Genomic DNA, 72,089 nt, shown 5'->3' with positions numbered 1-72,089 from the left:
TTGGTTAGGCACTAAACCGTGTGGATCATACCCATGCTCGAGGTGCAAAGCATGTATCAACATGCCAGTGACAAAACAGTTCTTTGACTCATCCAATTCCAAAACCTTCCAGATAAAAGACTTCATCAACTGCCTCACGGTGGGTACAATATATTTGATGAACTGCGAATGCGGCCTCAAATATGTTGGAAAAACACACAGACCTCTAAAGACCAGAATTTTGGAGCATATAGGAAATGTACGGAACTTCACTGATACACCAGTGGCCAGACATATAATTGAACATCATAAAGGGGATTCGAGAGTCATGCACTTTTGTGGCATCGAATATGTACCCAGGGACCCTAGAGGGGGTGACTGGGACAAACGACTACTTCAGAAAGAATGTCGTTGGATTTACCAACTCCAGACCCTCTCACCCCTGGGCCTCAACGAGGGTTTCATATATTCACCTTTTATCTAAAATAATACCAAGGTTACCTCACAAGAGGATACATAGTATCCTACAAAGGTCTGATAAGATAGATGTATTCATAATAATGTTGACTGATGAAATCATACCGACCATGTAAATGAATCATTCTATTTCAAATTCTATATATTTAGCCATGGTCTATAACTAGAGCATACCTATTACAAATGACAACGAGACATTTGAATACACATCTTTTATTCACTATTATTTATTATTTTCCTCACATGTCATATATTCCAATATGATACATATATACCCCAATAGAAAATATATATACACCCACTATCACTTTTAGTCAGTGGACACACCATTTTTATAAGTCACAGCAATATTCACGGTTAATGGCACATGATGCGGGATATCTACTCTGAGATTAAATATACCTTAAGTAACTCTGACCTGTATTGACCTTAAGGGCAGGTCTTATTGAAAGATCATTCCTACATCATTTACATACCGTTGCTAACCACATTCCATTATTTCACTATTTATATAGGTTCGTATTCACTATAATTAGCTTATTCCTAGTCACATGTATATTCACATTTTTTTTAAATAAGCATGAAACACAACACCAGAATAAATATACCTTAAGTAAATTGGATCTGTATTGACCTTATGGGCAGGTCTCTAGGATAGATCACTCCTACACCAGCTTATACCAGTTTCATTTCACATCATGACCATGACATTGCTATACATTTACATAGACCTATAACCATCTACAATAACGGCCCAGAATGTCTTGTAGTTAAATATACCTTAAGTAATTTGGACCTGTATTGACCTTATGGGCAGGTCTTTAGGATAGATCACTCCTACACAAGCTTATACCAGATTCATTTTACATTATTCATTTCAACATCATAACATTGCTATATGTATTAGCATCTACAATGACTTATAACCATCTACAATAACTCCAAGACATTTCATGCACTTCACAAATCCCACATTAATGTTTCAGTTCTATCTGTTTGATCACTATCCTAGATACTACTCCAATATTTAGACATCAGATCATTTTAGCAACCAAGTCATAATTTCATCAGTCAACTACATCTTCTTGTTCAACCCACTAATATATGTGACCACTGGATGTTCATTCTGAGACACACATTAGTAAGTCTCTATCCGGATAAGCTCCATAGTCAACAACTATAATAATGCTATTAAGCCCCACAAGAGGTTAACACTACGGGACATTAGACACTTCGCATAATGGTGAAGTATCCCTCTCATGACCCGATTGGATCTCGGGCAAAAACCACGCCCCCATGACCTAGAGGGGCGGGATATTTTTCCCTATAAATACTCACCGGCACAGTAAGGGAACACACTCCTCCCCTTGAAGAAGCGTGTCAGTCTACGCGAAACGATCGTCGGGACGTGGTGACGTCACGAGTGACGTCATCAGAAGTGGCAGCGTCAGCGAACAGAGACAGCAGCATTTGGGAAGACAGGCTTGTATTGATAGCAGGAGTACAGCGAATTATATGTGTGTGCTAAGTGGCGTTTCCCACAGTGGGGGCTTCCAGCATATAACGGAACACACTAGAGATATTTGAACTTGCAATATCGCTGTTTTAGTCTCCCTGAAACGGAGCTAATTGTATTATTTACGGGATGATTACATCCTAAGCTATCAATATTCCGACTGTGAAACCATTAGTTTTGGCAACACCCGCAAGTAGGGACAACATTGTTTTGTATACAGGCTTATACCTAATGAGCATACCTTGTATGTGTGTATATCTAAGTGGTTTTGCCCGCAGTGGGGGCTTTCATCATACCATCTATTGTTCACACGAGATACCAGTATCCACCATATATCTGCAGGAACAAGAATGTGCATTTAACCAGCATTACCTGCAAGTGTGTCTCAGGTGGTTTTGCCCGCAGTTGGGGGCTTCAATCTTATCGTTCATATTTCCATAAAGAGGCATTAGAATCTATCACTGTGTTATTCATTCAAAAATACTATACAGTGCCCTTAGACACACTTTTGAATAGGTATTATTGCACCCTTAGATAGAGGTTACCTGTATTTTTGCCAACTTACCAGCATATATACAGAGACCACATCTCTGATAAATACTCCTTCCGCCATTTGAGGCCTGAAGGAGCATACTTACCTGCTTGTCCACTAACAGTGATAATCGCTATTTAGACGCCCATGGTGAAACATAATATAGCAATTTACTGCCAATTCACCTAACCACTTCAATACGGGGTTTTTTAATGTTTGAATGTTTTATATGTATTTTTAATCCTGATCTACTATAATGAACCAATAAAATTTTATTATTTTTCCTGAACTTACCCGGTCGAGAAGGGCCACACCTTTTTGTTCTATCCTAAGGTATTGATACCGATAGACTATTACAAGTCTCATCACAGTGTACTAACATTGAGTGCTGATCATATGAGGGAGCCTTTTCTGATCCTTCTGGGATCTACACTGTAATATATTCTATTTTTTCCCTCAAAGCACCTGTTACATATCGCATTTAAGCACCAAATATAATACACGGACGAGCGGTTTATTCACCTTTTCTAATAAACGGTTATAGAACAGCTAATGTTCATTACTTAAACCAGCTCCCGATTCTCCAGAATTTACCTTGATAAACTTCTGATCCACATTGTGCGAAGTGCACTGTAGACTCACTGGGAGACAAGACACATGACGATGAGTTTTCTGACAGATGACCATAATTTTGATGAATGGATGAATGAAGCAAGAGAAACTTTCTCGGTTACAACTATACCTAGCACAGAGACCCCAGTAGCAGATATTAAGAGTTTTTTCAGGGACTTAGAAAGAACTTATACCTCACGAACTAAAATCTGGTGGGAGGTGGTGAGTTTGGAAAATTACCTAAAGACGGAACTAGTCCCAAGAGGACTAAGAGTCAAACTCCCACCTTCTCACCAGATAACAGATACTGCTTTCCTCACTAACTGGAATAAAATCCTACTACAATGCTCAGCACAACTGATGGGCCTACTAGTAGATTATGAGACAAAAAAACTAGATACAGTGAAAGCAGAAATCAAAGTTCTTTTGGCAGATATCAATAAATGGAAACCTGACCCAATCTTTGAAGAGCTGGAGAACAAACTCAAAACGAGCATAGAAAAAATTAAAAAAGACATCAAAGACAGAAAACATAAAAAGTTTGTTCGTGACTACGAAGACTTTAAGGAGGGAAAGATCTTCCACTTTAAAAGTAGATATCGACGCTACAATCCCTACCCCCACACACAAGAATCTTCCACCGAGTGGGAGGTCTCAGCTAGTGACACAGAAGCAAACACAGGTACACACACTCCCAATACAGGGTTTGATATTCCCTTTCCCCTACCCCAAAGGGCGGAGACTTTTTTAGAGAACCCGGGCCTTTTTCCCATACCAACCGCAAGAGGAAAACACGGAGGGGAAAGGGAGGACTATTTACGGGACAGACAAAGGTGGGCCTACAAGGAACCCCCCAGGAGGCCCAGACGAATGAGGAGACGCAGGTGATCAATTTGTCTAATAAAATCCTGAGCAAAAACCATAACGATCTTCTAATTAAGGGTTTATCATTTTGTCCAACCAATCAATTGGACCATTTTGAATGTGTCAAGGATCTAAACCTGTTCTGCCGAAAATTGTCATTGCACAAATTTTTTAAAAAACGCAGACAGTGGAGAAGTATAAACACTCCAATGGAATTCCTTGACACACAACAATTAGACACAATTGATATCCTCGAAGAACTTGAAAACGAAAGTCTAAGACCACCTGGGGAGGGTCCCTTTACAGACCTCAAGAATAAATCCACCTTTACACCCCCTTTCGACTGTAGTACCAATGTGGACGTGTTCAATAAACTTGTAACCCATGATATACAAAGACTACACAGCCACAAAAACAAACAAAATTTGACCTACTCTGAGAGATTGGCCCTTCGGGACTTGGAACAAGATAATGATATAACTATCAAACCATCCGATAAAGGTGGGAACATTGTCATCTTGAACCAGACTGATTATGTGGATGAATGCAAACGTCTACTTTCTGACAAAAATTGTTACTGTATCCTACAAAGCAATCCCACCACTACATACCTTAGATTACTAACTGACATACTAAAAGAGGGGCTTGATGAAAAATTGATATCACAAAAGGAGTTTAACTTCATGCTACCCAAAAACCCTAGAATAGCAACATTCTATCATCTACCGAAAGTACACAAAAAAATGGTACCACCTCCAGGTAGACCGATTGTGTCCGGCATAGGCAACCTGACTTCAAATACGAGTGTGTATTTGGATCACTTTTTGCGACCATTTGTAGAAAGCTTGCCTTCATATATTAAAGACACAACGGATGTACTTAGGAAAATTGAGTATGTTAGTTTAGACACTAATACTATCATGGTAACCTTAGACGTGGAGGGATTATACTCAAGTATCCCACATGACTACGGTATCAGAGCAGTGGAACATTTTCTCAAAGCAAGAAGTACAGACTGCATACTGCACAATACATTTGTTCTCAAACTATTAGACTATGTACTGACCCACAATTTCTTTCTGTTCAATAACATCATATATCACCAGATACAAGGAACAGCTATGGGGACCACATGTGCTCCCACCTATGCCAATTTATACCTAGGCTGGTGGGAGGAAACAGTGGTCTTCATAGAGATGCAAGAACGATACACAGAATATGTAGAATTGTGGGTCAGATACATAGATGATATCTTTCTTATCTGGAAGGGTACAGAGGATTTGTTACATGAATTTATTAACATCCTAAATTGTAACTCTCACAATTTGAAATTGACGTCACATGTGGACAGACATAGAGTAGAATTTTTAGATCTCTATATCTCCAGATCTTCTGATGGGCACCTAGAAACCACAATCTTCAGGAAACCCACAGCCACCAACAGCCTTCTAATGGCCAATAGCCACCATCCACAACATATCACCAACAACATACCGATAGGTCAATTTTTGAGATTACGCAGAAACTGCTCCACCACATCTGAGTTCACCAAACAATCTGGGGAAATGTTTCAAAGATTTAAAAAGAGAGGATACAGTAACAAAATATTGAAAAAAGCATACCACAGAGCTCTGACAGAACCCAGATCCAAATTGTTGATAAATAAAAATAAAAAAAGAGAATCAAGAGATGAAACCATTCGGTTCATCTCAACATACAACAATCAATGGCGAGAAGTCAAAAATATCCTCAATACACACTGGCATATTCTCAGAGAGGATACAGACCTGCAAAAAATCCTCAAAGAGTATCCAAGCATAGGCTACAGACGTAGTCAGAATATGAAAGACAGATTAGTGCACAGCCACTTTAAACAAACTCACAAGAAAACTTGGTTAGGCACTAAACCGTGTGGATCATACCCATGCTCGAGGTGCAAAGCATGTATCAACATGCCAGTGACAAAACAGTTCTTTGACTCATCCAATTCCAAAACCTTCCAGATAAAAGACTTCATCAACTGCCTCACGGTGGGTACAATATATTTGATGAACTGCGAATGCGGCCTCAAATATGTTGGAAAAACACACAGACCTCTAAAGACCAGAATTTTGGAGCATATAGGAAATGTACGGAACTTCACTGATACACCAGTGGCCAGACATATAATTGAACATCATAAAGGGGATTCGAGAGTCATGCACTTTTGTGGCATCGAATATGTACCCAGGGACCCTAGAGGGGGTGACTGGGACAAACGACTACTTCAGAAAGAATGTCGTTGGATTTACCAACTCCAGACCCTCTCACCCCTGGGCCTCAACGAGGGTTTCATATATTCACCTTTTATCTAAAATAATACCAAGGTTACCTCACAAGAGGATACATAGTATCCTACAAAGGTCTGATAAGATAGATGTATTCATAATAATGTTGACTGATGAAATCATACCGACCATGTAAATGAATCATTCTATTTCAAATTCTATATATTTAGCCATGGTCTATAACTAGAGCATACCTATTACAAATGACAACGAGACATTTGAATACACATCTTTTATTCACTATTATTTATTATTTTCCTCACATGTCATATATTCCAATATGATACATATATACCCCAATAGAAAATATATATACACCCACTATCACTTTTAGTCAGTGGACACACCATTTTTATAAGTCACAGCAATATTCACGGTTAATGGCACATGATGCGGGATATCTACTCTGAGATTAAATATACCTTAAGTAACTCTGACCTGTATTGACCTTAAGGGCAGGTCTTATTGAAAGATCATTCCTACATCATTTACATACCGTTGCTAACCACATTCCATTATTTCACTATTTATATAGGTTCGTATTCACTATAATTAGCTTATTCCTAGTCACATGTATATTCACATTTTTTTTAAATAAGCATGAAACACAACACCAGAATAAATATACCTTAAGTAAATTGGATCTGTATTGACCTTATGGGCAGGTCTCTAGGATAGATCACTCCTACACCAGCTTATACCAGTTTCATTTCACATCATGACCATGACATTGCTATACATTTACATAGACCTATAACCATCTACAATAACGGCCCAGAATGTCTTGTAGTTAAATATACCTTAAGTAATTTGGACCTGTATTGACCTTATGGGCAGGTCTTTAGGATAGATCACTCCTACACAAGCTTATACCAGATTCATTTTACATTATTCATTTCAACATCATAACATTGCTATATGTATTAGCATCTACAATGACTTATAACCATCTACAATAACTCCAAGACATTTCATGCACTTCACAAATCCCACATTAATGTTTCAGTTCTATCTGTTTGATCACTATCCTAGATACTACTCCAATATTTAGACATCAGATCATTTTAGCAACCAAGTCATAATTTCATCAGTCAACTACATCTTCTTGTTCAACCCACTAATATATGTGACCACTGGATGTTCATTCTGAGACACACATTAGTAAGTCTCTATCCGGATAAGCTCCATAGTCAACAACTATAATAATGCTATTAAGCCCCACAAGAGGTTAACACTACGGGACATTAGACACTTCGCATAATGGTGAAGTATCCCTCTCATGACCCGATTGGATCTCGGGCAAAAACCACGCCCCCATGACCTAGAGGGGCGGGATATTTTTCCCTATAAATACTCACCGGCACAGTAAGGGAACACACTCCTCCCCTTGAAGAAGCGTGTCAGTCTACGCGAAACGATCGTCGGGACGTGGTGACGTCACGAGTGACGTCATCAGAAGTGGCAGCGTCAGCGAACAGAGACAGCAGCATTTGGGAAGACAGGCTTGTATTGATAGCAGGAGTACAGCGAATTATATGTGTGTGCTAAGTGGCGTTTCCCACAGTGGGGGCTTCCAGCATATAACGGAACACACTAGAGATATTTGAACTTGCAATATCGCTGTTTTAGTCTCCCTGAAACGGAGCTAATTGTATTATTTACGGGATGATTACATCCTAAGCTATCAATATTCCGACTGTGAAACCATTAGTTTTGGCAACACCCGCAAGTAGGGACAACATTGTTTTGTATACAGGCTTATACCTAATGAGCATACCTTGTATGTGTGTATATCTAAGTGGTTTTGCCCGCAGTGGGGGCTTTCATCATACCATCTATTGTTCACACGAGATACCAGTATCCACCATATATCTGCAGGAACAAGAATGTGCATTTAACCAGCATTACCTGCAAGTGTGTCTCAGGTGGTTTTGCCCGCAGTTGGGGGCTTCAATCTTATCGTTCATATTTCCATAAAGAGGCATTAGAATCTATCACTGTGTTATTCATTCAAAAATACTATACAGTGCCCTTAGACACACTTTTGAATAGGTATTATTGCACCCTTAGATAGAGGTTACCTGTATTTTTGCCAACTTACCAGCATATATACAGAGACCACATCTCTGATAAATACTCCTTCCGCCATTTGAGGCCTGAAGGAGCATACTTACCTGCTTGTCCACTAACAGTGATAATCGCTATTTAGACGCCCATGGTGAAACATAATATAGCAATTTACTGCCAATTCACCTAACCACTTCAATACGGGGTTTTTTAATGTTTGAATGTTTTATATGTATTTTTAATCCTGATCTACTATAATGAACCAATAAAATTTTATTATTTTTCCTGAACTTACCCGGTCGAGAAGGGCCACACCTTTTTGTTCTATCCTAAGGTATTGATACCGATAGACTATTACAAGTCTCATCACAGTGTACTAACATTGAGTGCTGTATATCAAAATTGTAAATATAAATGCTTAAACTCCCAATCTATATTGATGCCTGAAGGGTACAATGTGTCCAAGGTATAAATCCAGTACATCTCTTTTTTGTTCAAAATATTTAATCTATCGCCTCCCCGAATTGGGGGATTGATATGATCTATACCAGAGAAAGAAAAGTTCTTAATGGTACCTTGGGGGCATGTGGAAAAATGTCTTGAGACTGGATGTGATAGGTCTTGTTTCTTAATGGCACGAACATGTTCCATAATCCTTTGTTTAAGAGGTCTGATAGTTCGGCCAACATAGCCCCTATCACATCCACATGTCAAGAGATAAATTGTATAGCTTGAATTACAATGAATAAAAATTTTAATTGTACATACAGTTTTTGGATAAATACAGGTCACTTGTTTAATAGTGGTTTGGTGAAATAAGGTGCTCTTAAAGTGTACTATGCATAGGAAGGAGGGGAGATACACTCTGGGTAATAAAACATTGATTAATGTGACACTGAATATTGAGCAATGGGGCACCAGATACCCTGAAGGTTGGGGTAGGTAGTCCAAAGACAGCCCCCCCCTACCTCATTGGGTTGGCCCTAGGTACTCACAGTATTAGCTTGTCACCAGAGTCTCCCCTCCACCGCGTGCTGCTGAAGTGAAATGGAGTCCAGCAATGTAGAAAAGAGTGCAGCGCACCGCGATCCAAAAGAAGAACAGGTCTGGCAAAAAGGTATCTTTAATGAGGAATCATAAAAGCAAGGGATGCAACCCTTCTACGCGTTTCGTGCTTGACACTTTATCAAGAAGTGCTTCCACACGATATACAAGACAGTTAAATAGCAATGGCTGCCAAATCTCGCGATATCCATGACGTCACCGCTCTGCCATAGCCAATGAAATTTAGCCCTCTGACGCATGCGCCCTGAGACCTAGCATAGGGGAGTTGCTAGACCTATCGCCGTCCTCACAACACTGTTGTGAAACGCCCCTAGGGGAGTGCCACAAGGGGAATGAGGGCTAAACGAAGGCTGCATCCGCCCCCACCCTGCCTCTGAGCACACATTATAGGAAATAGATGGCAAAAAAACGGCAAAAAACGGCAGAAAAACTGCAAAAAAAACGGCAAAAAAACAACAAAGAAACTCAAGCATGACATCTCAAATGGATAATGACAAACAATATTAATAATAAACTCTACCCCAGCACATATTATGCCCGCATGATGGGGGATTAACCATTCATATGTCAGTTCAATCATCCACCAATGAGAATGCCCCACAGGAGAGAGTTGACGACTTAGACATGGTGTATATCCCCCATTCATATGGTGTGCATGTGTGCTGAAAGAAATAACAAAAAGATACATGATAAATTAATAATAAGAAATTATATTAATGGGCAGATGTATTCGTCCACTGATGCTTCTATAAGCAAATAAAGACTGATAATCAGACTCAGTCATGGTAGGATTATATCAAAAAAAAAAAAAAAGATATATATTAATATGCATTGCGACACTGGGCAGCCACTTACAATAGTAACAAAACATACATGTTTATTTGATTAAAAATCTGACAAAACAATTAAAAAAATATTTTTAAAGTATACAGTATACTCGTGTAAAAACAAATGAGCATCCTTGTAATGACAGTGAGGTATAATGAATTCCAACAATCATATTGTACATTCCATACTGTGGGGTACCTGAGGAAAATCATTATTCATATTGACTAAGTTATCAACTGTAGATACTGTGTATACTAACTATTCAATGTACCTATAGTAATTAAACATCTCATATTTGCTGCTGTATAAGTTTAAACAGCGATATTGGGGTACTTTTATCATATCATTTTAATTTAATGTGGCAAACGATATTCTATCTGTCTTTCATAACTTTTGGCAATAAATGAATATCTTGCGTTCATATACAATTTATTCAAGGAAGGGGTCTGGAATAAGGTAATGGAAAAATAAACCAATAAACCAATTACAAAAAGAGCAAAAAGAACAATCTGGTACACATCAGCAGACAGAGAGATTTTGCAGAGAGAAATAATGGTGTCATGAATATTTAGTAATATCTGTATGTTTAATGAGACATTTATAGTAAATTGTAGTATTGGTTTATTTTTAGTATTGGTTTATTTTTCCATTACCTTATTCCAGACCCCTTCACGTTTCATAGATGTTTATTTGCAACCATTAGTACAATCGTTGCCTTCCTTTTTAAAGGATTCTAATCAATTATTATTTGACATCAAAAGTATTAAATGGCGAGAGAGTTACAGATGGGTAACCATGGATGTTACTTCTCTATATAATATTATCAATCATGAGCAGGGTATCTCCGCAGTACAGCATTTTCTTAGGTTATCTCACTTATCACCAGCACTTTGCACTTTTTTGTTAGAATCAATCACTTTCTTACTTACACATAATTATTTTTCTTTTGACGCACAATTTTACCTTCAACTTAGAGGCACTGCTATGGGCACATCTTTCGCACCCTCATATACTAATCTTTTTATGGGGCTGTGGGAGTCTATTTTTATTTTCAGCGATCACAATATTTTTAGACACCAAATTTTATTTTATAAGTGCTACATAGATGATCTCTTATTTATTTGGGATGGTGATCTTCTTTCACTTCACACATTTATTCACCAACTTAATGTTAATAATTATAACTTAAAGTTCACTTTTCAGGAAAATATAAATCACATTTATTTTTTAGATCTTATGCTGTATGTGGACATGCAGGGGAACATACAAACTGATATATACAGAAAGCCCAATGCCCGTAACTCTTACCTTAGAGCTGATAGTAATCATCCAAAATTTCTAAAGAAAGGTATTCTAAAGGGAGAATTTATCAGATTAAAAAGATTGTGTTCCACAGATGAAACCTTTGAAACACAATCTAAGGATTTAATCTCTAGATTTAGGGCCAGAGGCTATCAAGAGTCTCATATCAAAGATGCATTTGATTCAGTTAAACTTTTGGACAGAAGGGATTTTCAGTTGAAATGTAAGAAACACTCTAAACAGAAATCACTATGTGACGAGGCGACAACTCCTTCATTTATCACACAACAAAGTAAACAATCAGATCAAATAAGATCTATTATATATAAACACTGGAACACTCTGAAATTGGACAGTGATCTCAAAGCCATCCTTGACAGCAAGCCCAAATTTGTTTTTAGAAAAGCAAAATCTCTGGGGTCTTTTCTCTCTCCAAGTCTATTTCATTCTGGAACACACCACAGGGGAATTAAAAATATTCCGAAAGGATTCTATACATGTGGACATTGTGTGATATGTAAATATGCTAATCCTATTAAACAAGTGACCTGTATTTATCCCAAAACTGTACGTACAATTAAAAATTGTATTCATTGTAATTCAAGCTATACAATTTATCTCTTGACATGTGGATGTGATAGGGGCTATGTTGGCCGAACTATCAGACCTCTTAAACAAAGGATTATGGAACATGTTCGTGCCATTAAGAAACAAGACCTATCACATCCAGTCCCAAGACATTTTTCCACATGCCCCCAAGGTACCATTAAGAACTTTTCTTTCTCTGGTATAGATCATATCAATCCCCCAATTCGGGGAGGCGATCGATTAAATATTTTGAACAAAAAAGAGATGTACTGGATTTATACCTTGGACACATTGTACCCTTCAGGCATCAATATAGATTGGGAGTTTAAGCATTTTTTATGAGTACAGATATATCGTTTATTATTTATTATAAATTGTTTAAGTATATACATCATGAATTTACCCTGACCTATTGATTCCAGGATATAGCTCTCTATCTATCTAGCACATTTGATCAATATGTTATAATCTTTCTCTTTTGGTTTAATCTGTAGAGGAAATTTGTTAAATTGTCATATATTTAGTGACATTGAAGCTTTCCCTTCATATTATTTATGGTGATCTAAAAGGATCGTGATTTATACATGTGTCATTTTGTAGACTTTATTCATTATATATTTATTATTATTATATATAAATGTATTTTTTTCATACTAATTATATTATTATATATTGGAGATCTTTAAAATGATCATCATTTATATATTTACAATTTTGATATACACCAAGGTGACATTATTGGTTACATATATTTTCCAAGAAGGGTCTTTTTAATATTTTCACATTTATGTATATTATTTTAAATTTGCATTAGATTATATGTTTACATACACTTTTTATTTGTTTATTTTTTCCTTTTTTCAAATTATTATTTATTTATATTTATGATTTTTGATGATTTTGATTAATATTATTATTTTCTTATTGACTCATTATATTTATCATTTGTAGTTCGTCTTTTTTCATTTGCTTCTATATGAGATGTAACTTTCTTTAGAATGAGATATTTAGAGGGTATGTTTTTGGTTTGTTTTCTAATTCATATTTCGGTCATGTTTTGTGTTTTTAAACATTGTTCATTCAAACCTGGCTAGTGACCAGCTGTGGTGATGCAACCTTTTGCTCTAGAACTTGATATATGTGCTGCTTAATCAATGATTATGTTGACCTCTTGATTACCTAATTGAAATCACTTGGTTAGAAGGTGTGCACTCACATCAGACCACTATACTACCAGGCATTGAATAAACACCAGTACTCTTTGATAAAGCGTCTCCACGGCGGGAAACGCGTCAGAGTTTTTTTAATTGTGTCTGTCAGTTCATATGCCCAATAAATAGTTTATTTTCATTTTTTGCCTCCAGCCCTTTTTGCTATTGCAGTGCTCTACTTTCACCCCCGTTTTCCCTGAATCTATTATGGTATCGTAGCACGCTTATACGGTCATTGCACAGCTGTTCCATCAGTAGGATTTCCTCTAGAGCTGCATTGCGGTCCCTGTGTAGCCGGCGCGGTGTCGGGGCTCCATCTCTTCGCCTTCACACCAGCGGGAGTTAAGATCTGACTGAGTGGACCTTCGCGGAGTTGTGGACGTCTGCCAGTCAAACCCTCAGCGTCCACCCCCTGCACGACATCGGGTTACATTGACGCGGGAGACATCGCAGGCACCCGGTGAGACAGCGGGAGGCTCTGCTTGCAGGTCTCTGCCCTTACTTCAGTTCGGGCATCCCGGGGTTGCCATCCCTGCGGTCCGAGGTGGGAAGTTCAAACTCCCTCGGTTACTACTCCGAGGTGGGAGATTCGGCTCCCTCGGTCACAGTGCCGAGGTGGGAGGTCAGCTCCCTCGGATACAGTGCCGAGGTGGGAGGTCGGCTCCCTCGGATACAGTGCCGAGGTGGGAGGTCGGCTCCCTCGGATACAGTGCCGAGGTGGGAAGTTCAAACTCCCTCGGATACAGTGCCGAGGTGGGAGGTCGGCTCCCTCGGATACAGTGCCGAGGTGGGAGGTCAGCTCCCTCGGATACAGTGCCGAGGTGGGAGGTAGGCTCCCTCGGTTGCTGTTTGTTCAGGGGAGATTGCCACCAAGGAGGCTTGAGGGCCATCCCGACGGGGTACAGGTGAGGTGGTGGCGGCACCGACTTTGCGCTATCTCTGGCTATACAGGAGGAGCCACTTACTCATTTTTTATACATACCGGTATATTTTGCATTGACTGTTTACACTTCACTGGCATCGCAGTATTGTAGCATCAGTGTGGGGGCTTCTCTTCCATCTTTTTCTTCTGTCTCACACTTTAACCTGGTCTGTAACTGTTTCATACGCTCATAATATACATCTTCTCTAACTGTGCACGCAATGTCTTGTATATAATGTATACCCTGTTCACTTATGTAACTGTATTTGTAACCATGTATTATTTGTCATATTAACTATGCCCAGGACATACTTGAAAACGAGAGGCAACTCTCAATGTATTACTTCCTGGTAAAACATTTTATAAATAAATAAATAAATAAACTACGTGATAATGTGTATATTAGGGGGGACTCCATTTTGTTTGCTATATAACTATTTCTCTATAACCATTATGTACTAACATTTTAGATCTCAGAAACAAACTAAATGCCAAATGTCATACGTAATTGTCTTTTCAAGTCAGATGTGAGAAAGTGACCTCTCACCCAGTTAATGCCAAACTGAACTATGTTTGTTCAGACTTATTTAGCTCTGAAGAAACAGGAAATGTCGCCAGCCATGCTGAGCATGACTTTTACGAATGTCTTACACAATATACTGTCCTGGAGAATGACATTTCCTTCAACTGCCTCCAAACTTGGTACTCAGGCCACTTCCCAGATCGTAAACTGTCTAACTGTCATTTGCTGAGGTAGACAGACTATGAATTAAAGGGGAAGTATGTTACTCATATCTGTGTTTTTTTCTATGTTCAAGATGGCTATATAAACTGACTGTAAACCCTTTAATAAACGAGAGAACAGTTTTTGACAAAGCTTCACTGGTTGTCTGACTCAATTACTGCCCTCTCCCGAGCTCGTCCGCCATTTTGTTTTTCCAGATATCAGCGCTTTAAGAGTGGGTTTAAAGCCTCCGGAGGTGAATCGATTCGAGTGGCAGCAGACGTATTCTCACGCAGCGACGTTAGAGAATAGGATACTTTCACTACGTGCCCTACGTCCGTTTCCCTCCAGCTACGGAGCTTCATCAGGGACATTTTTGCACGTGAAGAAAAACGGCACTATTTAAAGGCACATGTTGCCATAGTGATGCGATTGGCGGTCTCAGCTGCGCATGCGCAAACTGATGTGTTTAATCTCACCCTAATTACACTACAGCGCATGCTCAAGAAGAGATATAACGATCGCAACACAGATGTTTATCCCATTCAGCCGACGCGTCTTCAGTTTATATATCCACTCCGCCTCAATGCATAACAACATCTGATCAATATTGCCACCCCTAGCTATGCATTTCAGTTGATATATGCCCATGAACGTTAGGCATTTCACATCAACATTGTGAAATTGTGTGACGTGCCTCGCAACTGGAGTGTCATTAGCATGTTTATTTATAAATAAGTCCACCCTGAAGTTCTGTGTGTTATCGTGATTGACAAATGTTTTTGCAGTGATGACATCTTTGCACCCATGGCACCTAAACATGCCTTTTGTTGGAGTTAGCCAATTTTCCGCCCTGGGTCACTGGTGGTGGTTATGAACAAGAATGTCGGGTAGATTTTTGAAACGTTTGCTAGTAATTGTAGGTTTGGGGCCAAGAACTTTCTCCAAATCCTCATCAGAGAAGAGAAGATGCCAATGACGAGAGAAGATCCTTTTTATTGCCCACCATCTCTTATTGTAGGTACCAATGCATCGAATTGTTGTATTCTGAATCTTCAATGTATTAGAAGAAAGAAGAGTATCCCTATCACCCCTACCCCTAGCGAGACTAAGCGTTTTGATATTATACCCAAGACTTAAGAAACGGCCACATAATTCTTTTGACTGGCTTATAAACTCCTGTATTGTGGAACAATTCCTCCTTAATCGGTATTGGCCGATAGGTATCCCAGCTATAAGACTGGGAGGATGTTGTCTCTGTGCCAGATGTAAACTATTAGTAGCAGTACTTTTCCTGAACACCTTGGTTTGAATTTTACGGTCTGAATCTACATAAATATTCAGATCCAGGAAAGTTATGCATGTTGTACTCAATACAGTAGTTAACCTCAAGTTAAGTGTATTCGTATTTAGGCCCGTTACAAATTCCAGGAGAAGTGTCTGGGGACCATTTCACAATAAGAAAATATCATCTATTTACCTGTTCCATAAATCAATATGGTCAGTGTACATAGACAATTCCTCACAGAATACGTGAACAAATTCCCACCAGCCCAGGTATAAGTTGGCATATGTGGGCACACACACAGTGCCCATAGCTGTACCCTGGGTCTGGTGGTAATAATTACAGTCGAACACAAAGTAGTTGTGTGTGAGTATGTAATTGAGCAGATCAAGGACAAATACATTATGTTTGTTAAATCTGCAATCCCTAGTAGACAGGAAATACGCTACAGCAGCAAGACCATTCTTTTGAATAATGGAGGTATATAAAGACTCGACATCTAAACTCACAAGTATAGTCTCAGAGGTGATGTTAATACCGTTAAGTCTTTTCAGTGTATACTTAATATCTTGCACGTGTAACGGATTTTCTGACCTGGCCTGACCCACCCAATCTCATATTGGCCCCTGTGGTCTAACCAGTCCCCATTACAGTGTGATGTCTGGTGGTGCACCTGTTGGCAACAGGACTCCTGAGTCTCCCGCATGATGGTGTATGGGGATTTGCCAACCCAGACAGGCAGCTGAGGTAGTGTGCTGAGTCCTACCTATATCCAGTGCAGCGCCTCCACCTCATCAGGATCCCTGCGTCCGCATGGGGATGGCCCTGGTGAGGAACTCCTCTGTGGTGCCTTCCTCTGCAGAGTAATCCCAGACTCACACACACGAGGGTATCTTTGATCAGATGCATCTTTATTGGTATGGTGGGCCAGCTGCCCTCCACAATGGGTGTAATTAGCCCTCCATTGTTCACCGTACTTCCCTTTGAAAGGTATTGTCCTCCTTAATTAGGGATTCCCTATCCCCGCAGGGATATCTATCCTGTGCCAGGTCCCTGGTCACAGCCTCATTATTCAGCCGCTTATAACGTAAGTACTCTTCAGTCCTTCCAGTGCTGGGAAGAACCTACTACCTAATCCTCCAACCACTTAGCAACAACTACTCACTCTCTAACTTTTGATCAGTGCTGTGCCTTATGTATCCTCTGGGGGCTGGCACAACTCTGACATCACTAACCATGGAGTCAGAGCCTGTGACCACTCCCACCCATACATAGGGCACCTCACCAGGGTGTGAGGGCAAACCTCCATGATTACTGCTGGCATGCCCATAACTTACCAGGCCTTACTGTCAGCAGGAGAGATGACTGCAGCCATTTTACAGCATGGCTACACACGTATGATAGCAAACTGGTGACGAAGCCCCGCAGGACCTTGTCAATATTGATATTACTGCCCTCTGTCAAACAATTATTCTCTGAGACGATTGGACGTCCAGGTGGATAACTGCTGTTCTTTATGTACTTTTGGCAAACTGTAAAGAGTTGCCACAGTAGGAGATTTAGGGTACATAAAGTCATATTCCTGTCTACTTATTAAATCGGTGTCAAGGCCCTTTTGCAGAATAGCAAACAGATCTTTTTTGTATTGTGAGGTGGGGCTACTAGTCAGAATCTCGTAGCAAGCCCAATCACCTAGGAGTCTCTTATTTTCTTTCACATAAACAATGTGGGCAGTACGAATCACTGACCAACATTTACACCATCCAGAATAGCGAGCATGATTTGGAGATGTCATCCGCAGCACACACTGTCCATGAACGTAGCCTGGTTACTGTGCTGCCTATAAATGGGAGATCCTAGCAACCTCCAGTAACTTATTTTTCCGTTGCCCCTTCAGTATGAAATATTAGAGGGTAAGCTCTTTGGTGCCAGGATTCATTGTGTACTTCGAAGCGGTATATCAAGCATTGCATAATCTGCCAGCCTCACAATAATAATAATAATAGCATGTTCTTGTATAGCGCTGCTAGTTTTTACGTAGCGCCTTACAGAAACATTTTTGGAGGCACAAGTCCCTGCCCCGTGGAGCTTAAAATCTATATCTTTGGTGCCTGAGGCACAGGGAGATAAAGTGACTTTCCCAAGGTCACAAGGAGCCGACGGCCGGAATTGAACCAGGTTCCCCTGCTCAGTGCCAATCAGTGTCTTTACTCACTGAGCCGCTCCTTCTTCCTTCTACATTATCCGTGACACCCATTGCTCATACCCGTGCTGATTGTTTTTTTTTTTTGGTATGGTTGGATTTGTTAAAGGCATTTGATTCCCTTCCTTCCTGCAATGTATTATGGCAGAGGTCCCATCAGCCTGTGAGAGCTTCCCCCCCTCCCTGCCACTAGCTGGCGCTGCTCGCCCGTGGCGGGGGCCATGCTATTGTTAGCAGCGCGGCTCTATGATTAGGTGCTGAGGGCGCGCGCGGGAAAAAAATAAAAAAATTCCTGCAGTCAACACAGCAGAGAGCGCGCGAGCTGCAGCATCTTCTGCCAGGTACTTAGTGTGCAAGTAGGACTGCACCGGGGGGGTCCTGCACCGGGGGGGTCCTGCACCGGGGGGGTCCTGCACCGGGGGGGTCGGGACACGGGCACGGATACCACCTAGTAAAGGAGTTGGTGTGGTGATGGGTCCTTGCATTGGTTCAGCAATGTGCCCTGTGCAAGGGATGGCAGATCATGCCCCCGGTTAGGTCTCTGCTAAGTGGGTAGATCATGCCCTCCGGGGGGGCGGGTTACATTCTGTATGATTTATCTGATCTGTGAAAGAAGGGCAGATCTTGCCCGGCTTTATTTCATTGTTGGGAAATGGGGAAATAGGAGCGCGTTTGCAGTTACTGCAAAAAAAACTTTTATAGGGGGGGGGGTTGCCTTTTTTTTTTTTTTTGCGCGCTTTATGATGGAAGCCTGTGAGTCAGATCCTGTACTATTAACCCCTTTTATAGGCTTGCAGTTGGGGTGCTGTACATACATAACCTGTTACATACACATTCCCATATGAGGGCAAATCTATAAACCCAGGGAGTGCTGCTGCCCGCTACTTGCAGCCCCTATGGGGGTCAAGGAAAAAGAAGTTGAGATCCTGCCTCAGATTATGTATCTGACTGAAAGCTAGTTGTCAGATCCTCCTTGTCATAATCAACATGTTCCCAAATTATATGACCATCTAATCCCTTTTCTAAAGAGATATCCAGGATTGTGTGTTTTTGTTCAATTTATCCTAAGTACTTTGTATGATGACTATTTAATCACACGAGCTAGAAACACTCACTTCTCTCAGGAAAAGCAGCCGGCGTAAGTGGTGAGAAGCACACGTAGATCTTTCCAAAGATCGCACTATGTAAAAATGAGTTTCAAACAATCTTCATTCGGATGCCTCGGCCTCAAATGGTCACTTAAAAGGAGCACATGCTCTCCAAAAATAAAATACGTTAATTTCAGCTTCCGGGACCCCCTTGCTACTTGCCTCAGTGGGTAGAAGCTCAGCAGGTTCAACTGTCCAGGTCGCCCAGGCCAATAGGGAGCTGCGTGGAATGATGTCGCGGCTTCCTATTGGCACGCGGGACATTTAATCCGCCATAAGGATGGCTCCAACTAGCCCAGCCAGAGCTGCTACCGGCACCCCCTATGGAGTTATGTATCTCGGGAAGCAGGGGGTCCCCGCAGCTGAGATTAACGCAGTTCAGCTCTGGACTCTCCCACTCTATGGCCTTTGCATCACATATAAAAGAGTAACGCGGTCCACTGAGCTAAAATTACACACACACACCTTTAATCAATGACCTTTGCATCCGATATTAAATAATAATAAAAATAATTTTTCGTTTTCCAAACACTGTAATGATTACAGGCATACCCCGGTTTAAGTACACTCGCGAGTAAGGACATATCGCCCATTAGGCAAACAACAGCTCACGCATGCGCTTGTCAGCACGTCCTGAACAGCAATACCGGCTCCCTAACTGTACCGAAGCGGTGCGCAAGTGGGGAGACTATAGAGCCTGTTACAAATGCGTTATTTACATCAGTTATGCACGTATATGACGATTGCAGTACAGTACATGCATCAATAAGTGGGAAAAAGGTAGTGCTTCACTTTAAATACATTTTCGCTTTACATACATGCTCCGGTCCCATTGCGTACGTTAATGCGGCGTATGCCTGTAGTCAATTTAAATCGGCTGTTGATAGGCTGGCGGGGTATGCCAGCAATTGGTATGTCCTCATCGGAGGCTTGTTAACCTTTCAGTGGGACCTCTGGTAGGGACGGGGTTAAAGTTGTACTGATCGGTGTGCATCTTTATCTGATTAGGAGTAGAACCGGTCTCTTCAAGGATGAAAGTTGTCACCTGCGAGATCGCTTGGCACAACAAGGAGCCTGTGTACAGCGTGGATTTCCAGCATGGGACAGACAAGATCAACAGAATGGCGTCAGCCGGCGTGGACACCACTGTGAGGGTAAGTTCCTTCTGACTCTTTATAATACAGCAGGCAGAAGCTTATAGGGGGTTCATATTAAAATGGACAAGAGGCAAAAAGTGACACACTGTGCTCATTTGCCTGTCATTACCCAGAATACCTTGCTGCAGTGGAAGTGCTGTATGCTAAGGCCCCAGTCCTCCCTGCTGCACGCGCGCCAGAGACTACAGCCGCAATCGGCAGTCTGTGGGGGATGGGGGGGGGGGCATGATGGGGCATATCTGCCCTGCCATTGGCTGCGTGCCACCACGTGACCGCGGCCCAGGTAGACAAAACTCTTGTCGGGGGGGCCGCCTGTATTAGAATTCCCTGTATTTTATTGTTTATTCTGTAAAGCGCTTTGTACATTGGTGCTATATATTGCAATACATTTATCCAAACTATTTTTCTTTTAAATTAAAAGATTCCAGGTGTTGTAACAAAAAAAATGTGATGTCCCTTAGTAATTTGATGTTGAATAAGAGGAGTGCAAAAGCCGATACAAGAGATCCACAAAGAATGGAAAGATGTACATCTCTCAGCCCTAACTGTGAAGAATAACGAGCAGAGAGTCCTTCTGCAAACTCCCACAAGACACTACTGAGCTCCTCCCTCCATCAGTGTACAGCTAATGAGGTGTATCCGTAGGGGAACCTGCGCTGCGTGAGGCACAAAGAGTGCGTCTCCAGCATTATATTACTTGTTTTTGCCACTTCTCACAGTTTTGGGGTGACCTTGTGTCCAGTGACGGATTGCCCGTTAGTCCTGTGGCGGCAAACATGTCTGCCCCCACATACTTTTGCAGCGCTATCGGGCCTGATGGGAAGTCATTTATCTGTTGCGGCCGCCTCCTCGCCTGCCGCCCTGCTTCTCCTTCTGAAACGCAGCGCCAAATGACGCCGCGGATGTCACCAACGTGATGTCACGGCGTCTCGTGGCCACGACGTTGTGTTACCATGGCAACGTGAAGCCGTGCGACGTGAAGTCGCTGCGGTTCAGAAAGAGGAGTGGAGGCGACCACAACAGCTAAGTGCCTAGAAATCCGCCGCTGCTTGTATCCAAATGTATCGTCATCATTTTGTTCTTGTTCTGAAAAACAAAGGGCTATTTGGGTGCGATCTATCTGCTTTATGCTGCGCTTATAGTGCCGGCGACAGCGACGCGACGTCGCAGCAAAACAAATGCATTGCCGTCGTTGCGTGCGCTTATAGTAAGCGCGACGGATTGGTCGCGATCGCTGGAAGTCATCTCTATTTGATTTTCCAGCGACCGTCGTGTCGCGGCACTATAAGCGTAGCATTAGAGAGCACGGGCAAACTAGCTATAATCCTGCTTTAACATTCACTAGGTCACATTTATACAGCAGTTCACCTACACCAACGTGTCCCTCGCTGTATACTTCCAGAATAAATAAAAGCACTGAAACAAGCTTAGCGCCTCCTGTGGCCGCCCTCCTCCCCTTCACCCCCCTTTCTTATTAGAGCGGGAGGGCACACTTTGTTCCGTTTTTAATATAAACTCTCCATTATCATGACCATCTGCACAATTTTATTCCTCCTTTTTTTTTACTTTGAGAAGCTGGCCATTGGGAGTCAGTCTTCTGATGTTCAGAGCAGCTTAGCCTGCTATTTGCTGAAGTGGATATACCCTTGTTAAGTATGTGAGTGCCATTCCTACACCAGATTGTTTTAAAGTATTATCCGATGAGCACAGTATTGCACTATTGTGTCTTTATTTCTCCTTTTCTGAAAAAAAAAGGATTTTGAGCTGCACATCTGTTTGAACTTGAATCACCCATTTTATATTGTATATCACAATACTATTGCATTGGCACATTTAGTGAGCACTTCTAGTATTCTATCACTGCTCACTATATTGGACTAGCGAGCGCCCTTTACATTGTTTTTTGTTTTTATATCCTGTAATAAAGCTGTTCAATCTCCTCAAAGAGGCAGTGATCTCTTTGCTTGTCGCTAGGTGTGGAAAATAGAGCTGGGACCAGACGGGAAAGCGATCGTCGAGTTCTTGGCCAGTCTTGCTCGTCACACCAAAGCCGTCAATGTTGTTCGGTTTTCCCCAAACGGTGAGATCTTGGCCTCTGGAGGAGATGGTAAGTTATTTACCTATTGTGATGTCTGCCCTGCACCCAGTCTGCTAAACATTGACATGTACTAGCCATAGCTCGGGAATAGGTAGAGCGAGCAGGGATCCTCTTTGTTGGTGCACACTCTAAAAAGTAAAGCAGGTATAAGCCGTATAGGCTAACATCATCACATTGGAAGAGAACCATATTGGTGGTTTACAGAGGCAGATAATCCGTATGTCTAGAGTTATAGCCTAACCCAGTGATTCCCAACCAGGGTTCTGTGGAACCCTGTGGCTCCTTGAGGCAGTCTGAGGGGTTCCAGAACCCCCCACTCCCCTTGGGGGTGGGTTTTTTTGGTATGTATTTTGTAGGGTGGATTGAGAGAGGGTGGGGTAATTGACGGAAGGTAGGGGCAAGTGAGAAGAGGGGGGCAGTTGGGAGTGAGTGAGCAAAAGAGGGAGTAAGAGGGAGACGCAAGGGATAAATACATGCGAGGCGGGAGGGGGGAGAGTTAGTGAGATGGATGGGAGAGAAATACATGGGTAGAGGGTGGGAAATAGAGGTGGCTCGAGAGGTGTGAAATGTTGTGACTGACCCCTGTCGAACCTAATATGTGTCAGCCAGATAGGGGGTCCCTGAGATTTTTCGAAATACTTCAAGGGTTCCTCCAAACAAAAAAGGTTGGAAATCAGAAGCCTAACCAGTAGCAATATTGGGCTAATAAGGGCTAATGCTGAATTGTGAGACCTGATAATTAATTGGTATAATTAGATATAAAAACAATTTTAATGACCCCTAGGGTAATACTATTAACGTGAACTAAAGAATAAAAATAGCTGCAGTGTGCAGACGTGGTTAAAACAATGCGAGGGCATATGAGTGTATAAATTGCTAATGGTGTACATTTAGGCAATCTGAATTAATTTCTTGTAACAACCTGGTAGGTGTAATTGGAAATGATTGCTAATGGTAACCATGAGGGTGTACATGAGTGATCAACTGCAAAAAGGCCTATATTCCGCCCACACTGCCTGTGTATTTGATTCCAGCAGGGTCTGATTGTGTCAGTGGCTTAATAGGTCTGCCCAAAGTGATGAAAGGCAATAAAGTAACTTGGTTAACACTCAACTTTAAGATACTTGTGTCATTGTGAAAGTGGTATTGCTAATCAGCATATAGCCTGTCTGTAACATCAGAGAGAGTAATGCCTTGATACAAGTGTGTCCACTGATGTCAGTGGTGAGATGGTTAACCAAAAAGGAAGCTGATAGGCAATACAGTGTCAGATCCCCTCCTGGTCATGATATTGGAATAGTCAAAACCACATCAATGTTGCTGGTACAGCCTGATTAGTCACTTGGTAAAATATGCCACTCAACCAATGCAGAAATAAATACCCCCCCCCCCCTCCCTGGGTAAGTACAGGGAGCCTGATAAGGCCGTGCGTATAGTGCCCGCGACGGGCGATGGTGATGCCGCCCAAAAACAAATACATTGCCGCCGCGTGCGCTTATTGTAAGCGCGACAATGCGACGGAGCGCAAACAAAAATCCCCCATGCAATATGTGCATCAATACAATCTGCAGATCGATCCGTTTTCCTGTAATCGATCGCTGAAGATTAGGCTCGGGGGTTCTTTATATCACTGTTAGTGCTGGAGAAGATTACCCAAGATGCAAAGTTCTGTGTGGAAGATCATGTGACCAGGCAGGCACTAGATACAATTTGTGCACTACTATAGAGAGGGCAAAAGGGGTGTGCCAGAGTCTGTCCCAGAAGAGGAAGGGGATGTGACTTTGTAAATGGTTGCTATAGAAATAAAAATGCTTTTATTAGAAAACATTAAAAAATTTTTTTTTTTTTAAATGCTACAAGTATATCTCATAGTACAGAACTGATTTATTAAAAAAAAACACATGTAGGATACTGCTTGAACGGCATCTTTAAAAAAAGGTGGGATTGCTAAAGACAAGGACTTTACAATAGTAAAAAGAAAGGAAATTATTTTTTATTATACTATTTAGAGGGATTGCTGCTTTTTCTTCCCTTTTTTTTAATGAGGTCTCACAAATCAAAGGCTTCTGGCTCCAGATCAGGCGGCAACACAATGCCCCACTGGCCGGAAAGGGTTAAATATTCACTTGAACACTTCACGTGTACTTATTAAAGATCTTATCGTTGTGAAGATGCTGCGATCCTATTGTGGAAGCTCAATGACAAAGAACCCGAACAAACGCCGTTTGAGGAAGATGACTTGGTGCTCAACAAGGAAAACTGGACCGTGTTTAAAACATTAAGGTATCCGTCTGCTAAACTGCAATGGGAATTCCTGCAGTAGCGTGTTTAACCAAACGACATGGCCACAGTCCAGTCCCTGCTCTCCCGGTTCCTAGTTACCGTACCGGGCAGCGGAGAACCAGAATAAGATGATTACACTTCCAAAATGCTGAGTTATGCATATCCGCTATTTGTTTTAATCTGTGGCCAATGGTCGCTTCATAACTACTTTGCAAAGAAAACAAACCATTTGCCAGTGGCTTTGAGGACAGAGTCTTCTCGCCAAAATATATTAAAGATAGTAAAAATCCCCCAAACATGTGTTTACCATGGGAACGGGCACCATTTGAATGATTTATTATTATATTTTATTTATTTTTTATTAAAAGGTGCAAGTTGTTTTAGCTATTAAACACGCTACTGTCCTTTTTAGTTCTGTGCTGCTCAACTCCAGACATCAAGACCCCCCAACATGTCAGGTTTTAAGGATATCTCTGCTTCAGCACAGATGAGGCAGTTGTCTACTGAGCCACTGATTGAGCCACCTTTACTGAAGCTGGGATATCCTTAAAACCCAACATGCTGGGGGAGGGGGGGGGGGCGGTATTGAGGACTGGAGTTGAGCACCCTGGCTTTAGTTCACTTTTTGTTCTTGAAGGCACCAGTCTCCCCAGTAATCCTTTGTTCTTTCCAGGGGTCACTTGGAGGACGTGTACGATATGTGCTGGACACCTGACGGCCTTTTCATGGCATCCGCATCCGTGGATAATACAGCAATTATGTGGGATGTCACTCGAGGTAACACCTCTGCGGGGGGGGGGGGGAGGGGGGGCGGGCGGTCAACGTTTTATCCTGAATTAATACATTTTCTCATTGTTGGTGCCTGAGGCACAGAGAGGTAAAGTAACTTCACACGAAGCTGATGTTGGGATCCGAACCGGATCACACCTACGTTTAAAAAACTGTTCACTTAAAACCAATAATACTTCTCAAACTGCTGGAGAATAGTTCTCAGGCGGTATCTTAGACGAGGGTGGGTTTCTCCTTCACATTGCACATGGCTCTTTTACCATTTGTCCTAAGCAATAATACCGCAAGTTAAAAATAAAATTTGTCTCACTACTAGCCAAGAAATATTGTTTAAATGTCATAGCACCGCATTGGAAACCACGTGATGGGAGCGCAGTTTGTCCACATGGGTACTGCAGCTTCCTACCATGGGTTAATCTGATTTCTGAAGCCTGTGAGAGGGATTCGGGACGGCGCGTTGCTGTGACTTGGGAAAGTCTCGGCATTCTGTCAAAACGACACGATCATTTTTTTGGGGGAAATAGTTAATCCAAGGAGGGGGTTATATACTTCTGTATGTGCAGGATCAGTTGACGACAACATATTCCTTAGCACAGCCTTGCAATGCACGTGGGGGAGCGGCTGGATGGGCTGTGCTTTCAAGAAACTGGTACCCAGATATCTAGCTCCGTTCTTCTCCCCCTCCCCCATTTCATAGACACCCACCAGACTGCTCCTTCCTAGAAGCAGCAACCCCCTCCAGAAGCATATAGGAGTTTAACTTGTATAATATTGGCATCTTGCCCCCCAGAACATTTAAAAGAAAAAGTCCAACAAAAAAAAATGCTTTTCTAGTGTTAAGACGACTTTATTATCTCTAGCTGCTGTGGTTACCGGGGTAAGGAACCGTTACAGTGCTCTGCGCAGAACTTTAACCTCCTGGACATGCAATATTTCAAACGTTTATCTCCTGAACCATCAGATTTTAAAACTAAAAACCGTTTGGGAAAGGGCGAGATGACGTAAGGGAAAGAAATGGCGATGGGCATGAACACCCTAATGCTGTAACATCCTAACTGTTGTGCGCGTCATGCGTTGTCCTCCATATTGTTTTGTTCTTAAATAGATTTTTTTTTTTAAAGGGGAGACTTCTGTGATCAGGAAAGTTCATACCCCATGAGTAACCGTCCCAAGCGGAGGTGTCCTCCAGCTGTTAGAGCAGCACTGCCCGCAGTGTGTCTGCGCTATAACTCGCCTGTTTGCCCCTTGGGGGAGGATACTTGCCTGGTGGAAACAGTAGAATGTTGCCACTTTCTAACTGTCACCCTGCGGTAGTTTGGCACTTTTGTGTGGGTGTGTTCATACCGGTCTAGGACATCTGGTGGCAGCCGTTTCGGCATTTAGCCGCTGCTAGCCTCGCCGCCAGGACAGTCAGCCGCCGGCCGCTCCTCTGCTAAGGTACGTCATTAAGTTAAAGCGCTTACCCTAAAACCCCCTAATCTTAACCACTAATATTAATGCTACCCCCTACGCTAAAAACCCCAAAAGTTAACCCCCCTACCCTAAAACGTACCTTCTCGGTGGAGCGGCTGAAATGATCTCAATATCCCTGGAACCGAGGGGTCCCTAGTTGAAGGGCACCACAGAGCAGCCTTGGGGGACCCCCCACTCCAGGAAAGCTTAGACAAGACTATGGGCGGGTGGAATTTTCTACAGCTTCTCAATTCTCATTAGGAGACTATTCTTTCTCATCATAATAGTCGTATAAAATGTGAGGAAATAATTTAAAAATAAACGCACTGATTTGCAATTTTTTTTTTTAATATATAATCATGAAATACATTAAACAAAGTTTTTTTTATATCGAACATATCTTTTGTCTTTTCAAACTGTTTGTTGAAGGCTCATTAACTGTGACTGCTGATGCGGATTTTGGGTTACTTGGCAGTAATTTAAAACAAGTGTGGTATTTATTGTCTGGTAGAAAGTAATGCTACTTAATTACTTTTCACCGCTGCCTAGTCCTCAATGCTAAATACCTTTTCCATAATGCTGCCTCTCTCTTTTATTCCCAGGACAAAAGCTCTCTATATTCAATGAACACAAAAGCTACGTGCAGGGGGTAACCTGGGACCCCCTGGGGCAGTATATTGCTACCCTAAGCTGTGACCGGTAAGGTACTTTGTGAATGGAAGTAATGTGTAGCATATGGTGTGCATGTTCTCTGTAGCTGCAGAGCATCGAGTTTCTTTACTAAATACCTCCTGCGTTGTGCTAATTTTGGAGCACATCACTTCCCCTTCCACACTTCATCCACCGCACAACTACATTGAGCAAAGATATTTCCCTCCCGATGTTCAGCCACCTCGGGGGTGGACATGTAGATTGTGATAAGTGAATAATCTCAATACACTGCAGCTGCCTTCTTCTAGTGCTGCAGGTGATGGCACAAATCTAACCTGCCGTATGAGGAATAAGTAATGATCGCAGTCACTTAATGTTTACATTTCTTGTGTTTGTGAATGGATATCTATTCTGTGTATATATATCCCTCTCATTTCCATATATAGATTATGTATAGTATCTCTGTATATGGAGGTGTCACCGCGTCGTGTAATCCGCAACACGTCTCTCCCGTTTCTAGTGTTCTGAGAGTGTACAGCACGAAGACTAAAAGGGTTGCGTATAATGTTGGGAAGATGACATCGGGTACCGGCGTGGAAGGAGAGGTATCCTTTTATTGTATTGGAGTTTTTGTCACCACTGCCGTAGTCCTTTCCCAATGAAATTCCTGTTCCTCTCAACATTTTCCCATTTTTTTATTTCGCTGAAATCGACCATTGAAAAGCATATTGCGCCTTATTTACTAAGGAATGCTACTCGATAAGACCCCTGTGGTGAAGGGGCACCATTCACATAAATGGACCATATTTGGTGCTGCTCCATTACAGCACCTTCTATGTGTGAGTACAGCTCACAGCCCGTCCACTTGTGTGCCGTGAAGGGCCATCATTGCTGTGCTGGTAGCTATGATGTAGCACTGCTAATGTAAATATAGCCCCATGGTGCACTCAATCCAGTCTTCCAGATTTGGTACTATGGCCACATTTAATTCTTCCCATAGCTGACCATTTTCACCCAAATCCCACACATGGGATAACCCTGTGGAACACGACTAAACGCAGCAAATTCTGGAAGTTTGGGGTAAAATGGGCTAAGAATTTTTTTTTTTCCCCCCTTCTGGTTTCACCATGTAGAACAAAAGTTACCGGATGTTTCACGATGACAGCATGAAGTCCTTCTTCCGTAGGCTTACCTTCACTCCCGATGGGTCCCTGCTTCTCACACCAGGTGTGTACCGTACACAATAGACACTAGTCCTTCCATGAAGCCTCATGTGATTCCCGCACTGCTTAGGACTTCCAGCATAGCTCAGTATGAGTTGTAACAGCTCACGCTTTGCATGACACTCCTTTTTTTTGTCTTAAGTTAGGTAGCAATTATCAGACATAAGATGTTGCTTGGAGCATTTCAGTATACTTCATATATTTATATTGATAGTACTGCAGGGATACAAAACAATATTGCGGAATATTGAAAACGCTAAATGCGTGTCTTTGGGAGATTTATAGCAACAAATACAGTACGTGTTTTTTTGCCTTTATTTAGTTTGTAAAAGTTCCCTTTTTAAATTTTTTTTTTTACCCATTCCATTTTGACTATTTACATTCTTTTATTTTTTTGCTAATTTGCTGTATTTGTGTTTGCAGCTGGCTGTGTTGAGGCTGGAGAGAATGTCATTAATACTACATACGTTTTCTCCAGGAAAAATCTGAAAAGGTCTGTCCAGTGATGTAATTCTACTTCTATTTCTTTGTATCCTGTTCCTATTTCTTTGTATCCTGTTCCTATTTCTTTGTATCCTGTTCCTATTTCTTTGTATCCTGTTCCTATTTCTTTGTATCCTGTTCCTATTTCTTTGTATCCTGTTCCTATGTGCTCTTACAATTCTGCTGTATCTTTCCATCAGGCCAATAGCTCACCTTCCCTGTCCAAAAAAAGCTACACTTGCTGTACGTTGCTGCCCTGTCTACTATGAGCTGAGACCAGTAGTGAACAAAGGTACAGTGGGCATCCCAATGAATGTATTGTGTACTCCAGGACCCTTTAACGGCTCTACCCTTGCCAATAAGCCACTGCTACAGTGCAAATTCACTAGCTGCAACATGTAGACAAGCAAGCCGGGCAAATACAACAGCTATTGTCCGGCCTACAATCCATTCATGTTACTTTGTTTCAACACTTCTCATTAAGGGTCGTTTGGTCACTAAAAAAAAAACAACTTGCCAATTAATGTAGCCTAGTCATGGTCCAGTCCCGGTTCTGAAGAATGTTTCCCATCTTTGTATCCCGGGTATTATGGGTATTATGGCAGAGAGTGGAGTAGAATTGGAAGGCTGTGAGATGAAGCCTCGGAATGTATTGTCCAAATCACTTGATGGTTGGAAGATCTCTTCTTACTGCTGCAAATTAGGATTCAAAGTATACAACGGCCATTTTATAATGGTTATTTGTAGGCTTTTTGAATGAGTTTCTTTGTGTGTCCCTGGAGTCTGCATATGCTGTTCCAGTTAATATTCATTTTTTCTCTCTCGTGTGTCAGTATTAATAAATATTTAATCACACACACACACACACACACACACACACACACACACACACACACACACACACACACACACACACACACACACACACACACACACACACACACACACACACACACACACACACACACACACAGAGATAGATAGGTAGAGAGAGAGATAGATAGATAGGTAGAGAGAGAGATAGATAGATAGGTATAGAGAGAGATAGATAGATAGGTATAGAGAGAGAGAGAGATAGATAGGTATAGAGAGAGAGAGATATTGAGAGAGAGAGAGATATTGAGAGAGAGAGAGATATTGAGAGAGAGAGAGATAGATATTGAGAGAGAGATAGATATTGAGAGAGAGAGAGATATATATTGAGAGAGAGAGAGATAGATATTGAGAGAGATAGATATTGAGAGAGAGAGATAGATATTGAGAGAGAGAGAGAGAGAGAGAGAGAGAGAGATAGATAGATAGATATTGAGAGAGAGAGATAGATATTGAGAGAGAGAGAGATAGATATTGAGAGAGAGAGAGAGAGAGAGAGATAGATATTGAGAGAGAGAGAGAGAGATAGATATTGAGAGAGATAGATAGATATTGAGAGAGAGAGAGATAGATAGATATTGAGAGAGAGAGAGAGATAGATAGATATTGAGAGAGAGAGAGAGATAGATAGATATTGAGAGAGAGAGAGATAGATAGATATTGAGAGAGAGAGAGATAGATAGATATTGAGAGAGAGAGAGATAGATAGATATTGAGAGAGAGAGAGATAGATAGATATTGAGAGAGAGAGAGAGAGAGAGAGAGATAGATATTGAGAGAGAAAGATATTGATAGAGATAGAGAGGTATAGATAGATAGATAGATAGATGGATATCTATCTATATCAATATCTATCTATATCAATATCTATCTATATCAATATCTATCTATATCAATATCTATTTATCTATCTCTATATCTATCTATCTCTATACCTATCTATCTATCTCTATACCTATCTATCTATCTCTATACCTATATATATATGGATAGATAGATATATAGATATCTTTTGAATAAAATGGTCTTTTAGTTTAACTCTTTGGCCAAAGTGTTGTAAGCCCATGAGCCCCTACACGGCAGACCACATCTCGAGGGTCCTAACACTAATATAAACTAATTAATAAATACACTGCAAACGGCCCCTGTTTTCTTGGTAGAAGTTTTAGCCATCACCAGCAAGACTATTAGTTTACCCCAGGGGTTCCCAACTCCAGTCCTCGTGCTCCTCCCCCCCAACAGGTCAGGTTTTCAGGGTATCCCTGCTTCAGCACACGTGGCTCAGTCAGAGGCTGTCTTTCGTCTGAGCCACCTTTGCTGAGCCTGACCTGTTGAGGATTCTCGAGGACTAGAGTTGAGAACCTCTGCGTTACACATTTGCTGAACACAGCCACGTACAAGGTCCTTTAACCCCCTCGATGCCTGCGAGGCCTGCACCACATTTCTTGTGTAATGTTACTGGTCCCCGGGTGTCCTTAAACCCATTGCAAGGAGAACTATATTTCCTTTAATATAAAATTAAGACATTTTTATGCGACAGGATGTGGATAATGCATTTTCCGGCATGTTCAAGGTAAAACGTTTTGCAGCCTTTTTGCTTGGCGAGAGGTTGTAGGGGTGGGGGGCTAAATGGTGGAAGTTGCCGCATTTTATTTGATGTAACTCCAATTTCAGAATCTACTAATTGACGACAATAGTTCTTCCTATTTGGGAGAGAAGTCCTCCCTTTTTATATCGTTGCTGTTCCAGCACAGGGCGATGTAGATTGTGAGCAGTCATCACTGATCACCTTTTTGTTCTTCCTCTTAGATGAATCTGGTGAGAACCCAGCCCCGGGTCTCATCACCAAACCATACCGCATGGTGTTCGCCGTCGCTTCAGAAGACGCCGTGCTTTTTTATGACACACAGCAGCTGTTTCCCTTTGGCTATGTTTCTAATGTGCATTATCACACGCTGAGTGATATTTCATGGTGAGTTAACACAATGTATCTCGGATAAGACCTTCGCTTACTGACTGGGCTACATCATGGGCATTTAGCCTTTAAGTTTAGACGGTTCTGGTTTTAAAGGTACACTCCCTCTTAGTTGTGGTGTCACCCGGGCGCTAACTCTAACCGTTGTTTATATTAAATATGGATATCCTTTTAAAATAAGAAAGGTATAATACAACCTTGTTGATATTCTCTTGAAATGTCCTCGTGTGACTCAAAAGACCCCACTAGGGTCTATCCAGGACCCTTGATATATATGGAACACAAGAAGAGATGGGGGAGCACAGTGTGAGGAAAGTATGCTTTCTTTCGCTGATGATCAGTGAGGTGCTTATACCTTCATTGATCCCTCAGAGAAAGATGGATAACTCCTTGGATGGGGAGCTTACGTATATGTGTGGGTTCACAAAATTCAATAGATAAATAAATAAATAACTTACACGGCCTTGTGTAAGTTGTATCCCATCAAGGTTTCTTTTTCGTTCGTTCGTGTCTTGCTTCTGGGTGATGGTTCTTCTTTCTTTCTGGTCCTTTTTTTCTTTACTTCTTACTGCGTCCTGGATGTTTCTCGTTGGATAGGTGGATTCTTCACAGTAGTCCGCCTCTCACGGAAATATAAACGATAAATGAAAAGGCAATTAGGCACACGTATACACAGATCGGCTGCGGTACAGGGGAAGGAGATGAAGCAATATCTTATTGCACATATAGGATAATAATGGATAATATTCCACTCACCCGGCATAATGTGAGTGATCTCCTATATCCGTATCTTGTAAACACCCGTGTAGATAACAGGTCTTCAGGTAAATATACAAACAAACACTGACCAGAGGTCAAATGTTTAACACTGGTAGAAGGGGAATAAAAGGATATATCAAAATACTCACACGGGCCAGTGTGAGTACACACTCGTAGAGGTATCTTTGGTGCTCCAAATGCTATGCTAGGAAACCCCGAGGGGCTCGATCCAATCCTAGATGAACTATGGGACACTGAGCACTATGGGTGGTGATATCTTTATTGAAAAACTAGCATACAATAATAACAGCAACTAAACCACGGATTTAAAAATGTTAGAGGGTTTAAAGATTAAAAACCAAGAAGCAACTGTTGCTTCTAGAGGAAGAGATTCAACAGCAAACGGAATCAATAGGTGGTTAGTGGGCAAAAAGTCTCTCTGGCTCGAGCCTGAGGAAGCCCTGTTCAGGGCGAAAACGCGTAGCTCTTCATCGATCTCAGAGGTGCTGTGGAAACTCTTCATCCAAACGCGGAGAAAAGAGACCCCGCCCCCCCCCCCCCCCTCCCCCCCCCCCCCCCAAAAAAAAAAAAAATCTTGCACACCCCTGTGCAAGGGGACCAACCATAGCGGTTGCTAATGTAACCACACCTGTCTCGGCGCCCAATTCAGCATACCAATCCAGAGATTTGGGCTTTGTTGACTTGGAGGTTGGGCGGATCCTGCTGCAAAAAAGAGGGCTCTCTCAGAAGTCGTACAAACATTAATGGCAGCTAGAAAAATGTCCACATCTAAGGTGTATTACAGAATTTTACATCGTTTTTATGAATGGTGCAGATGATGGATTGTTTTTTTTTTTTTTTTTTTTTTTAAAACCATACTCCCGGTCAATTTTACAATTTTTTTTTTTACAAACTGTTGTCCTTTCCCTGACAGTCCAGTTACTGCACTACCAGTAAGACAACTGTCTGCAGTGGATCTAATGCTTTTCTTCCAGATAATGCGTAAAATTAAACTTCAATTCAGGGATCATGTTCCTCTTGGGATTTATAGCGGATCCTACAGGCCCTCACCAGATCTCCGTTCGAACCGCTTCAGCTAACATGAGATACAGATCTTACTCTAAAGAACGGTTCTTTTGGTAGCAATAACATCAGCATGTAGCATAGTTGAGCTACAAGCATTGTTCGTTTAAAGAACCTCTTCTTGTCTGCCACCAGGATGAGGTGGTTATTAGACCAGTACTACCGCTCTTGTCAAAAGTAATTTCTGTTTTTCACATGAATCAGGAAGTTATCCTACCATCATTCTGTCCAAATAATCAAATATTGAGATGCAGACCCATCTCTGGACATTGTAAAATGAGGCATTTTCTTGTCAGAATGGAACGGCTCAAAGAGAGGTGGGGTCTTTATTGTCGCTTTGGGAGAAAGAAGAGGGCAGGCCATCTCCAAATGAACTGTCAATGGATAGTAACCTTTATTAAGAAAGCTGATGCCGTCCAAAAGAGGCCGTCTCATTCCACAAGATCCATGGCCACATCTTGGGCGGCAGAGGCTTCAGCTTCTGGGAAATTATGCAGGGCAGCAGTTAGTACTTTATAAAAGGTATTAATGAAAGTCCTAACAGTTGGCTGTTCAGACATCAGCAGTTGCATGCTTTGGCTGAAAAGTTCTCCAGTCTGGTGTAACTGCAAATAGACACCATCTATAGTACCATTTTGTTTTCCTTTATTTCTTACCCTCGCTCTTTATTGTTGCTGCTTGGGCACTTCCCTTTGGTGCCCACTGCCGTGGGACAACCAAAAAGAGAAAATTACTATCGGATCTCAAGGTCACTGTCTTTTCCTGGGTAGTCTATCCGCACCATTTCCCTGCCTTGTTTCTCTTGTTGGGAATGTTATTGACATATCGGATTTGATTTTCGGTAAACGACAATATTACCTGGAATGGAGCAGTGTGGCTGTTTATAGTGCCTCCTGCACGTAGAATTTATTTTCTGTCCTATCTCAGCTCGAGGGTGGAGGACCCCTTTTGGTGTTAAACAAATTCATTATTTTTTTTGCATAGCCACAATTATGGCACTTATTTATACTATTTCACTAATTCAGTCTCGAGTTTAAAGGGGATAAATCTCTTGGATCGTAATCTCAAAGTCTGACTTCTTTTCTGACTACTTTAAAATTGTAACCACTGATGTCTGTTCAGGTTCCCATTACGTTTATCTAATATCAGGACATACTAAGAGATGGACCGTTGAGGAATCTATTCCTAGGGGTTTGGATGAGGTATATAAAGGCTGATTGAAGTTATACAGCTCAACCCCCTTATAACGCTGTGCTTGGGTCGAAAGAATCACATCACGTTATAAGCGGATCGCGTTAGAAATAATGTACAATTGTATGCGTTGCACAATAAAGTATTTAGGATACCAATAATCGTGTTGTAAACTATTCATAAATACGAAAATTGGGACCACGCTTGCATCGCGTTATAAGCGGATTCGCGTTGTAACGGATCGCGTTATAACGGGGTTGAGCTGTATTACATTTTAAAATATCCCATAAAGTTTATTAAAGAATAAAAAAATAAAGCCGGGTTTTTGTGCTGACCTTGTTGTTTAAGGACATGTGAGAACATCTGGTAATTCTGGATAAAGCTTTTGCAATATCTGTTTATTCCCAGTCCTCTCTCTTGATATCTGACCTCGTGTTTGGAGACCTTTTTTGTCTGGAAGTCTTTCATTTCATAATAATAGCATGTTCTTGTATAGCGCTGCTAATTGTACGCAGAACTTTACAGAGACATTTTGCAGGCACAGGTCCCTGCCCTGTAGAGCTTACAATCTATGTTTTTGGTGGCTGAGGCACAGGGAGATAAAGTGACTTGCCCAAGGTCACAAGGAGCCGATACCTGCAGCAATGTCCGTGTCAGTCAGTGTCTTTACTCACTGAGCCACTCCTTCTCCCTAATAATAACAAATTGTCTCTTCTTGTTCTGAATGGACACCTTGGATTTCTAACACAGCTGACAAGTCAAAATGGATGCTAACGGGCAACATGGGTTTTGAATTTCAGTTACAGTAGTTGCATGAAAAGTAATTGTGGTCACCTATCTTACATACAGATATTATTGTATTCATTCTATCCAGTGAAAGGCTGCACGCCGTAGATTGAGATCTGAGCTTGTTGATTTGTTATGGTAAATATTGGGCCCATAATTCTAAAAGAAAAAAAATTCAGTGCCTAGAGACGTTGGTTGTTTAAACTCATTATCTGGTATGGGGGGGGGGGGGGCTTAATTCAAGGGAAAGGTAACTTAGAGATGTGTGCTGTCTTTCTTGAGGAAAGGGTCTTTCCAGATCCCAATATAACTTGTATGAAACTAATAAATATCTCATACATTTTATGTTCTGTTAGTTCAATATGTTATCTACTTGTTACAGTTCATGCCGACATGTTTTTTTAGATACATGTGCCTCCATTTTGAGTTAATTGTTTTGGCTTTTTTTTTTTTTCTTGAGGTCCTGCTCTCAAATGTCAATAAAAAGTTCCAAAAAAATAAAATAAAATGTGGTGTGTGTATACAAGTGACAAACGGACAAACTCACATTTAACATATGGGAAGGACATAAAATAATAAATGTTGTTATGTTAAATGTGAGTTTGTCTGCGACGTGTCTGTACACCGGTGAGGAGCGCGTTATTGGAACTTTCTTATAGACCTATGGACTTGCCCCCAGTGGAGGTGAACTTGCTGCACCCGCTGTGCATTATTTGCTGCCTGAATCTTATATTCATACTGGTCATTTCTTATATTTGTATGTTATTACACCTATAGATTAATATTTTGTTGCACGTTCACATACCATTACACACTTACATTTTAGCTCTGATTAGAGTAGCACTACGAATATATATATATATATATATATATATATATATATATATATATATATATATATATATATATATATATATATATATATATATACATATATATATACACACCACACACCACACACCACACACCACACACACCACACCACACACACCACACACCACACCACACACCACACCACACACCACACCACACACCACACACACCACACACCACACACCACACACCACACACCACACCACACACCACACACCACACACCACACACACCACACACACCACACACCACACCACACACCACACCACACACACCACACACACCACACCACACACACCACACACACCACACACACCACACACCCCACACACCCCACACACCCCACACACCCCACACACCACACACCACACACCCCACACACACCACACCACACACCACACACCACACCACACCACACACCACACCACACACCACACCACACACCACACCACACACACCACCACACACACCACACACACCACACACACCACACACCACACCACACACACCACACACACCACACACACCACACACACCACACCCCACACACCCCACACACACCACACACACCACACCACACACCACACCACACACCACACCACACACCACACCACACACACCACACACACACACCACCACACACACCACACACACCACACACACCACACACACACACCACACACCACACCACACACACCACACCACACACACCACACACACCACACACACCACACACACCACACACACCACACACACCACACACCACACACACCACACACACCACACACACCACACACACCACACACACGTACGTATCAGTACGTGTTAGCCGAGCTTCAATAATCAAAAAATAAAGCGAGCTTTCGAGGTACCCTGATCTCTTCTTCCGGCGATGTTACAATGAATGAAGCAAGCAAAGAGTATACTTAAAAACAGTGTCTCTTGGAATGTTATCTGTGCTTGTCCCTCCCCCGGCGTGGATGTGATTTATGGCTAGACGTGTTAAATGGTTCCTGAAAGTAAGTGATGTAAGAGTGTGTGTGTGTATCTGTGTGAATATAAATGAATGTAAAGCCCACAGTATATACAGTGCTTTACAAAAGGTGTGTGTGGAGTGGGAGTTAATATAAATGGTGTGGGTAGGTGTGGAACTGTGAGAGATTGTAGCATAACTAAAAGTGTGTGTGGACACTATGTGGTCCCTATTGGTGTATAGGGATGAAAAAACAAGGAGTATTAGTATGTGTAAGAGACAGCTGTGTGTGCATACATATATCATTTTTTTAAGCGTGCTCTCAAACCTTTTGGTTGTACCGCAGTAACAATAAATACATATTTGTACAAGTGTTTAAAAACTTCACTTTGTATCCGAAGCTAACGGTTTCCTGGCCCCTGTCTTGCGGTGTACAGGTCCAGTGATGGAACCTTCTTGGCAATATCCTCCACAGACGGGTACTGCTCCTTTGTGACCTTCGATAAAGGTGAACTCGGAGTTCCCCTGAAGGAGAAACCTGTCTTGGTCATGAAGACTCCTTCCACCATGGATAAGAAAACAAAGAAACTTCAGGCAAGCAGTGTGTCCTCCCCTGCACCAAAACCGGTGGAACTCACACCAACAAGCAGGCCCATTGAGCCGATCAGCCCTCGCACTCCTGTTAGCAGCAGGACACCTACAGCTTCCTCTCAGGAGTCCCCCTCAACACCAGTAGGTATCAGACTTATCCCCCCAACGCCCACTTCAGCGGATGGGAAGAATGGACAAGGCCGTAAAGCAGGGCAGCCCAGGAGAATTACTCTGAATACTCTGGAAGCCTGGAGCAAACCCACCACACCCATCCCAAGGTAACCACTGGCAAATCTATAAGAGAATTATTTCATTGCGGCATGGAGATCTGAACTTTAACCCAGAGCAATGTGTTGCAGGCGCCACTGGCATGTTGCGGTGTAGCCGATATATAGCTTTTTAGAAGGCGTGTGTGTGTGTTATCTCTCTCTCTCTAGATCTATCTAGTTATCTCTCTATCTATATCTCTCTATCTATATCTCTCTATCTATATCTCTTAAAGGCCTCACTCTTGTCCTGTTTGAAAAAATAAATAAATGATAAGCTAAGCAATAAAATAAATAAAGTGGAAGTTGCTGTAGGCAAGATGAGTTGAAAGGTTACAAATATAAAGGATCAGCATTTTAAAATCGATAAATGAGTAAAGGAATAGTTGGGGGGGTTCATCCCATTGTCAGTGTAATCGTGCGTTACACACGCACTCTAATATTACACATATTTGACCTAAGAACAGTATATATCGCAAACTGGTATAGCATAAAAGGAAACTGAGCTCCGTTAATTAGTAGCTCAAAGTTGAGTAATAGCTGTGTACTAATTGAGGCTGCAAAAAACAGGGATAAAGAGGAAAATGCTGTGTGCTGCACTCGCTCTATTAATTGCGTGGTGGAGGTACGATAAAAATCTACTTTTAATTCCTAGTTATAAAATGCCGAATTAGAAATATAAGTACAAGTAATAACTAATCAATAAATAAAAAAAAAATATATATGTGCAGGGGTAAAAAGTGTGACACTGGTCAGGAACAATAGCTATAAAGTGAAGTATTGGTGTTCTGTCTGGGTACAGCAATATTCTGTAGGGAGGGTTGCATCACTATCCCTAGTAAATGAGCTAGATAGTGGTACTGTAGATTGTGATATCAAATTTAGCTGCAATGTAGTGCAGACTAGGATATATGGGAAACTGGCATTTCTTTAGCTTATCAGCTATAGTCTCACTTTTTTTTTCATGGAGAAACAAAGATAAGTTAAATGGATATCCCTCTAATATTGTGTAAACCAAAAAAAAAGTGCTGTTTTTATGCATTCATAACAATTGGATATTGTAAGGCAGGGGGTGCGCAAAGATTTTCTGTGGGGGGGGGGGGGGGAGCTGAGAAGGCGCGGCGGTTAGAGGCCCCACGCTTGCTCGAAGGCATTAATATTAAATGCCGGGGGAATGCGCGAGGCCTCTGTAAATTCCCTTACCGTGGCTTCAGGCGACGCGTCGCCATGGCAACCCAGCTTCAAATGACACCGCGGGCTCACCTGAATCCTGCGGCGTCACTTGATGCCGGGGGGGAAGACCAGACAGGGGGCACAGGCTGAAGTTTGCGCACCCCTGTTGTAAGGCATAGTAGAAACATATTGGGCTTCTCTAGATACAGTATAAGCGTTAGATCGGCTTTGTACACGTTTCGGAACCCGATACAATATTAGTCTTGTAGGGTGTTCGAGTCAAGTGTAATTAATTAAGTGATCCCAATGTCCTTTGAAATATATCGGCTGCCCAAAAACCTTATTTTTATGTTTGTATTTGCAAAACTCTACATGTCTATTTAAGCTGTAATTCCTCAATGTATTTATTTTTGCTGTGTGCTACTTGGTATGTGCAAAAAATGGGATAGAGGCTCCGGTTCGGTAGGTTTTAAAGCACCAGCTATTTGTGGTAAAATTATTTAGAATTATTCAGTGCCTTTTTTAATATCACAGATATGGGGCCATGGTCTGCAGGCTAGGCCTTCATTCAGATAATCCTCGTCACTGCTAGCTAGTAATGCACCTGTAACACCAGCTTCATTGCCTGAGGAGTCTGCCATGTATGGCAGGGCCTTCCTGCAACAAAGGGGTAATGGAAATGTTTTTAATACCTGCACCTCAGTTAATAGGTATAGAAAAAAAAGTTGACCTCACATGACCCTTTGTTTGGAACTGCCTCGGGTGCACGCCCTGCGCCAAACGGCGCAATCCCCGAAGCGATGTATCCTCCCAAGCAGGAAAAAAAGGCAAGCGCTCCAGGGGACCAATATTGGATTTATTCAAGTGAAATCAGATCGACGTTTCGGTCCTAAACATGGACCTTTGTCAAGATGCCTCTTGACAAAGGTCCATGGGTTAGGACCGAAATGTCGATCTGATTTCACTTTAATAAATACTATATTGGTCCCCTGGAGCGCTGCTTTTTTAACCTGCCTGGAAGGAGAATACCTGGCTTCTCAGTGAATTAAGACCAGGATATATTTTATTTGTTACAGATCTTCAGTTCCTTCCTTGAAATTTTATCCCTTCTGTTTTTATCCAATTTCCCTTTTTATAATGTGTATTTTCTGCTTGGGTTATATGATACATAGGTCACTTTCTTTATTTTTCGCGGTGAATCCGGGTAATTTAGTCCCATTTATCTGAATTAAGTTGAACTCCTTTTCTCTGGCACCGGGAAGCCGCTTCTCAGCCCATTGCTAAAGGGCCTTAGTGTACTCTGCAAACTTTTGCATCTTATTCCCCCCCCCCCAGGAGAATCAGCCTAATTCCTGTGAAGACCAATTCTCCAAGCTCGCCACAAACTAGTCCGGCTTCCACTGCGTCCTCGTCTGAAGCTACTACAAGTGGTAAGCGGCATATCTATTCTGTGTACGTACTGCGTGTAGTGATATATAAAGTGAGCTGCATCAATACAAATATATCTGCTGTTTGAGTATGTAAAATTGGCGCCTTAGTGGATAACAAAATAGAGATGTCAACAACCGTTAATATTGCCTAATTCCTAAAAGTTAATCACTCAAAGGGGAAGTCCCTTTTTATGTCTGAAAGCAGCAGAATGTGTTTTATTTATTTATTTTTTGTTAAATAGGTGAGAAGCAGGGGGTAAACCGCCTTAATTTCAGCTCTGTGTACCCCCTGCTGCTTGATATACGTTCCTACGTAGGGTGTGCAGGTAGCAGCTCTGGAGGTTTAACTGCCCTGCTCACGCGGGGGCTGTAGGAAGCTGCGAGGGATGACATCACGGCTTCCTATTGGCCCGCGTGACGCAGAGGTTTAAATCCGCCATTGTTGGTGCCAAACGCAGCGCTGCCGGAGCCGCTAACGGCACCTACTGCGGAGGTAAGTGTGTCGGGGAGCAGGGTGTCCCTGGAAATGAAATTAATGAGGTTAAGCTCCGGAGACCCCCTGCTTCAAACCTACTGAGAAAAGGAAAAAAAGGAATGCAAGATCGCTGCTTTAATAAGTGGTGGTTCGTTTTCTGCACTTCAGATGCAGCTGGTCCCGAGGTCCAGGGTGATGCAGAATTCTGGTACTGCTGTGACCCTCTGCCAAGGCCGGGGGGAAGGGGGGCAAAGCTGGCTGCTCAGCGGGCACGTACCATCCTGCCCAGGGATAGACTGCAGTCAGCATCTCCCCTCTTGGCCCGGCACAGAGGAGAGACATTGGCCCCTCTATCTACAGACAGCGCAGCCTGCGCCCGCTGAGCAGCTGATATGTTTTAGGTGTTTGGGAAGGGAGAGGACCTGAAGGGAATGGGGTGACATTGGTGTTTTTGATTAAGGTGTGTGTGGCGTGTGTGTGTGGCGCGCGTGTGTGGCACGCGCGTGTGTGTGGCGGCGCGGTGTGTGGCCTTCGCAAGGAGGGGATAAGTAAGGTCTGACAAGCCTGGGTGTCCCGAGAATACAAAAAAAAAAAAAAAAACCTTCAGGTGTGTCCCTGCTCAAAATAAGGGAAGAACCACTGCTGTAGATGCTATAGAACCAATACTGCTACTGCAGATCTCTCTAGGTGCATGTAGATACTTTGTACTATAAAAGGTGTCTCGTTATCATTTTAATAGACATTTTAACCCACACTCTGCAGTTTATTGCAGTCCCCTTTGACATAAATTACACTTGGTGTCTCCTGTTGTCATGCATAGCTCTGAAGGGTATCCACACTTTTCTGACCCCCCCCCCCCCCGTTTCATTAACATCCATCTGTATTACAGAAAATAATTCAGCAACCGAAGACACTTTATGCAGATCCCCAGAATCTAAACGCCTGAGAACGGACGAGTCGCCGTGCTTACCAGGTGCGGAAAACCAGGGCGCCAGCACTGCCAGCCAAGATAAAACCAGCATGTAATAAAAGTTATTTGTTTGGACAGTGTTTCCCTTATGGATTTTTCCTACTTAATGCTAACAGGGGTCACTTAATGCTGCTCCTGTGAACTCCACATGGTTTATATTCAGCAAACACCGGACTTCGGATGTTTTATATGTCTCCTCTGGGCTGTCATGTGGCTTGTCACTATTTGTGAAGCTTTCAAACAAACCTCCACCCAAAACCTCCACGGCTTCATAGCTAAACTGCATTTTGTTAGATTATTCCAGGGATTCTCAACTCCAGTCTTCTGGATACCCGCCCACCCCACAAGAGGTCAGGTTTTAAGGATATCTCTGAGCAATCGGTGGAACAGTCGAATGCCTGGAATATTCCAATGCCCTGTTACTTCTTGGTTAATATTCTCCAAATACTACAAGGCTGAGCTGTGAACTTCACATTCTTTGAGCGCAAGATCGCTCGGAGGCGTCTGCTGAGACGCAAACACCCTGGTGTAGGGGGAAAACATCAAATTAAATTTCACGTAGAAAACGGTAACTCGTTTTGGTTGCCCTTATTTACCCTTCTTCGCGTAGCTCCTGAATATCAGTACAGACTCACAAAACCTGTTCTGAAGGTTATCTTTGTCGCACATTTACTCTTCATCCTTTTTCTGGAATGACTTCCCAGGTCAAAAATGTAAAGTAAGCTACAAAGTTTCATGGAATTGTAGGAGAGATGCATTGATTGAAATGGGTGCTTGCCTGGGCAAGTTTTCAGGATCACTGAATACCCTGGTAAATGAAAAACATCTTTTAAACAGGAAACTTCCCTAGGACCAAAGTGAACTATCAATGTGCAATTAAACATCTATTGATGGAAATTCATAATTTTAATGGGTGAAAGTTTTCACACACAGATGACACTGGGTGCAAGATTGATTTTGATTGACGTCATTTGGTTTATTCGCACCACCATGGCAGATGAAAGGGGACAGAATACCAGATATAAATACACCTTGGCCTTCAAACCTGTCCTGAATAAACTTTCAAAAAACTGGTTTCATGTTTTGAGGGCACCAGTAACCTCTTACACATATTGCTGCTTTTTTCATTTGGTCCCATGTGTGGCTGAACCTTTTAACATCAGCCAATGGAAGTATTGTTTCTCTCAACCACATGTATTTTATGGTATAAGAAAAGAACCTGTCCCTCACTTACATGGGGATGTGGATTGCGGTCACAGTGCAAACTGTGACCTTTTCCATGCTGTCTTGGTTAAGCACTTAATATTCGGAAGGTGATAGTGGTCAGTGGGTCGTTTGCCATTTGTCACAATAGTTTTATACATCTGTTTAATGTGTTTTAAATTAAATGGATGTACACTTGTGTGCAAAGGGGAATTTGACTAGATGTTGGGTTTAATGTGTGAATTTTCATGTTAATGACTGTTTTAATTTCACTAGTGATGTGATCTGTATTGCTTTAAAAAAAAAATCAGGATTAAAGTTTGTTTTATCCATCCTTTGGTATGTCAATTATTTCAATCTGAGGCGAGTGCATTTCATTAAAGATTTTTTTTTTTTAACATTGAGGACGGTTCCCTAGAGGAGAGTTTCAGTGATGGGTTTGTGCTGATTTAGGATTTAAAGTGAGATCTCCAAGCCATGCGACTTTGGGGGGGAGAGTAGGGTGTTTGATATTTTGGTTAGTCGTGAATTGGAAGTAATGATAGGATAAAATTGCAAATAGATGTAGCCAAGTGCCCCTGGCTATAGCCTTCCACGGGCCTCAACACTATAAGTCCTGATAGGAACAGGCAGTGTTGGGGTTAAACTGCATAGGGCCTAGCCTGCAGTTGCAGCCTGGATGGGTACTATGTTGCCTTATCCAGGGGCAAGCCTAAACTGGAAGTTGGAGTGTCATACCTGGGGAGGGTACTGACTGGGTCACATGTATATGGTGTGATGCCTGTCAGTACCTGGACCTGCCCTGTTATGGGGCGGAGTTACAAGCACTTGCCCCCAGGTATAAAAACTGACACTCCACCAGATTGAGTTGTGCTATGATTAGGCTGTGTGTTATGGTGTGATACCCTTTTCTCTACAAGAGGGTAAAGGAGTTACGGAGGGACTCTTGGGGCCTGCTACAGGGAATGGAGATGAAGCCATGCTGTCTACCCAATAAACATGCTGTTGTACCAGTCATAATGTGTAGTCATTGTGAAGGAGAATTGCCTGTGGGGACCCTCCTGCTTCCAGCAGGATCCTCGTGGGATGGAGGCGCTGCACCCTGAGAAGGAAAAGCCTGCCCTGTAGCTGCTCCCACATAACATCCGCGGAGCAACTCAGACCTCCTGTAACCAGCAGGTGAGATACAGCACCAGGGGGGGGGGGGGGGGAGAGAAAGAGAAACAGGTGCTACATAGATTTATACAGTAGATCCAATGTAGCAAAATTCTTAATTCAATGCTAAATATTGTCAAATATAAAAAATACCATTTTTAATATTATTTATTAAATATTTTACCAGGACATTTTAAAATACATAAAACCTTTTTCAAGACAGCATGCTGATTAAAATATGAATTGTTACCTCTCGTTTTCAAGTATGTCCTGGGCACAGAGTTATAACAATACATGGTTACATTAAAAGAACAGAGGTTATACAGTCAATTCACAGACATTTCATGGACAGATAGTTGGAAAATTGAGTACAGGGGATAGAAGGGCTGGTGAGTTTCAGATTGAAATAGAGAAGCTTTAACATCAGCGAACAGTTCACACCCTTGAGCTGCTTTTCGGCTGTGCCAAAGGCTGTCCGCCTTTGGGGCGACGCAGATGTACACTGAAGAGGTTCAGATTGAATGCAGCTGTGGATTCAAAGTTCTTTATCTTCCTGGCTCATTAACATTGCAGTGGGGAAGTTGACTTTCCGAATAGTACAAGCAAAAGCAGATCTTAAACCTTAGCACGCTGGTTCTGTGCAGCTCTTGGGGAACCCCATCAGGCGTCCACCCTTGGGGCGACGCAGATGTACACTGGAGGGGTTCAGATGGAATGCAGCCGTGGATTCAAAGTCCTTTGTCTTAATGGAGGTTTCCTACATTTTTTAACACCTTACTCTGCAGGAAAAAAAAGCTTTGAAAATGTCAACCGGATAGCCTTATTGTGTGTTAGAGCAGGGGTGCGCAAACCTTTTGCCCTGCACCCCCATGCTTGCTCTCCCCCACTGCTCGTGTGACCCCACCTTGTATCATAAATGACGCTGCAGGGTCACGTGACCTTGCAATGTGGTGTCATGACGCCGCGGGTCATGTGATGCTACGTCACCCCACGGCATCATTTGACGCTGCATTACCATGGTCGATGCATCACCCGAAGCTGTCTGAATCAAGATAAGTGAGTTACAAAAGCCTCTCGCAGTACCCTGGCATTTTATTTAAATGAGTGTGGGACCTCTGTAACCACCCCCTCCGAGGAGCTGCTTTTGAGTGACATCAGGCCTGGGCAAGACCAATCATGGGACAGACCTGGTGCCCTCCTGGCAGTATTTAAGGGCAGTACCACCTCAAATTCGGGAGTGCCTTTCCCCACTTGAGGAAGGCAGGTCACACATTGGAGAGGCTGATTATTGGGCCTTCTCCAGTCTTCTTCCCTCCGGGGGAGAGTGAGTGTGGACCATACCTCTGCCTCTGCTAGAGAGGCAGGGAAAAGCTAGAACGGCTGCGGGTGCCCTTCGCCTGTAGTGATGGTCCAGGGACCATCCTTCAGTGGTAGCTGAGAAGTACGGCATCGGGCAGAAGCCTGCTTGTTACTGTGCTGTACAGAAGAGATAATAAACCATTCCTGTCTGGTGTATGACCTTACTGGAGGGAGAGGTAATAGTTCTACCTTGGGAGATCACCTTCAGTTCCTGGAGCCTACGGCAGATGGAGGTGCTGCACTGCCAAAGGGATATGTAGGGTATGAACCCCAGAAGCCTAGTCCTGTGTCCCCACTACCACCGGTGGATGACTCAGCCCTCCTGTTACCAGCAGGTATCATGCACCACATGAACCGTAATGGCCACATCTCCCACCGGGTGGGGGAAACACTGTTACATTTGGAGGCACTGCTGAGATCTGTTATCCAAACAGGACAGGCTTTCAGCGAAACAAAGCTGGAAGTAACAAGGTACGCTACCAGAGCAAGTGCTAATGAAGGAGGGAGGCTAGGTGTAGTGTAAGGGGGATATCGCTACCCGCAAGGAACTACAGCTGTAGACTGTCCTATTGGGTGAATGGTCTGGAGACACAAAGGCTATTGCTGTTCTAAGTCGCCCGGAGTCGGGATGCCTAAAGGGGGTGCTCTGGTTAACTTAGTCCCAGGGACCTCTGGAGAGTGTCCACGATACTGGCAGCTGAGCGGGCGGGTTAAGGGTACTGGATAGGGAGTATCTTAGTAGGGGTGCCTGAAGTACAAGGTGTCTAGTCCTCTCCACTAGATTAAGCCCAGAGTACCACTAGCCAGTAGCCAGATCATGTAATCATAGAGTGCTTGTAATGGACTGTAATCTTGTGCAGCATATCGAGATGAAGCTTAGCTAGCCAGGGGTACATCCTACTCTTGGTAGACTGCTAATCGATGTGCTGTGAGGACCCACGAGGAACGGATTCCTGTCGGAATCGCTGTCACTGCGTGGTCTGTGAAGGGATTGTGCCCAAGATGGAGGTTCCCCTGTCTGGGGATACGCCACGTGAGTTACATGAGCTAAAAAGGCGTCTCCCACCAATGCTGGATAGCCCACGTGCTGCTTGTAAACAGGCTGCAAGTTAACTTTTTGCAACGTTCTGCAAGGGTCTGGCGCGAAAGCCAGGACACCACCCAAGCGACATGACTGGCTCAGCCAAGAGTCAGAGTCATGCCCCGTCCACGTCATCGGATGCTCCTACTCTAATCTCCACCAGAGGGAGGGGACACGCCGACAGCCAATGCCTAAAGACTTTGGAGAACAAGGGAGATACCGAATGTAGCGAACCACACCCTCAGTTCTTTGGAGCCTGGCGAGCGAAAGGCGTGACCTACCCGTTGCTCTTGTGTCCGTGTTTACAGAAAAGACTGACTATGTTGAGCGGAATGGAATTTACCCACTATCGGCTACCAGGAGGACTACTGGTGGTGAAGGTGGAAAGGAAGAGGTACCTCCGATGCCTCCGATTTGGATGTCCCAAATGCGACTTCCCAGGTGGCGACTTGGTCTGGGGAGACCAGTGTGACCGCTGCAGAGCACGTTTCCTGAAGTCCACGCTGTTGCGGCCTACGGAGTTTGCAGAGAAAGATGCGACTGACCCTAGTACCTGGGCGGTCGATACTGCTGTTAAAGCAAAATCTACCTCAACTATGGAGGCTTCGGAGGGCCCGTGCGCCCTAGACGAGGCCCTAGGGCAGGCATGCACAACTCCAGTCCTCAAGGGCCGCAAACAGGCCAGGTTTTCAGGATATCCCTACTTCAGCACAGCTGGCTCAATTATTTGCTCAGTATGACTCAGTATGACTGAGCCACTAATTGAGCCAACTGTGCTGAAGTAGGGATATCCTGAAAACCTGGCCTGTTTGCGGCCCCCGAGGACTGGAGTTGTGCAGGCCTGCCCTAGGGGATTCGAGTGTCCCGATGACTACCCAGCAGGCTGTGTTCCAGAGATGGTCGGTGAGCCGGAACCAGCCTACGAGCACCCGGGTAAGGTGACTGCCTGGGGTGATGAGACACCGTTGTTCTCAGAGGCGCATGAGTCGGGACCGGCTCTGCTGATTGACGCTGATGACTCGGAAATGATCCGGTGTCTCTTCCCTGCGGAGGTGTCTCTGCCTTCTTCCTCCCGTACCAGTAGCAGATGGTCTTCCGTGGTGTTTCCAATACGCCGACCGACGCTGTGGAGAGACGGAGGAGTCCGACGACAGTAACCGCGACCGTGAAACCTGAAAGGCGGATGAGTCTACCCCTCGTGGAGGTGTCCGAAAGCCAAACCAGGTATTCTCCAGTACCGGTGGAGGTACCTTCCGGTGCCGTTCGACTTGCCGGATGTGACGTCATGCTTCTAATGGCCGCTGGGGCGTATGAAATGACTCCGATTTCCGCTCTGGTGAGTAACACTCCCACTAGTTTAAAGAGAACTGCCTTTATTTAGTCCATGTATGAGCGCAGGGCTCGACAAAAAGCAGCAGAAGTGGCCAAAGAGAAGATAGGCCTCCGGTGTGTCCGGATGCCCCAATCCCTGTTTTTCCGGCCCACTTACTGGACTATTTGCGGGCCCATATGGATAGTCATGTGCTTTTTATGGTATTGAAGAGACGGCTCACAGTGTCGTGATTTTACTCACAAATCTCAGGATTTACAACACCCACATCACTACTTTTAGACCAGTTTTAGTAAACTGTTCATTTACTCTCCCAGGTGGTCGTGGAGTGCGACTCCCAGGTGGTCGTGGAGTGCGACGCCCAGGTGGTCGTGGAGCGCGACTCCCAGGTGGTCGTGGAGCGCGACTCCCAGGTGGTCGTGGAGCGCGACTCCCAGGTGGTCGTGGAGCGCGACTCCCAGGTGGTCGTGGAGCGCGGCACCCATGAATTTGATGGGGCAATTTTCCTGTCTTTGGTCGGCATTGAGTGATTTACCGGGGCCCAGGACTAGAGTTTCGACTGGAGCACCACCCCCTCCCCCGTGTCAGTGGCCTTGCGAACCCCCCGCCCCCCTTCACTCCTCCATTCTCCCCATGCATTCCCCCCCCCCTATTCTTCCTTACTCACCCTCTCCCCCTCAATCCTGCACCGCTTCTCTCTCTTTTCCTCACTCCCTCTCTTAGACCTCGGATAAAGCGGGCGCGCGCACGTACGTCGGAGCCGAGCAATCTGTGGACTGAGATCCACGGTGACGCGGAGGCCTGGCTGTGACATCACGAGGCTGGTTCGCCCTCATCAGCTGAACCACTTACGTGACCCGACCATCGCGCGACAAAAACAAAATCTTTTGTCTGCTGCAAACGTTGCTGCGCCATCGCGCACGCGGTTGCTCGAGCTATGGTCTGCCTCATAGAGGCGCGGCCTTTTGTTCATGCCGTGCGTGTGTGGTTGCACACAGTATGGACGCAGCCTTACACCCCCTCTCCCCTCACAATCTCCCCCCCTCAATTATGACTCAACTACCCCCTCTCGTTCAATCCCGCTCCCTCAATCCCCTTTTTCATTCCCTCCTCCCCCCGCCACACACACACACAATCTCCCCCACACAAAGACATACACACACAATTCTCCCCCACGCACAATCCCACCAAATACCCATAAAATCCCCCCCACAATAATTGCCCCCCGCAACATGCACACAATAATACCCCCCCAATAATATCCTGCTACAATATACACAATAATACCCTCCAATACACACAACACTACCCAACCAAAAGACAAACAACACTACCCTCCCCACAAAATACAAACAGCACAACACTACCCACTGACAAACATTCCCCCTGAAATACAAACAACACTATCCCCCAAACTATAAACAACACTACCCCCAAAATACAAACACTACTCCCCAAACAAAAATACAAACAATACTACCCCCCGAAAATACAAACACACTTAGCTTGGGGGTGATCTCAGGTCTTTGGTGCCCTGGCTCTTCTCAGCTGTTGTGGGCCTCTCTCCCACGTCGGGTCTCCTGCCGGGCCTGCCTCTCTCTCCCACGTCGGGCCTCCTGCCGGGCCTGTCTCTCTCTCTCACGCTGGGCGCCCCTCTCTCTGCTGCTGGAATCTGGGCCCAACTACGGCATGGACCCAGCTTCCAGCACGCACTGGCAGGAGAGAGGCCCAGCGTGGGAGAGAGGCAGGCCCGGCAGGATGCCCGGTGTGGGAGAGAGGCCCAGCGTGGGAGAGAGGCAGGCCCGGCAGGATGCCCGGTGTGGGAGAGAGGCCCAGCGTGGGAGAGAGGCAGGCCCGGCAGGATGCCCGTGTGGGAGAGAGGCCCGCAGCAGCTGTGGAGAACCGGGGTTCAGCAGCAATAAGAGGCCCAGCATCCAGTCACATAAGTTGGGCCTAACTTCTGGCCATGCCCAACTTCTAGCGCTGGCTGGGCCCCCCACAGCCACCGGGCCCGGGACACTGGTTCCCCCTGTCGGCGGCCCTGCCGAGAACTCATTTACTTTGTTCGTTGTTTTCATTATTACAATTAGCACAGATTGTTGTAAGTTGTGATACCTGCTTTAGCACAAATGGCTCAGTTGAAGACTGAGATCTATATAATATAAGACTATGATACTTTGATACTATGACTATGATATTTTGTCTATAATACTCTTAGCGGTATTGCCTTATATATAACTGGCCGTCGCAATACATTTCATGCAAATGATTCAGCACCATCCAACTACAAGGAGATTAGATAATGCAAACAACTGAGAACCCAATTATTTGAGTAAGTTGGCATGAATAAAACAGACACGGTTTGAGTGGCAGCAAAAAAATCTGCATACAGCCTTCTAACCTACGTTGGATAAACTTATCATTGACATGGGGAGACGGCGAGCAGCACACGCAACACGCCACACGCCACACTGCGTGAAAGGTTTCGTTTTCTTGTTGATTAGGGTGACCAGATTTTCAAAATGAAAAACCGGGACACTAACGTCAAGCGGTGACATGTTGCCATGACAATGTGGCATCACATGATGCCTCGTCACCATAATGCATCCCGTTGTCATGTCAACTTGATGCCGCGTGACCTCACAGAGCGGCTCGTTGTTATGGCAATGTGCATTACGTGACGTCGCGCAGCCATGTTGACAGAATTTGGAGGGGAGGATACAGCCAAAGGCAAGATAAATAAATATATAATATAAAGATCTAATTTTTTTTGTGTGTTTTTGTGTATAGAGGTGGGTCCTGAAGTGTGTGTTTCTGTATAGAGAGGTGGGCCCTGCAGTGTGTGTTTCTGTATACAGAGGTGGGCCCTGCAGTGTGTGTTTCTGTATACAGAGGTGGGGGCTGCAGTGTGTGTTTGTGTGTATAGAGGTGGGGGCTGCAGTGTGTGTTTGTGTGTATAGAGGTGGGGGCTGCAGTGTGTGTTTCTGTATACAGAGGTGGGCCCTGCAGTGTGTGTTTCTGTATACAGAGGTGGGGGCTGCAGTGTGTGTTTGTGTGTATAGAGGTGGGGGCTGCAGTGTGTGTTTGTGTGTGTAGAGCAGTGATTCCCAAACTTTTTTGTACAATTTTGGGGAACCCCTATCTGGATGACACATGTTCGACAGGGGTAAATCACAAAATAGATGCGTAAAGCAGTAGGGGTAATAAATAATAATTAACTCATAATTTTGAATAAACAATGTGTATATATTTTGTAATGATTTGGGTTTAAACATCCCCCCCTACATCTCACATCACCCCCCCCCCCCTGCATCTCACATCACCCCCCCCTCTCTCTCTCCTTCTCCGGTCCCCCCTCTCTCCATCTCCCTCCTCTCTCCCTCCTCTCTCTCCTCCTTTCTCCTCTCCCTCTCCCCCCCCTTCTTTCTCATCTCCCTCTCTCCCCCCTTCTTTCTCATCTCCCTCTCTCCCCCCTTCTCTCCTCTCCTCTCTCCCCCTTCTCTCCTCTCCCTCCTCTCCCTCTCTTCACCCTTCTTTCTCCTCTCCCTCTCTCCTCTCTCCTCTCCCTCTCTCCTCTCCGTCTCTCCTCTCCCTCTCTCCTCTCCCTCTCTCCTCTCCCTCTCTCCTCTCCCTCTCTCCTCTCCCTCTCTCCTCTCCCTCTCTCCTCTCCCTCCCCCTCTTATTTCTCCTGTCCCTCTCTCCACCCTTCTCTCCTCTTCCTCCTCCTTTCTCCCTTCCCCATCGCTCCCCTGATCTCTCTCCCCCCTCCTCCTCCTCTCCCCCTCCCTCCTTCTCTCTCCCTCCCTCCGCCCTCCTTTCACCTCTCCCTCTCTCCCTCTCGCTTCCTCTCCCTCCTTCTTTCTTCCTCCTCTTACTCCTCACTCCCCTCTTTCCTCTCACTCGCCCCTACCTTCCGTCAATCCCCCCACAAAATACATACCAAAAAAACACCCCGCAATACATAACAAAATATCTACCCCCACCAATACATATTAAAAAGACCCCCGCCACCTCAATACATTTTTAAATTTCTTTCCCCCCCCATACATCTCCCATCTTTCCCCCCCTGCATCTCCCATCTCCCCCCCCCCTGCATCTCCCATCTCCCCCCCCCTGCATCTCCCAACTTCCCCCCCTGCATCTCCCAACTTCCCCCCCCTGCATCTCCCATCTCCCCCCCCTGCATCTCCCATCTCTCCCCCCTGCATCTCCCATCTCCCCCCCCCTGCATCTCCCAACTCCCCCCCCCTGCATCTCCCAACTCCCCCCCCCTGCATCTCCCATCTTCCCCCCCCTGCATCTCCCATCTCTCCCCCCTGCATCTCCCAACTCTCCCCCCCTGCATCTCCCATCCTACCCCCCCCTGCATCTCCCATCCTACACCCCACTGCATCTTCCATCTCTCCCCCCCTCCCATCTTCCATCTCTCCCCACCCTCTCCCATCTTCCATCTCTCCCCCCCTCCCATCTCTCTCCCCCCATATGCCTACCTGCGGCAGGCTGTGAGCGGGATCTCGGGGGGGGGGGGGGGGGGAGCTAGAGGGAGGGCCAGAGTGCTGGGGGAGGGAGAGAGCCGGGGAGCCAGAGGGAGGGCAGAGTGCCGGGGGAGGGAGAGAGAGAAGTAACTGCCGGGAGGCTATGTTACAATAATAAAAAAGGTTTCGGAAAGTAATTAAATGAAAGCAAATGATTACGTTTGATTTTAGCAGTTTTCTTTTCCATTTTGAGTCATCTGAGATTTTTGGGGGCATTAGGCACTATGGGGTTAATCCAAGGGGACTGTACATCAACCAATTTATGCGTCTTCGTTTTATGCTTACTCGTGACCTTTTTCAGAGCATATTAAGGCTGCGTCCATACAGCCTTTGCCCACATGCAGGCGTGTGCATCTGTGACGTCACCCGTGTGTAGCGGGTGCGTTTTTTGGACATGCTAGATGCGCCGTCGGGGGGGGGGGGGGGTGTGTCTGTGACGTCACGTAGCTGGTTCACCCTCATTGGGTGAACCGCTCACATAACCTGCCCGTTGCACCGAGAAATCAGTTTCAACTGATTCTTCGCGCACCGCGCACCCCCTCCTGCTCTTGCGCCTTAAGGCAATGCGATCGCGACACCGCTGTATTCGGCAGCATGGACTGCGCCTAAAAGGTCGGCATATAAAGCCTTCTGGGAAGTCTGAGAACTAATTTCACAGGACCACAATTCTGGAAGCTCAGCTTAGCTTTGGTGCAACGTAGGTGCTTAAGGCCGCGATTATAGAGGCCGTGACGGCGCGTGGCACAAACAACAGACCTCTTCTCTATGAGGCTGCCCTTAGAGCGTGCAACAGCGTGACCGCGCGCGCAATTCGAGAAGATAAACAATTCTGTGTTTGGCTCACGACGGCCTGGTCACGTGCGTGGTTCAGCCAATGAGGGAGAACCGCTCACGTGATGTCACGGCCACGCCTCTATGACGCCTCAGATCTCAGTGCAGGTTTTGAGAGAGCGACAGGCGGGCGTGACGTCATGCGCTCCGGCGCGCGGCCACTATAATCGCGGCTTTAGCCATTCATGCTTTTTATTTTGAAACCATTATCTGAATGGGGATACACTGGAAATGAGAGACCTCTCTGTTCTCCAGAAATGTACGTTTATATACTCCGCTATACCTATAACCCAGGGGGTGGGCAACTGTAGTCCTCTGGAGCCACCAACAGGTCAGGCTATCCCTGTCCATTTGAACCCCTCAGATGATGGATTTTTTTTTCAATGAGTTGAACAACACAAGAGGTGTTAATGAATTCGTGAGCTTGCGGGGAATATCTGCATAATGGTGGGAAATGGCCTACAGCCGAACAATGAAGTGGAGAATAAATGAGTAATCTGAACCAACATACTCATTAGCCCGGGGGCATCAGGGGAAAACACGTCCACATCACATTGACCTGCTTCTGAATATAAATCTAACAGGCATATTCAGGAACTTGTAGACTTTATTTTTTAGCATATGTGGACAACTGAGGGGGAAAAATATATAAAATAGCTATCTATCTACCTATCTATCTTGATCTATCTATCTATGTAGCCAGGGGTGGTTTCTGGCTACCAGATTGACCTCTGGCAGTAAGCCCTGGTAAGAGCAGGCCTGCCAGTAGTAATCATGAGTTTTCCCCACTCACTGCAGCACCCTTGAGTGACAGGGGGAGGAGGTGGAACCATGCCTGAGCATACCCAAACCTGGGTCAGACCTGGTGCCTTCCTCCTGGCTGTACTTAAGGGGGATTGCCGCCCAAATTCGGGGTTGCCTCTACGCGCTTGAGAGAGCCAGGTCACACAGCAGAGTGTAACAAAAAAATGGTACCGGGCGCTTCTAATGGTGAATTAATTACAATAGTACAAGTGATATAAACGTGATATATAAATGTGAACTACAAAAAAATATATAAATATATATAGTGAATAAAAAAATCCTTCACCAAATGTGAGAAAATATATAAACAGCAGCTCTACACCCTTAAAGGACTGTCCAGGTCCAAAGTTCTTGCGTTGTCTTCCAGGTGGGGGGAGCGCTCAATTCTTGAGATAATATGCAGGGAAAAAAGTGGAAGAAATAATAGTGCAGACCATATATATATAATATGTGCAAACAATAATCTCGAAATAGGTCTCACTCGCAATAAATGGATAGGTAACAGACGTGTCAGAGATCCTTCTCTCACGGAAGAATCTCTGAGTGACTGTACCAGCGGCATCCCCCCACGAGTCACCTACGGCTCTCTCCAACGACTGATATCATTGTACAAATGTGAGTGCATTACCTGTGTGTGTTTGTGCCACATTATACCCTTATGTACTACACACCATTGTGTGCTCTCTTTCTTTATCATATCCTCGGGAGGTACCCTCAGCATTTATGGACCCTTCTAGCCCACCAGATATACAGATCTAATACCATCACTATCAGAGGGCTTCTATTATACAAAGGCTCCAGTCAGAGAGAGAGAAGGATCTCTGACACGTCTGTTACCTATCCATCTATTGTGAGTGAGACCTATTTAGAGATTATTGTTTGCACATATTATATATATATGGTCTGCACTATTATTTCTTCCACTTTTTTCCCTGAATATTATCTCAAGAATTGAGCGCTCCCCCCACCTGGAAGACAATACACAGCAGAGTGCCTGAGTTTGGGGCCTTCTCTGTTCCTCTTCCCCTTGGGGGACAGTGAGTGTGCACCTTTCCCCTGCTCCTGCTAGAGGGGCCGGGAAGAGCAAGGACTGCTGCGGGGGCCCTTGACCCATAGTGCAGGTCCAGGGACCATCCTACAGATGGATAGACCACCAGGGACTGCATAAGGCAGAGGCCGGCTGTGACTGCATTGTACTGAACAGAATAAAGCCGTTCCTGTTTCATATACCTCCTGCCTGGTGTGTGATCTTACTGGGGAAGGAGAGGGACTTATTTCTACCGTAGGAGATCGCCTCTCTACATCTGGAGCCTGCGGCAGATGGAGGCGCTGTAGCACTAGAGAACTATGTGGGGTATGTACCCCAGAAACCTGTCCTGTGTCCCCACAACCATCGGCGGACGACTCAGCCCTCCTGCTTACCAACAGGTAGCAAACACCCCACACACTGTAATGGCAGAATCTCCCACTGGGTGGGGGAAACACCGTTACATATATATGTGTGTGTGTGTGTGTGTATCATTAGGTATACAATAATTATATATGTAAAGTATCACAAATACTGTTCTGGTATCCGCTATCTAATCATATACATTCTCCATAATTCTGGTATATGTGTAATGCAAAGACAGAAAAGTTTATAATAGACGCTACTAACTGAATAGTGCTGAACAATATGTAACACCCCTATCCCACCCCTGCATGAAGGATAGGGGGTACAGGAGTGGTAGTTATTAGTCTCTGTGGCTTTAAACAGGTTGTGTGCCTGAATAAAGGATGTAGTTGCTCAGCAGGTTACCTGATACCTCAACTGCCTTTACCATTTGTATTTGCTGTGACTTCACTTCTCAAATTATGCACTTCTTTTTACCAGCCTCAGTATGTCTCTAACTCTATTCATATATCTCCATCTCTCCTTCCTTCCCCACTTCTCAGCTCACATGAACTCCTTTCTTACCTGCGTCCTCTGACACCACACAGCTATATCCCCTGCACTAAAAAACACCCCTACAAATCATCCTCACACATCTTCTTTCTATCCATGCTTCTCCTCCTTGCTTCTGGGGAAATCTCTCCCAATCCTGGTCCATGCCTTATTTCTACATGCGCTCGTCCTCGCCTGCCAATTGCAACCTCTACTCCTTCTGGTGTCAACCCCTCCAACCTCATACCCATCCCCTGCCACCCTCCCTCCTCTCTCCCTTTCTCCTGTGCCCTTTGGAATGCTCGCTCCCTTTCTAACAAGTTCCTCTCTGTACATGACTTTTTTCTCTCTCACTCTCTGCTCCTATTTGCTATAACTGAGACCTGGCTCACTCAGTCTGACACTGCTCTGGAAGCTGCCCTCTCCTATGGTGGCCTTTCCTTCTCCCACACTCCGTGCACTGATGGCAGGGGTGGAGGTGTGGGGCTCCTGCTCTCCTCTCTCTGCCGTTACCGAACCCTTCCTATTCCTCAATCTCTTGCTTTTCCCTCCTTTGAGGCTCACACTGTCCAGATCTTCTCTCCTCTCCCTGTCCATGTGGCGGTCATCTATCGCCCACCTACCTCTACTCATCCCGCTTCTGCCTTTCTCTCTCCCTTTGAATCCTGGCTCTCTTTCTTTCCTCAGACTCCCCTGTTCTTCTCCTTGGGGACTTCAATTGCCACATTGATGACCATTCTCTCCCTTGGGCTTCCCGCTTTCTTTCTCTAACCTCTTCTTTTGGCCTTCAACAGTGGACTGCAGCCAGCACCCACAAGGATGGCCACTACTTAGACCTGGTTTTCACTAAAAACTTCTCTCTCTCCGATTTCTCCATTTCCCCTTTTCCTCTCTCTGACCATCATCTCATCTCATTCTCTCTATCTCGCTTCTCCCCTTCTCCACCTCCATCTACCCCCCGGTTCTGCAGAAACCTGCACTCTATTCACTTACCTGACTTTGAGTCCACTTTACGCTCCTGCCTCTCCTCTCTCAGCTCTGCTACAGACCCTGACAACCTGGTCAGGAACTACAACTCTGTCTTGTCCTCGTCTCTTGATCTACATGCCCCGCTTTCTCTCTGCCGCCCTCGCCCTTCTAACCCTAGACCCTGGCTAAATTCCCACACGCGCATGCTGCGTTCCTCCACTCGTTCCTCTGAACGCCTCTGGAGGAAGTCTCACACTCTCTCAGGCTTCCTTCACTACAAATTTATGCTATCCTGTTTCAACTCTGCCCTCTCGCAAGCTAAACAAGCCTACTTTTCTACTCTAATCAATATGCCCAAGTCTTATCCACGCCGACTGTTCTCTGTCTTTGATACTCTACTCAAAACACCCTCAGCTGCCTCTCCTTCCTCCATCTCCGCTCAAGACTTTGCTGACTATTTTAAGGAAAAGGTGGAATCCATACGGCAGAACATCCCCTCTGTTTCTTCCTCCCATCCTACACCTCTTCCTAACTCTCCTCCTGCCTTCCTTGACACTTTTTCCACTGTCTCAGAGGAGGATGTGTCTCTGTTGATCGCCTCTTCTCCTTCTACCACTTGCCCTGTTGACCCCATTCCCTCCCATCTCCTAAAACCTCTTGCTCCTACTATAATCCCTACGCTCACACACATTTTTAACTCCTCCCTCTGCTCTGGAACCTTTCCATCCTCCTTCAAACATGCAACAGTCATACCATTACTCAAAAACAGCAAGCTTGACCCTACCTGTCTTTCTAACTATCGACCTGTCTCCCTCCTGCCTTTTGCCTCTAAACTCCTTGAACGTCTTGTATTCTCTCGATTGCTCCATCTTCTCAACACCTATTCTCTCCTAGACCCTCTACAATCTTGCTTCCGCACTGCTCACTCCACGGAAACAGCCCTCACTAAAATAACTGACGACTTCCATGCTGCCAAAGACAGAGGTCATTACACTCTGCTCATATTACTCGACCTCTCTGCAGTATTTGACACCGTGGACCACCCTCTTCTCCTTCATATTCTCCATACTCTTGGTATTCGCAACAAAGCTCTATCCTGGATCTCATCCTACCTCTCCCATCGTACTTTGTGTCTCTTCTGCTAAAACCTCCTCCTCCTCTATTGATCTGTCTGTGGGGGTACCCCAGGGCTCTGTCCTGGGACCTCTTCTCTTTTCTCTGTACACACTCTCTCTAGGTGACCTAATAACATCTTTTGGGTTTAAATATCACCTCTATGCTGACGACACACAAATATACTTTTCAACACCCGACCTTACACCTGCTGTACAAACCAAAGTTTCTGAATGTCTCTCTGCTATATCATCCTGGATGGCCTTCCGCCGCCTTAAACTCAACATGGCTAAAACAGAGCTCCTCATACTTCCTCCCAAACCTGGCCCTACTACCTCCTTCCACATTACTGTTGGAACTACGATCATCCACCCAGTAGCCCAAGCACACTGCCTAGGGGTCACACTCGACTCCTCTCTCACATTCGCCCCTCACATGCAAAACATTTCTAAAACTTGTCGCTTTTTCCTTCGCAATATAACAAAGATACGCCCTTTCCTCTGTTGCTCGACTGCTAAAACGCTGACTCAGGCCCTCATTCTCTCCCGTCTTGATTACTGTAACCTCCTGCTGTCCGGCCTTCCTGCCTCTCATCTGTCTCCCCTACAATCTATCCTAAATGCTGCTGCCAGAATCACTCTACTCTTTCCTAGATCTGTCTCAGCATCTCCCCTCATGAAATCCCTCTCCTGGCTTCCGATCAAATCCCGCATCTCACACTCCATTCTTCTCCTCACTTTTAAAGCTTTACATTCTTCTGTCCCTCCTTACATCTCAGCCCTAATTTCTCGTTATGCACCATCCAGACTCTTGCGTTCTTCTCAAGGATGTCTTCTTTCTACCCCCTTTGTATCTAAAGCCCTCTCCCGCCTTAAACCTTTTTCACTGACTGCCCCACACCTCTGGAATGCCCTTCCCCTCAGTACCCGACTAGCACCCTCTCTATCCACCTTTAAGACCCACCTTAAGACACACTTGCTTAAAGAAGCATATGAATAGCACTGTGGATATTGTGAACACATGATACATAAAGCTTGGCCCCCTGCAGACGCACTTACCAGAACTCCCTCCTACTGTCTCTGTACGTTCTCCCTACCTACCAATTAGACTGTAAGCTCCTCGGGGCAGGGACTCCTCTTCCTTAATGTTACTTTTATGTCTAAAGCACTTATTCCCATGATCTGTTATTTATATTATCTGTTATTTATTTGATTACCACGTGTATTACTACTGTGAAGCGCTATGTACATTAATGGCGCTATATAAATAAAGACATACAATACAATTCAACAGGACCGGTTTTCCTCCCAGGGTTGATGGATTCGTGCAGGCTTGTATAAAGGAGTGGCGCAGGACAAAGAAAAGGGCGCCAGGAACTTTTAACAGGATTTATTGAAGTAACGAAAATAGGCATCCAAAAAGAACAGGTTTTAAATGCTTTGGGACTCTGGAGTCCAGTTTCCTCTTGCTATGAGATTGGAAGTGCTCACTCTCCCTGAGAGCCTCTTGCTTGCCCACGACCCAATCAGGGATTTATCCTGAAATTCCTGGCAGACCCCTGCGGGACTTTCCTCTTGAAACCCCTAGGATGGGGAACTACTCTCTCTTTAGATTAGGCTTTCTGGATCACTGTTCCATAGGGCCCCCCTGACACTGGGAAACTTTGCCCTAGAACTGAAAACAAACAAAGGGATTCTGCTGCTTGCCTTACAGACTAGGATAGCTTGGAGACCTCCCCTGAGCCCCTCTGGGTGGAACAGGATCTTCTGATGGTAATTGGGGTCCGAGTACAAAATGGAGGAACCCCACCTTTTATACCCAGGGGGTGTGGCCAACATTGGCAGAATAAATGTGGCAACCTGGTCACACCATATACTGTACATGTGACCTTCTAGCAACTTCCAGAACGAAGGCAGGGCCAACTCTAACCATTCAAGTGCAACAAAATGGCAACAGCAATGGGACTAACTCACAAGTCTGAGGCCTGGTGAGGATTTAACCCCTACACTGCCTGCAGCTACCAGGGCTGACATGCAGGGATTTTCTAAACTAGCAAAGGTGCTATAAATACAATATCAAAAACGAAACAATCTGTGAATAATAAGTGAATTAATGGTGATAGCAAGTGTTATAATCAAAATAATATAGGTGCACAAAGGGATGATGTACAGGAAGGCCCCGCTTCTCGGTACCGAGAAGTGGGCAGCCATTGTTGCGCATGCGCAGAACGGGCTGATCCGATGTCGCGCATGCGCAGAACGGGCTGGTCCGGGGTCGCGCATGCGCAGAATAAGGCGCTTTGCCGAAGTTGTGCATGCGTAGAACGGCCGCATGACTGGGGCCCTGCTGTAAAATTCAAAACGTGTAGCTCAAAATCCCTCCTTCAGAATTTTGTGCCAAATGTAGAGATCTTCAGAAAACTTGGGCAGCGCAGGTACCAAAAGGGGAAAGAAGGATAGAAACACAATAGTGCAATATTGCCTTTTCAATATGGATAAATTGAGTGTAGCAGTGTAGGCATTGCACTCACATCTATACTATAATTCTAAGTTGGATTCCGTTTGTATGTCAGAAGCATCGAAATCTCACAAACGGCACCATGTAGCACCACGAAACTTTCACTGTACGTTCTGCGGTGAATTTGTAGGTCAACGCAACTATTTTGGGCTTCACATGTCACTCACCTGCCAAATTATGGACATTCTAATGTCCAGCAAAAACCCTAGTGCTGGAACAGAGGGGCGGGGGGCGTGGCTACTAGGGGAGGGGGCGTGTGCTTGCCTGTGACGGAGCTGTGCGTGTCATGTGCAGTGAATGTGATTCTCAGCCGTGGCTCCGTGGAGCAGTGTCCCTGTGCCTGACTCTGCCCCCTCCGCTCACCCTGCACTGCATCCAGCAGCGAGGGGAGAGAGGGGGGGCCGGGGAGATGTGACACCGGGGGGGGGAGGGGGGGAGATGTGACACCGGGGGGGGGGGGGGAAGGGGGGCCGCCAGGGAAAGGTGCCGCCAGCGGGAGGGGGGGGGGGGGGGGGTGTCGGGGACATGTATTCAGTATTACATTCCCCGGGCGAAGCCGGTTACAAAAGCTAGTTTGTTATAAATCATATATCCATTGCCGCAGGGAATTGGTTAATAGTGCACACTCACACTCTCCAAGATAAAAAACAGAGTTTGTAGACCGTAGTCCAAGGCTGAGATTATACTCACCGCGCACGACGGATCGCGTGCACGTGGCGCATGCCTGTCGCTAGCGCGAATGTGAACTGTGCTTTGAGGCGATGGGGTGGCGGAGGCGTGGCCGTGACGTCACGTGCGTGGTTCGACCTCATTGACAGAAAAGACAAAAAGTGTTGTCTTTTCAAAACACACTCGCACCATCGCGCTCCGTCATGTGCCCCCTCGGGGCGCCCTCATAGGGATTGGGCAGGTTATCCATATCGCGCGGAGTATAATCGCGGCCTTAGAAGGCAAAGCAGGGAGATATGGAAAGAGGCAGTATCTCTTCGATCTTACCCGTAACCTGGCCTCAGCGTCTCTCGTGACATCACTGTGCCACTCCCGACAGATGGTACCCGGATACAGGAAACAGCGCGAGATCTTCACAGCCAGTTCCCTCCTCTCAGAGCGTCTCCAGGAATCACTACTGACCCCATCAGCAGGTCCTACACTACCAATTTTGTACTGCGTTTTTTAAATATTTCTTCTACCCTTTTGATGTACCTGGTACGTCACAGGCTCTGGTGTGCTAGAGGCTCTATAATCCACTACGCAGTATGTACGAAGTATGTCATAGTAAAAATGCTTGTTTTCTAGAGCGCCCTCAGTACTGACGTGTTCACATGACTACCAGTCTGGTAAGTCTGGTGGCAAACGGGAACTGCAGCTAAAACCTTTGACACAAACAGTGAGAGTTCCTGCACGTGGAATGACACACTCGGGCTAGGGTTGCCACGTGTCCAATATTGAACCGGACGGTCCTGTATTAGGACAATGTCCAGTAAAAAAATTAGCGGTAATAGTGGACATGCATGTGTCCGGTATTACCTCTCTGGACAAAGTGACCTCACCGGCTTGGGGGGCCACAGGATTTCCCAGAGCTAGCAGAGAGCAGGGCTGTTGCTGGCGGTTGGGCAGCTTCCTCCATCCTGGAGGAGGTGTGAGGAGCCTGGGGGTGGGGCCCAGAAGAGGAGGAAACAGCATGGAGCGGAGAGGTGTGTGTGTCGAGCACATCGCGCCTTTCAACATTGTGTCCAGTATTTTTGGAGAAGTCACCTGGCAACCCTACATTCGGCTGATGTGAATTATATTTTCTATATATGTTTTTCTAAATGTATTATCATTATCATTATTATTATTATTATTGTTATTATTAATAACAAGAAATTAGGTATTAATATGGATGCTCATCTTTGGTGCAACAGTAATAGAGGACGGGACCTTGTTAGCCCATAGAAGACACCAAGACAAGTAAGGTAGAAGTGAAATCTTTAATAGCTAAATTGTGGTAAAAAAACAGAGTGCTAAGCTTTCAGGGCCCCAAAGGGCCCTTGTTCAGGCAGATTTGCACGTGTAAATTGGGCAGGAGTTCGGGTGAAGGTGTGAGCCGTCTCGGTAGATGGTTTGTGTAACACTGCATTGCAAAAAGGACATGTAGATAAATCAGGACTTAGAGTTAAGGTGTGAGGTGTAGAGCAGGGGTTCCCAACTCCAGTTCCCCCCTCACCCCCCCCCCCCCAACATTTCAGGCTTTCAGGCTATCCCTGCATCAGCACAGGTGGTCTATTGAACCACCTGTGTTGATTCAGTGACTGATTGAGCCACGTGTCCGGAAGCAGGGAGATCCTAAATACCTGACCCGTTGGGGGGGGGGGGGGGAGGGTTGAGGACTGGAGTTGGGGGCTGGTTTTGGATCGGCTGGTTCCTTTGGTCCACGGATTTACGTGGATCAGTCTCAAAAAGGGCTATTCGCCTTTTGCGTATATTTTTCTTATTTTTTAACACCAACAATCCATCCGCGGATCCCCCCGATTCGCTGACTGATTTTTAAGAATCCAATTTGCGGATTCAGCAATCCGCCCACGGAATTGGGGGATCCATGGATGAATTGTTAAAATCCACCAGCGGATTGTATCCAACGGCGGTTTTGGATTAATCCGCGCAGATTGTTACACGGAACGGATTTTGCATGGAAAGCTCATGAAATTCTGTGAAACGGGTTTGGACTGGTTCGCATAATCTACCTCAGCAATGCGGAAAGTAAGGGTGTGCACCAGGGGGGCGCAGGATTTTTTTTGAGGGGCGTGGGCGCTTGCAGAGGCCCCGCGCTCTTCCCCAAGGCTTTAAAATGAAATTCCGGGGGGGGGGGGGGGAGGAGGGGGTCGCGTGAGGCCTCTGCAACGCACTTACCGGGGTTCAGACGCGTTGGTGTGATGCATCGCCATGGCAACACGACGGATGCCATGCGGAGTGACGTCACACGGCGGTCTCCATGGTGACAGGGTCACGTGACGTCCCGTGAACCCGCTGCGTCATTTGACGCCGCCGAGCGAGGTGAGGGAGGCACGAGGGCGAGTGGGAGCAGCTCCAAAAGTTTGCCCTCCACTGCTCTACCTTTGTTTCATATCTACCTGTTGGTAACTGGATGTATTTTTATCAAGAACGTAATACAGATATTGACCACTGGATGTCACTAATGTGGAACCTAACAATGCTGTATGCTTATCCAGTATAAGCCACTGGTTAAAGCATTTTGGTGTATCAAGATGCTGGTCCCTGGCTGTAGAATCTAAGCAAATCTGATTGTATATTATGGCTATAAAATTATAGGGAGTTTTGTGTCTGGGATAGAAGCTCTCAAACCTTAGTCGGTCCGTGGGTTTATGGTGTAGGGATGTCTGTATTTTCTTGCCCCTTAAATGTATTGTGATGCAGATTGGACTATTACTTTTTAAATTCATATATTTGTGTCAACTTCAGAACTCGTTTTTTTTTCTTGGGTGTTTATTCTTTTATTTATCATCTGGAGCGGACCTTACTCTTGGTAATAACAGTGCAGCCGGTTACATCCACACGTGTGTTGTGTATATGCAGTGCTCCTGGGTGCAGAGCAGAACAGACGTTCCAAATAACGGGGCAACCCAGGGCACAACTTATTGTGATGTATATTATGCAAAATCTTGGCAGCGCAGGATAACCCTCTTTTGCCTGCATTTCTAACCCTGTGTTTTAAAAATGACTGATGACATTAAAATTATTTAAAGAAAATGTGCAGTTCTTGCTTTGTGTGTTGGTCAGGTCTCTGAAAAGTAATGCCTATCTAATTAATATTTCCTTACAGCACAAAATATAGTATAATCAAATAAAAAATACTGTTTAAAAAAAAAAAAAATCTATTGAAGTCTGATATAAATCAGCAAAACTGAGTGAGGCTCAGAAATCAGTGTGTGTTGACAGGTCTGGATTTGGCTCCATTGTGTTTGTGCTTGGTTTTCTTTTCATGATCCCCCAAAAGAAAGCTGAATGGGGTGCTCTTTAAAGTAGATGTAAAAGGGACTTATCACTTATATTTTAAATGTTTAAGGTCCAACGCCTGCAGTGGAGGGTTCACATGGCAACTTCTGCTAATTCTCACTCCACCTCAGCAGGAAGCACAAAGCTGTGTTCAATGCCGACTTCAAATAACCTTATTAGAGAAGCTGTCTTATCCTAAGCTTCTCTTAGGCCGCGTTCATAGCGGCCGCATAAGCGAGGGAGTGCGTGACATCACGCGCTCCTGTCGCTCGCGTGAAACCTGCACTGAGGTCTGGGGAGGCGGGGCCGCGCCGTCACGTGAACGCTTGGCCTTCAGTGGCTGAACCACGCACGTGACCCGGCCGGTGCGCGGCAAAGACAAAAATTGTTTATCTTCTCCAGAATCGCGTGCGCGGTCACGCGCTCTATGGGCGGCCTCATAGAGAAGAGGTTTGTTGTTCTCGATGCGCATGCGAGCGCGCCGTCGCGGCCACTATAAACGCAGCCTTATACGGGTCTTTGATGCTCAATGATGTCACACAGTGGGAGGGGCTTAGCAGTCATATTAATGTGGAATTTGGCCTCACTTTAAGGGAATTAAATGGCCCAAATTAGTGAGAAGTGGAAAGCCAGAGGGATGGGAACAAATACCCTACTCACTGTACACTACTACCGGTATTGTCTTTAAAAAATGAATTAGTTGGGTGAACTGCAGCTTTTGCTGCTTTCTTAGGCTGCGTCCATTTAGCTTTCGACCGCGTGAAGGCGTGCGCTCGCGCGACTTCACCCGTGTGAAGCGGGAGCGTTTTGTGGACTAGGTAGGTGCACCGTGGGCGGCGTGTCTAGGGGCGTCACGGAGCTGGCTCGCCCTTATTGGGCGAACCACTCACGTGACCTGCCCGTCGTGCCGAAGAATGCGCCCCCTCCTGCTGTTGCAAGCGTGCGCACGCGCAGTCTATGGGCGCGATCAATGGCTTAAGGCAATGTGATCACGCTGCGCGCGCACGCCTCCGCGTGGTCTTCGGCAGCATGGACGCCGCCTTTGCTTTCAGCGCAACCTTTGACATTACTCAATGTAGGAGACTTATCAACAAGATAAGAAGCTCGGCCAGAAATGATCTTTTGGGGGAGAAATTGGTTGAACAACAGAGAATAATAGAGTTGAAATTAAGTGAGCATCGTCTGAACAAGTGAGGGGACCATAAGCGTGGGGTTATCTTCAAACTCTGACCTAGGGGGTGACACTGACACTGATAATTACCAAGGTAAATGTGAATGAATAGTGAATTGGTACCCTAAAACTCAGCGCTGTGACCATTCATTTTGTGATTACAATGTAAGTGATAATAAATCTACTTGTGATTAGATTTAAGCTGCCATGGGGTCCCTGCCTAACAAATAACTCACAAATTCGTTTAACAGACAATAATACAAAAATGCAGTGACCCGGCGCTAGAAGTGACAACAATACCCCAGTCCAATGATATGTCCATATAAGAGAACTTTCCCAATCTATATGGACATATCATTGGACTGGGGTATTGTTGTCACTTCTAGCACCGGGTCACTGCATTTTTGTATTATTACCAAGGTACAGTAAATGTACCTGATTTACTATCATAGTAATAATAATAATAATAATTGTTGTTTCTTTTATAGAGCTGACAGTGTACTCAGCGCTGCACATAGAATTTGTTCAGACACAAGTCAATCCCTCTGAGAGCTTACAATCTATTTTTTTTATTAAATATAGCAATTATTCTTTTTTTGTTCGTTGTTTGTAAAGTAATTATGAAGCCGGCATTAGTCAAACAGCTAAAACATAAGTAGCTGATCAGCATGAAATGAGCAAACTGCAAGGACATGAAGACATTCATTTTTCACAGCATAGAAATAAGTAACATTGTTGAAGCATGTTCGAACCTTTCGAAGGAAACCAAATTTCCCTGATGGTCAGTTTATTTGATTTTTATGGCGCACTGCGCCCTTAGCCCTGCGATCCCTGGCAGCTGACCAAAAAACAGCATTTTGTAAATAATTTAGCGAATCTAATTGGCTTCCTTAAACAAATATAACACATGTTTATAGCAAAGATTTGCCTGTTTTTCTCGGAAATTAAAAAAACATAAAAAACAATTGAGCACAAATATTTATTTTTGTTAGGACCCTGTCCTTTATAATGAGCTAATAAAGATAGCAGAAGGAGGAGAGAGAGAGGGGAACTCCGGTTGTGCAAACCATTGTTGAACATCAGATAAAAGGGAGCAGCCAGAGGGAATAGGACCCTTCCAGAGACTCCGCTCACCATGTTTACAAAGTAACTATTAAAAAAATATTCATAGGTGTCAAATTTTGATAAAAAAAAAAAGGCATTACTCATCAAGAATTAATCCCTAACGTATGTCATTTCCATTAGTACACTTTGGTTCTAAGCGGGACCGCCCCCCTAACTTATATAGCAGCCCACATACTGTACAAAGCATGTCTTGCATCCAGTATCCGATGAACAACAACATCCACACTATAAAGCAACTGTTCGTGCTGTGAGCTGCTGTGGAAGTTGAGCTGCTGAGTTAAAGCGATGGAACCTGAGCAGTCTGTGCACAGCGAGATATAATTATCCTCACGCAAGTCAAACGATGGCAGCGGAACAGCTCAGGCGATAAGGAGGGAGGGCTGGAGAGGTCACCAGCCGACAGAAAGAGCAGTTGGCATTCATGGTTATTTCGCTCGTGCTCAAAACAGTCGTCAGATAAAAGTAAATTTGCTGTAAATGCATAAACCAGGAACCAGGCCGCATAATACCCGACATACCCATTTTACACAAATGGGGGAGGCTAGGTATGGATCGTCGCTAAAGCAATTGTGTGGTAAAAGTGACACACAGAAGAGTGAGAAATGAATGCGTGTTGAGGTGCCATGGCATAAAAGCTATGTCCATGTATTGTGGAGAACGTGACAATCTTCTTCTACACCAAGTGAAAGAATTCTGCTATAGGGTAGAGTTAGAGGTGGGGTTTAGAGCCGGGGGCTCTAATCCAGTTCACAAGCCTCCCACTCAACAGGTCAGGTTCTTAGGATATCCCAGCTTCAGCACAGGTGGCTCAATCAGTCCCTGCTTCAGCACAGGTGGCTCAATCAGTCCCTGCTTCAGCACAGGTGGCTCAACCAGGGGCTCAGTCCTCTCATTGAGCCACCTATGCTGAAGATGGGAAATCCTGATAACCTCATCTGTCAGGGAGTGGGGGGGGGGGGGGAGGGGGTGGGCTTGAGGACTGAAGTTGAGCATCCCTGGTTTTGAGGTTGAGTTTGGATGTTGTCTGTGGCGCCCATATGCAAATGACATGGATAAAAAGAAATTGCAAGTACCTGCCACTTTTGTGCACCAGACGTGCATCAAACTTGTCCGCCAAAGTTTTCCTGGCGTAAAATGCAAGTAGACGCAAAAAAAAAAAATCTTAATGCATTCACATGTATGAACACGACGTACACCATGCAGAGGATAAGAATCCGTGCGCCCAATGTAAGAACATGAATAATGACAGCGCACTGTATGCCGCCAATAAGTTTAGGAGAGTTAAAAAAAAATTGTTTTTACTCATTACGCTTTTTCAAATAGTTAAAAATAAAATAAAATATATATATATTATGCGTAGTCGCCCCACAGGGTCCTTAAGCCCATTGCTGCAATGAATTACAATGAACTGAAGGGTTTCATGTTGTAGAATTTTACTTTTTGTGTTACTTGTGTCCCTTAACCTGTTCACTGCTAATATGTCGCTAGGCTCTATCTCAGGGGTGCTCAGCTCCAGTCCTCAAGCCCCTCAACCCATCAGGTGTAGCCATGTCAGTTTTGGCTACTAATCTGCCCTCCCTGACATTCAAGCCCTGGTAACAATGCAGGCAGTGTCAGGACCAACCCAAGAACTCCGAGATCACACTGCCTTTCTCCTGCAGCTGCGGCTATGATCATCTGCAGCCAGTGACGCGCTAGACGTCACTCCGGCTCTCAACCTACTGGTGAGAGGGACTCCCTCTCCCTCCCCTCGACGGAGTGGTCTCTGGACGGAGCACCTGGCCATGGGATGCGGAGACGAGCAGTGCCCGTAAGAACATGACAGGGAGTTTGACTCCTGGCGGGATTAGCCTTCGCTTACCTTTGCTGTCCGGCTACTCTGGAGGAGTGCAAGTGTGGAGGTGAACATCTATGGTAAATCATTACCATGGAACGAGGACGACGAGCCTTTGGAGATCTTGTGCAGCATTCGTGGGAGCGTATGATCTATGCTGGTTATTATACCTGCATGCCCATTTAAATGTTTTATTCTGTACGCGCATATTTTACCTTTTTTGTAAAACATTTAATTTTATATACTACACTATGAGGGTCTTTCGCTGCTTTCTTTGTTTTTCTACTATGAATTGTACTGAATAAAATCAATGAAGGCACCAAATACATCAAAATCTAAGAATAACATTTTTCTCTGCATCTATTATTTAAGCATAATAAAAAGCAGAAATAAAATAAGCATATGCCCTTTTTCAACTCCTTAAACATTACTTCAGCCCTATTTAACAAAATGCATGCATATAGTGTAGTCTTTAACAGTGATTAAACATGAAATAATGTTAAAACATACATAGTAAACAATTATTGACCAAAACATTGTTATAGCGTACAATGCACCCCTGAAAACAATTAAAGTATGGCCCGCATACACTGGATTCTAGCTGTCTAAAATAATATACAGCCAGTACTCACAGGAAACTTCTATAGCTGAAATCATTGATCAAAGGATATACAAAAAAACTATAAATCTGTTAGTCCAACTGAAGGGTATGTGCAGACAGAAATCTAAATGCCAAATTTGTTGACCCTACAAAGAGCTTCTGGAAGCACATGTTCCTATCTGAAGCAGACTACGGGTAACTTTGTGTTTGTAAGTGATAACTGTTTAATGGCAGCTGGTAGTGTTAATTTCTGGATGCGGACAGTATTAGTCAGGATTCCAACACGCACGGTTTCACCAGAGGAACCCCCACGCCTAGCACCGGTGCCTGGCAATTAGAGTTATGTTCTCTGCGATCGTGTATTCCCGGACACACGGCACGGCTTGACCGTTAGCCATGTTCACAGACGAGGTTCTGCCCGCCGTCCTCCCAAGACAAAGCTTATATACCCTCATCTCAGCAACACACTCACTAAAACATTAACCTCTTTGAGTACCATCCCCGAGACTTAGACACTCTCTAAAAAAGAGGAAGTATCTTTTGAGCTAAAACAGAAATAGGATCTAAGCTGTTTGACACACAAAACAAGCTATTTACCATTATAGCACATAAGCATTTTTACTAAGAGACACAAAAATTAACCCATTACATGCCTAGGGCAGGCTATCCCCTGACATGCCTAGGCTATCCAGAACAAAACGATCTTTCATTCTCCCTACACTAGGGGTGTTACAAGAGATCAGAGTCGAGGTATATGGAGTTGTAGAGCCTTAAAAGAAAGGAGGAGAATTGTTTAGTTAATACTGAAATGAATAGGAAGTCAGCAGAGAGAGTTCAGGAGGTCTGAAGCAGATACGCATTTAGAAGAGCAGGAGATGTTTGGGTAGCAACATTTTGAATGGATTATAGGCAGGGAGGCCAGATATCAGAATATTGCAATAATCTAGACAGGAGAGCATGCATTAGTGTATTAGTGGTAGTGGTACATAGGAAGGGGCGTATCTTGGCAATGTTGGGAAGGAAGAAACAGCAAGATTTAGTAACAGCTTTTATATGTGAAGAGAAGGGAAAGGTGGAGTCAAATGTAACCTCTGAGCAGCGTGCTTTTGATGCTGGGTAGATAGTAATGTTATTGACTGTAATAGAGAAGAGAACAATGGGATCTGGTTTGGGAGGGAATAAGAGTAGCTCTGTCTTAGCCATGTTAATCTTAAGGTGACAAATTGCCATCTATGCTAAGATTGGGGATAGGCACTCTGTTATTTTTGGCTGGACTGCAGGTGTAAGGTCAGGTATAGATACATATAGTTGTGTTTCATCAGCATAAAGATCATGGGTTA

General features: G+C 44.4%; 1 protein-coding gene across 1 annotated transcript; it reads left to right on the top strand.

Moving 5' to 3' along the window:
- The first annotated feature begins 18,767 nt into the window (after positions 1-18,767).
- CHAF1B (chromatin assembly factor 1 subunit B) lies at positions 18,768-44,732 on the top strand. The gene is made up of 14 exons (XM_075593785.1): positions 18,768-18,843; positions 20,659-20,804; positions 22,782-22,914; positions 25,077-25,188; positions 25,862-25,965; positions 28,032-28,128; positions 28,601-28,685; positions 29,214-29,307; positions 29,727-29,796; positions 29,987-30,078; positions 32,469-32,631; positions 38,737-39,168; positions 41,665-41,759; positions 43,124-44,732. Exons 2-14 carry the CDS (start codon positions 20,682-20,684, stop codon positions 43,258-43,260), a joined length of 1,737 nt encoding a protein of 578 aa, XP_075449900.1. The 5' UTR covers positions 18,768-18,843; positions 20,659-20,681; the 3' UTR covers positions 43,261-44,732.
- The last annotated feature ends 27,357 nt before the right edge of the window (positions 44,733-72,089 follow it).

This window comes from Ascaphus truei, chromosome 3 (assembly GCF_040206685.1).
Source record: "Ascaphus truei isolate aAscTru1 chromosome 3, aAscTru1.hap1, whole genome shotgun sequence".
Lineage (NCBI taxonomy): Eukaryota > Metazoa > Chordata > Amphibia > Anura > Ascaphidae > Ascaphus > Ascaphus truei.
This window is presented reverse-complemented; position numbering and strand designations above follow the sequence as displayed.

Excerpts from the sequence above, each read along its gene's own strand:
- CHAF1B (XM_075593785.1), top strand. The coding sequence starts at position 20,682 with ATGAAAGTTGTCACCTGCGAGATCGCTTGGCACAACAAGGAGCCTGTG. Across the intron at positions 20,805-22,781 it reads GCGTGGACACCACTGTGAGG|GTGTGGAAAATAGAGCTGGG; the intron begins GTAAGTTCCTTC and ends GCTTGTCGCTAG. Across the intron at positions 28,129-28,600 it reads GCTACCCTAAGCTGTGACCG|TGTTCTGAGAGTGTACAGCA; the intron begins GTAAGGTACTTT and ends TCCCGTTTCTAG.